Source organism: Calypte anna, chromosome 25, assembly GCF_003957555.1.
Source record: "Calypte anna isolate BGI_N300 chromosome 25, bCalAnn1_v1.p, whole genome shotgun sequence".
Classification (NCBI taxonomy): domain Eukaryota; kingdom Metazoa; phylum Chordata; class Aves; order Apodiformes; family Trochilidae; genus Calypte; species Calypte anna.
Window position 1 is genome coordinate 1946886 of NC_044270.1, and position 60948 is coordinate 2007833.

Consider the following 60948-nt stretch of genomic DNA (forward strand, 5'->3'; position numbering starts at 1 on the left):
GTGCCAACAGCAGCATCCTGAGGGGTTTAACCAAAACCAAGAGAAATTCCCCCAAACCCCCCAAGGGAAGCATCATCTCTGGGGGGGGGCAGAGCATCCCCTGCTTTGGCTACAGGAAAAAAAAAATAAAAATCATTGCTAATAATTCTAAAAAGCATTTTTTGTAATTAAAAAAAATAAATTTAATCATTGAACTTCATTGTTTGGGGGGAATCCAGAGATGGCCCCAGAGGCAGCGATTCCCCCCCTGCAGAATTTCCCCCCCTGAATTAAATTGCTTTTTTTTTGAGGGGAAAAATTGCTCTTTGGCATTTCTCCCACAAGTTGTCCTGAAAACGCCCAAATTTCTGGGATTTTGGTCAAATGGGTAGAATCAGAAGTGGTTTTTGTGAGAATAAAGCTTTAGGTGAGGCTTCAACCTCTTGTCCCTTTTTGCTGGGGTGAGCACAGGAAGGGACTGCAGAGCTGGATGCCCAGAATGAACTAAAACCCACCAAAAATGAATCATAAAATTAATAATAACCATGAGGGAACGTGGTAAAGCTTCAAATCATCAGAATTCCTTTTATTTTTCACGTGGTAAAACCGCCGAACCTTGCTCTGTCACAGGATCAGGGGTGGTTTGGGAGCTGGAGTTACAGAGAAAAAAACAACAAAAAAAAGAAAAACCCTCCCAAAATTTTAAAGTATTTGTGCAAATATTGCAGTGCTAAAGTTAAACCCACCCGGGGGAGGGGAATTAACCCCACCCGGGGGGAATTAAATCAATTTTGGGGGGAAATTAAATCAATTTTGGGGGGAAATTAAACCCCCCCGTGGGAGCTGAACCCACCCAGGGGGAATTAAATCCACTTTGGGGAAAATTAAACCCACCCAAGAGAGGGATTGAAGCAGTTTGAGGGGAAATTAAAGCCACCCAAGGGGGAATTAATTAATTAAACCCAGGGGGGAATTAATTAAACCCACCCAGAGTGGGATTGGGATGGGGAGAAAGGGAAGGTGGTGGTGTCAGTAACAGGTTGGTTGCTTTTTTTTTTTTTTTTTCATTTTACCCTTTCACTCTGAAGCCCTATTATCAAAAATAGTCTTTTTTTTATTTTTTTTTTTTAATTTTTTTAATTTTTAATTAATTTATTTACTATTCCTCAGCCTAAAGGTCAGTTACTGGTGGCTCAGCAAAATGGAGCCGAGTTAATTCAATTCAGCAGAACAGAGGTAGTACGGCAGTAGCTTTGCTCAAGTAGAAAAAAAAAAAAAAACAAACCAAAAAAAACCCAAAAAGAAGTTATTTTGGGGCTTTTGGGGGTGTCCACGGGGTCCTCTCCTTCCCCACACCCATTTATTGCTGGGTGGAGCCTCCAACCTTGGGGCTTCTCTCCACTCCAAGTCGGGGCGAGCGGACGGCGAACCCGGGGGGGGTTTGTTGGTTTGGTTGTGTTGTTTTCTTTTTTTTTTTTTTTTGCACAGGACTGCAGGGAACAAAATGCAAAAAACCTCAAACTCACTCAAGCGCTGTGACAACCCCCCCCAGACCCCCCTTGTGGGAAAAAACCAAAAATGTAAGAATATTTTAAAAAGAAAAGTCGAGCGAGCGCTGAGCCCGCTGCGGGTGCTGGGAAGAGCCCCACGGTGTCAGGCTGGAAGCCACCCTCCAAAAAAATAAAATCTCCTCAATGTTGTCCAATTCCAACGAGGTTTCGCTCAGTACCAGCCAAAAAAAAAATTATATATATATAAAAAATAAAAACAGTGTTAAAAAAGAAAACCAACAGATCATCTCTCCTTTCAGAGGTTTGCGACTGAAATGGCGGCTCCGTCCCGGGCACTTGGAGCCCAGGGAAGGAGCTGGGGAGGTGCTGCTCCCCCTCTGCTTTCTCCCAAAGTTTTGGGTGGTTCTGAAGAACTCTTCCTGCTCCTTTCCACCCTCAGCTCAACCCATCTTCCTCCTCTCTCCACCGAGGGCTCTGGTTTGCTTTGCTTCACCCATGTTTCAGCTCGTCCAGCTGCGCTCCCTCCTCCCACAGATGGGGAGAGAGGGGTTAAAAAACAAAACAAAACAAAACCAAACAAACACCCCAAAATTAATCTATATTATTGCATTCCCCATTTCTCATGGGTCCCAAGAGCAGTGGTGGGGTCAGGTGCTCAGAACCTGTGCACCAGAGCCTCCCGCTCCTTGCGTTTCAGCTCCTCCCTGTAACAGCAGGAGCAAAAATTCCCAGTTTCAGGATGTCCATAAAAACTGCAGTTGGGTTGCTTGCATTTGGTCTGCTGGATGTTATAAAGAACCCGTTGGGTTTTGTTTCTCTCCCCTGTCCCTTTCTGTGAAGCTTCCTGCTCCAGGTACTCCCTGTAACCGTTGCTGGCCGGGGCTGGGGGGAGGAGGAGGCAGCTGGGACCCTCACCATCCGATGGAAAAACAGGATGGACTTCCATGTCCGTGGGAGAAAACCTCCCCGGGGGATGGGGAGGATTGGGCTGGTAGAGATTTGCCCTCCCTTGGGGACAGTGCCGGGGTAAAGTGGCATAAGGAGGGAGGATGGAGCCCCCGGCCACCTGGCGCCGGCCCTCGGGGTAGCAGGGGGGATGTGGCCCTTCCAAGCTGCTCACCAGGGAAGGTCTTGGAAAAGTGAAAACCCCGGAATAACCGGTGGGAAAAGCAGCTATTTTAGCCCCCATGGCCAACTCCGGGGTGTGGATGGTGTAGGTGGGGGGAGGCTGAGGGTAAGGGGGGTTCAGGAGCTCTTCCTCGCTCTTATTCCCTTCCGCCTCGGGTTTCTTGGCGGGGCAGGAACTCCCCAAGGCCTTTTTCTCTGCTTCTTTTTGTTTCTGCTCGGCCAGGAAGCGTTCCTCAGCATCCAGGAGGTACCTCTGGATCATCTCCTCCTGGTACTGGTGCCTGGTGCTGGTTTTCAGGTGGCCAGCAAAGATAAACTTCCTTTCCCCCTGCATGGCCGCTCGCAGGATGCCGAGGCTCAGCCTGACGTCGCTGCTGTATTTGGAGGCATCCGATGGTTTCTCCAGAGCTGGTTTCCCCGGGCAGGTTTTCTCCACAGGAGCTGACAAATCTCCTGGAGAAGCTTCCTCTTTGCTGCCTTTCCTTGCTTTCAAAGATCCTTTTTTCTTCTTCTCCAAGGTGTCTCCCTGCCCGTTGCTCAGCCCTCCTCCCGCTTTCGGAGCTTTGCCGTGCATCAACCCCCCCACGTTCTTTTTGAGTTTGCTGCCCAAAGTCTTCCCGAAACTCCCCAGTTTATTTGCCACCGAGTCTGCTCTTTTTTTTCTCTTTTTCCTTCTCTTTTTCACGCTCTCTTTTTGGCCTCTCTTTCTCCTTGCCAGCCCTGCTGCCCCCATTGCTGGCTGAGCTGCTGCAGACGGATTCTTTGTCCGATTCTCCCGACTCCACCACGGAACGAGCGTCGTCACCCGCCGAGGCTGTTGGAGATTCTGGCTGGGCCAAAGGCGCCTGGAGAAAGGGAAATAAAACCATCAAAACTCCAACAAGTCCCTCAGAGAAAAAGCTTGGAGGCTGGAGGTGAAATGGAGCAGCCACCAGCTTGAAGAACCAACCAACCAACCAACGCTCTCTTGGGTGCCTCCTGCACATCCGTGAAGGTTTCGGCCTCACCGAGTGTTTGGGGGAAAGGCTGGAAGGGGAAGGTTGGGCTGGTGGGGAGGAGGGAGGCAAGAATTCCCTCTCTGGTTTCCTAAAAATGTGGTGGGCATGGCTGGCAGGAGGGTGGGCAGCTCCTTCAGGACCTCAGAGCCAAAATGTCACCACCTGAGCTACAGAAACAACACCTCAAGGGCTGTGGAGAGAGCAAACCAGCTCGTGGGGCAGTTTGGGGAGTTTTCTCCTTAAAAGGAGAGAGGGTAAAAAAAAAAAAAAAAAGAAAAACCTTTCAGCTTGCAGGGTCAAAAAAAAAAACCCAGTAGTTGGGATCCCTGGGGATGAGCTTTGTGTTTGCACCAGGAGGGAAAAACGAAACGTACAGAGAAACCCAAGCGGTTCATCAGCTCAGCCCCAGCTCCTGGTGGCACAAAGAAACCTCCTGCGCCTGCTGGAAGGCAGGAGGGAGGTTTAAATAATTAATAAAGAGTGAAGAAAAATCCCTCTGGGTCTCCTCACCTGCATGTCACAAGGCAACGTGATCCATTTGACATTCATGTAGCTGTGCAGCAAGTGCAGCTTGGCTTCCAGAGACAGCGTCACGCTGCAATGGCAAAACAAGGGGGAGAAAAGTTGCATTTTAATTTGTCTGAAGGTTCCACTTCCTTTTAATCATCGAAATTCTCTCATATTTACACCTGTTTGCCTCTTGGCTTGATATGAAAATTGGGCCCTTTTGAGGCAACAGCACCGAGCTGGTGGTGCTGCAAAAAACCCACGTTTTTCTTGTTGCCTTTTTCGAGCTGGTGGTTAAAACCCAACCTGAATTAAGAAGAAGATTGCTGAGTGTCCAAATCAGGCTTCTCATGAGTTCAAAACTAATCTGGCAAATTCTCTTCCTCGTAGGTCAGGCAAATAGCAACAAAAAAAAAAAAAACAAAACAAAAAAACCCCAAACCCCAAACAGCAGGCAGGGATCAAACCGGTGTGAGTTTCAGAATGATTCTCCTCACCCCAAAAAAAAGCTTCAGAGAAGATGTTTGCTTAGAAAATTTCCACTTGTCAAGAAAAAAACCCCAATTCATCCTTTTTTCTATTGAAAGCAGAGGGCTGGGGGCTTTTCTGGGGACTCCAGGCCTCTCCAGATGAGATGCTGCAGCCTCACTTTATCCTGTAGGAACGAAGCTCCTGCGATGCCACCGCCCAAATGTCCCAAAATCAGAGCTATTAAGAAGAAAAACTCTTCCCCTCCTCACTGGAGGGGTTCCTACCCCAAGTCCAACTTTCATCCAGCCACAAGAGTTGAGATTGGGAACCCTCTCCCCCCTGACAGGGTGCTCAAGCACTGGTGGCACCACCAGCCCTGGAGGGGCTCCCAAACCACGCGGTTTGGTGGGCACGGTGGGGTTGGACTTGATGATCTTGAAGGTCCTTGCCAACATTTAGGATTTTATTCTCCCAATTCCATTCCCGAGCTGTAGGGACAGAGGGATGTGGCCTCTAAATGACCAACCTGGCCAGCTTGATGTTGTCACTGTCATCCTTCCCCCACTGCCATTCCTTCCCGGGGTCCACGGCGAAGTGCACGGGGAGGAGTTTGTGCTCCGAGTCCGTCAGGGGGATCACAGCTGCCAGAGGGACAGAGAAAACACCTTTAGTGTCCCCAAAAGCAGGAGCCTTTCACCATGGTGGCCATGCTGGCAGTGTCCTCCAAGCCCAACAGAAGCTCTGGTGGCATCACAGCAAATCTCAATTGTTTGGGATCATGGAATTGTTTTTTGGGCTGGGAGGGAACCCCCAGAGCCAGCAAGCTCCAGCCATGAGCAGAGCCATCTCCTGGGTGCTCAGAGCCTCATCCAAGCTGACTCTGAGCATCTCCAGGTGTTGTTTGTAACCAAAAAATTGCTAGAAAGAGGGTTTCTCACCTACCTTGCTCTTTTGTGGGTTCTTTCTGCTCCATGGATACCAGGGCAGAAAAATGGGCTTGGTCATAAGCCAAGACCAAGGGAGAACGATGGCATTTGTTGGCTGGGACTTCCAGGGGAAGGTAGATGCCTCCAAAGGGAATGGGAGCAAAGGCTGGAAAGGAAGAGGGAAAATGAGTTCCCATCATCATTTCAAGAGTTAAAAGAGGTTTTGGGATCCAAACTGCTCCAGAATGAGCTTCATTCAAAGCTTCACCTGCAATTATCTGTCAGCTTCAGGGACACTAAGAAAAAACAAAGCAAACCACAACCCAAAATAGATCTGCCTGACACCAGGCTGCAAAAGGAACCTGGGTTTTCTAGAAAAACAACAACAAACCCACCCTTGCTTCACTCCTCCACACCACCTGACTCATGAACTCTGCAAACTGCTCCTCTGAGAGGAAACAAAACTCGTGGAAAACACGATGCGTGGGGAATGGAGTTCCCCATGTGGGGGAGGGCACAAACAGGTTGAAAAAAGCCAAAACCAAACCAAACCAAACCAAACCATCCTGCTCTTACCTTCACCCCCTGAGTCCCTCAGCATTGTGTCTGCCACCACCACGATGGGCCTCTTCAAGACATGGGCAAGGACAAAGACATGGAACTCCTCCAGGCTCTCATACACTGGCTCTTCAGAGCTTTCAACACTTGAAGGAATGAGGAAAAAAAAATAAATCATTGTCACCCCCCGAGGGTTTCACTGAAGGTTTTTAAGAAGAGGACGAGGCCCTGAGAGGCAGAGCTGGAGAGCTGCAGGATGCTACGAGTTTGATCTCAGCTCTGATTTGAGGTTTTCTGATGGAGGTCCCTTAAAAAAATATCCTGGTTTGAAGTATTTTTTGGTTTCCAGGCACTTTGGGGAGATTCTTATCTCAAGAGCCTCTAAAGTGGGGTTTGTGGGGGACAGGAACCTCCAGCTTCTCTTTCCCCCTCTTATTTTGGAGCCATCCACCCCACCAAAAAACCAAACTTCCCATGATGTTTTAAGGACCTTTTGTTGTTCTTTCAGCCTTCCAACCCTCCGTGCTGGATCTGACCCCTCAACCTGCTCACAGGAAGGGTGGAAGATCCTCCAAATGGTTGGGATCTCAACATTTGATTTCTTGCCCTCCCCACTCCGTACCCTCCGCAGCCGTTGGTGCCGTAGTGGATGCGGGGCTCGCTGGAAGCCAGCTTGATCAGCTCGTTCCACTCCTTCTGCCACTCCTCTTCTGTGTAAACGAGGCCAGACTGCAAAAAAAAAAACCCAAAACCCATAAAAAAGCCACAAAACCTCAAAAAAAATCTCCTAAATCATTCTTCCTAAATAATTCTCCCCACCTCGCCGGGGTCGGACGCGCAGCCGCGGCTTTGCTTGACTGATAAGAAAATAATCCCTGGTTCTCAGCAAGTTCTCGAAGCAGACTGGGAGATATCTCCCCAAAATCCCCATTTTTTTTTTTTTTTTTTTTTTTTTTTTTGAGGGTGGAATTCAACATTTCAACCCCTACAATGAGAGGAAACCTTTACTCTCAACACTGCATCCTTCCAGGATTACAGCTGATTCTTGCTCAGTGAGGGAGGGTTGGCTCAGCCCAAAGACACAATTAATCCTCCAAAAATGACCAAACAACCCCCAGCACCCCAAAAACCCCAATTCTGGGGTTGTGTTACTACTTCAGCACAGGCAAACCTGCATTCTCCTCACTTTTCCTTTTTATTATGATGACAAAACCTCCTTTCTGCCACCTCCCCGCCCTTCCTCCAGCTCCAGCACAGGAGCTGACACCCCAACACCCCAACTCCTCCAAGAAAACCTCCAGGCCACACCCAGGAACACCCAAAAATCTGTTGTCAACACAAATGATTTCTTCTTCCCTGAGCTTCAGCAACCCAACACCAGGAGGAGGTTGGGAAATCCCACACAACATCCTCCCCCCGGGCTGTTGCTTTTGGAATTTCCTTGGGAAGGAGGAGCTCGGGATCCACCAGATCCCAACACCCAGAGGGATTCTGAAAGCTTTTTAAGACCTGGCAGTGCCTGCAGCTCTGCTCCCCGCTGCTTCTGGAGGAGGTGGTGTAAATAGATCCATAAAACCAAGCTTTGCCCTTCAAGTTTTTACCACCTGGTCAGCTTGGTTCTTTTTTTTCCCCTTGCCAAAGTCACCTCTTCTCCCAGGGGACACCACAGCAGCTTCTTCAGGTGGCAAATTCCTGAATTTCCTTTTTTTTGGGGAAGGAGTTGGCTCCAGGAGGCTCATCTGAGCACTGCAGAGGTCACCACCAGGCTGGAAAAGCTCAGCACAAGCTCTCATGTCTGAAGGGGACATTTGCCTCCCCCCCAAACTGCAACCCAAGAATAAACTGAACCCATCCTTTAAACTTTGGCCCAGCCAAGCTCAAAACCCCTAAAAAATCCACGTGGGGTTTTTATTTAGGATTTTTTTTTTTTTTTTTTTTAATTCTCCCCCAGCAAGAGGAGAGGTTTTTGGGGCTGGTTCCTACCTCCTTGTTCTGCTGGGTCTGCTGCCAACGCCACCTCCTCTTCAGGGCTTCCCTCTCCACCCCTTTATCCATCAAAGTGTAGAGGGATTTCCGGAGCATGAGATCCCTGTCATGGAAACCCCACATCCCTGCAGGGGAGGAGGGAAGGAGGAGGATTACCAGAGGTTGGCACCCAACCTGCCACAAGCCAAGATAAATCAGAACTGGGTTGGGGTGGTTTTTTTTAAAAAAAAAGTGGAGAAATGCAAAATTTTTCAATTTAAATAATAAAACAAACTGAGTTTTATGTGATTTATTGTCTGGATGTGATTTGTTGATGTGATTTATTGACTGGATGTGATTTGTTGATGTGATTTATTGTCTGGATGTGATTTGTTGATGTGATTTATTGACTGGATGTGATTTGTTGATGTGATTTATTGAACTGAGGTGATTTGTTGATGTGATTTATTGAGTTGAATTTATTCATTCCTGGGAACATCTTTTCCACCTGCAGAAACTTTTCAGGCAGTGGAATTGGTTTTCAATGTCTCTAAAGATTCAGCAAAAAAAGTTTGGCTGCAAAAAAGAGAAGAAAACCACTCAATTTGTTGGCCTAAATGTTTCTTTACCTGATAACCAAGCCTGGGTTAAAGCAGACTGTGCTTTGGCTGGGTCTGAAATGCAAGTGAGGAGGGAAACTTCTGCCCCTGCTGATGGAAACCTCCAAAAAATTTGTTAGGGTGAGGATGATGGAGTCAAAGTTGAAACTTCAAGGTGGCAGAGGAGGGAAGGGATGGCTCTGTGACATCCCTGCAGAAATCCAGGGAAATGTGACAGATGGGGGAGGAGGAGGAAGAGGCATTTGGGAAGCTGGAACCCTCTTTCCTTCAACCTCTCCAGCAGAGCCTGAGGGTCGTGACTTGGGATGAGCATCCCCACCCAACTCTTCTGCCCCCCAAGGTTCTCTCCTCCTCCCCTAAAGAAACAGCCCTGGGCTCTTTTCCTGGAAGGTGGCAAATTCCACAGGGTTGGAAGTAAAAGGGGGTTTTGTGGTTTCTGCTGAGCACTCACCCAAGGAGGCAGCGTGGAGGAGGCAGTTCCCATCTCCAGTGGTGGCCAGTGGGAGCAGGCGTTGGCAACTGGGATCCACGTTAGCCCACCAGTTCAGACGACCTGGGGGAAGAGTGGAGAGAGTGAAAAGGGAGCTTGGGACCTGGGGGGGATGAGCTGACCCCCTCCCAAAAACCTTAACAAGGTTGGAAACTTGCTGAAGTTGCAGTGGGGGCACTGGAAGGGAGGAGCAGCTCCAGGTGATGAAGGTAAGAAGGGGATAAAGTGACCAAAAAGGGGAGATGGGAGCTGCAAAAAACAAGAAAAAAGGGAGAGGGGAGATGGCAAAATTCATGGGGGGCAAAACCTCCTGGTTCAGGCACAAGACTCAGGAGCTCTGCTGATGGCAGCAGCTTTAGTGATGAAAACCCCAACGGCCAGAGCTCCAGGTGAGTTAAAAATAGCAAATTTTGGGTAATATCTAAAGCACTTGGAGGGATTCAAGGCAGGAAGGTCTAAAAATAGAAGGTAGGGAAAAGAAAGAAATGATGTGCAGGCAAGCACAGCAGGAGCTGAGGTTGAACATTCACCAGGAGATGGGCTGAGTCAAAACTTAGAACTCCTAATCCTCAAAACCAGGAGCCACCACTTTTTCCAGTAGCTTTTCCACTATTTCTGGGGAGGGACTGGGAGATGCCCCTCAGGCTTACAAAAACCAAACAAAAAAACCCCCCAAAAAGCAAAACAACTTTGCATTTGAGTTTTAGGAGGAAAACTTTCCCACTTCCCCCACTCCCCTCAGCGTGGTCTCTTCCCAAGGTGCCCAACCAGGGGATTTCTTGAGATTGTTTGTCCAGCCTCAGCAGGAGAGGAGCTCAACTTGGGGTTTAAACACCCAGAAACAGAGACAAAAGATCAAAAAGCAGAGCTCAGGTGGGAGATTTCCCTTCCTAGAGCCAGGGGAAGGAACCTGAAGTGTTTTGTAGGTGGGATGGTGACTCCTGAGCAGTGAAACGGCGTCACCTGGCACCAACCCCCCCTGTGAGTGCCTCCAAGTTGATTTTTGTTGTTGGGTTTTTTTCCACCTATTTCCCATCCCTCCAGGATGGTTTTGCTGCTCTTTTCAGCTCGAGAGGTTGTGCAACCTCCAGGCCAAGCTGGAGGAGGCCACACCTCAAGGAGGAATTTCTCTTTTGGGTGGAGTCAGCGCCACCCAACTCCTCGGTTACGCAAGAGAAGTCACCTCCAAACCATTCCCCAAGTCCTCTTCTCAAATGTTTTGCTGTCATCAAGGCGTTGGAAAGGTCAAGAGGCCTCCCAAAAGTATTCCAATCCACGTGTTTCTCCACAGGAGGTTATTAGGAGGCAGCCCTGAGAGCTCCAAGAGAAGGAGTGGATTCCAGAGCACGAGGAATTTTCTCGCCACCACCTCGAGCACCAAGAGCTCTTCTGAAGACCTTGAAATCCACCAGCACCAAGATGTTCCCTCAACATTTTGACCCTTCCAAGCTCTGGTTTTGCTGCAGAGTATCTTGTTTGTCCCCAGCAGGCAACAAGGTTTGGTAAAATCCCCTCTTTTCCTCTAGGAGGAACCACCTAAAGAGGTCACGGCAGGAGGAAGGAGCAGGATGGTGCCTCTCCCAGCTTGGAGACCAGGACTGACTCCCAGAAGATCCAAATGGTTCCCCTGAGGCCACCAGGGAAGGCAGGGCTGTGATGACAAGGCCACCCTTGCTGTATGACACAGGGGAAGGTTCTGGGGGTGACCTGGCCTCTTGCTCTCCAGGCTGGATCCAACACCCCCCACATGATGGATCCAACACCCCCCACCACCTCGGTGCCTCCTGCTCCTCAGGTTGTTGATGTGGCGGATCCAGCACCCACCATGACCTTGGGGTTGGTTGGAATCAAGACACCTCATGGAGTGGCTGAAAAACCACTCAAACCATTTAGTGGGCTCAAAACATTAAAAGTCTGGGACAAAAAAACCAACCAACGGGGAAGCTGCAGCAAGACACAAACTTTCAGCTCCACCAAGACCTTCTCAAGAAGCTCTCAAAGCTCCCCAGGATGATGTCACCACAATTTAATTTCCTTCTGCCAGGAAGAAGCCCCAGGAATGCAATGGAAAAGCAGAACCACCTGGTTGTGCCCCAACTCTGGAACCCAACACTGGAGCTCAGAGGTTTATTTGCATGGGAAGCGCCGAGGCCGTAAGGAGATCGGGTGGATCAGGTGTTGGTCTCCAAACCAGGAGAATATTTATCACAGGAAAGCTCCTGGGACACCATTTGACTTTAAGAACATCTGTGAGCTCAGCAGGAAGGGTCTTTTAGGCACGTGGAGCTAAGCTAAAGCTCCTGAGATCTTGCTTGGTGTCCTCCTGCCTGTCCACCCCACTCCAAGAAGCTTGGAAGAAGCTTAAACCTCATCCAGGGACATTTCCCACCAGCCCAGGTTGCTCCAAGGTCCATCCAACCTGAGGCCTTCAACACTTGCTGGGATAATCACTTTAAAGATTCCAGAATCATGGAAGTAGGAAAAGAGCTTCCACCTCAAGTCCAACCATCAACCCAACCCCACCACACCAATCAAACCACGTCCCTCAGGTTGGTTCTTTCAACCTTTCCAGGGATGGTGACTCCACCACTGCCCTGGGCAACCTGGTCCAACACTTGACCACTCTTTCAGTGAAGAAATTCTTCCCAGTTTCCAACCTAAACCTCCTCTGGACCAACTTGAGGCCATTTTCTCCTTGTTCCTTGTGAGAAGACACCAAGAACATTCGTTGAGTTCTCCTCAGCTGATGACCACACCCAAAGTGGAGCACAGGGCTCTTCCCCAACACTTTGCCCCACACCACAAGGGATAAAATACTTGGCCTCACCCCAAAAATCCCACCCAAACCCTACTCACCAGCCTGCTCCAGGGCCACCAGCATGGACTGCTCGATGAGGTCTCTCTCGATGAAGCTGCGGAAATCCTCGGTGTAGATGGTGAGGTCTGGGAGCTGGAAGGTGCAGATGGGCATCTCCAGGAGGTGCTCACTGCTGCTCCCATTGCTGGAGACGTGGGAACGGGCCAGGGAGACAATGGTGGAGCTGGCATGGGAGATGCCTCGAGACAGACGTTTCTCTGGGGAGAAAAAGGAGGTGGACAAAGCCCTGAGTGGTGCACAAGCAGAGCCCTTCTGGTTGGATGAGACCTTTAAGGTCATCACCTCCAAGCCCAGAGTTAATCCATGGCCCTCAGCCATGGGAGCCACTTGTGGAAGTGCCACAAGTCTCCTGGCCCAGACTGTCCCATCTTCCCCCAGCTGACTGTGGCATGCCCAAAGCCATGGTGACTTGCCAGAGGAGCTCAAAGCAAGGCACTGACCCGCTTTGTCTGGACCTCAGGGTGCTGTGGGATGGGACTCAAGAGGGACAGATGGGCACAGAAGCCTCCCATCCCTCCCCAGTATTTCAAAGGTGTCTACATTCTGTCTTTCCAGGGCTTCCAAAGCCCTCCAGGGGTGGGAGTTCCACCACCTCCCTGGTGGGCAGCCTGGGCCAGGCTTTAATGACCCGTTGAGCGATGAAGTTCCTCCCCATCTCCAATCTAAACCACTCCTGGTGCAACTTGAGGCTGTTTCTTCTTGTTTCTTGGACAAGAGATCAACCTCAGGGAGCTGCAGAAGCACCAGAAAGAAAAGATGTGGTGGCTCCAGCTCAGTTTTGGGGCACTGACCTTGGACAATCTCATCCTGTCTCTGGAGCGGCGGCCGCCCGGGCCGAGCTGCCTCTTTTTCCAGGGCTTTGTTGCCACGTCCTTCGTTGAAGGAATGGGGGAGGTTTCCAGCATGGACTTGCCTGAGCTGCTCAAAATCACTCAGGGCTGCACTCAGGTCCCAGTTCTTGCCTGGAAGGGGAGGTAGAAATGGTGAGAAAGAAATCCTGGGGGAAAGAAATCCCCCAAATGGGTTCTGAAAACATCCAAGCCGAGAGCTGAAGGTGGAGAAGTTGGGTTTCTCTCCAGGATTTGGATTTCTGGAAGAGGCAGAACCATGAACCTGAGCCTGGAAATGTGGATTCTGCTGCCCCGTGTGTGCAGAGAACCATCCAGACCTCAGAGGGATCCCCAGATACCTGCAAACCCTACACAAGGTCCCAATCAGTCCCCTTTTCATCCACTCACAACATTTCATGGGTGGGAAGGGACCTTACAAGGTCACCAAGTCCAACCTCCTGCCACCAGCAGGGACATCTTCAACTTTGGAGCAACCTGGGCTGGTGGGAGATGTCCCTGCCCACCAAGGGGGTTGGAGCTGGAGGAGCTTTGAGGTTTTTTCCCCAAAAAACCATCCAAGATTTTCTGAACCACAACAGGTTGCTCAGAGCCCCCTCCAGCCTGACTAGGAAAGGTTCTCCAGGCACCTCCCACCTCTCTGGGAAAAGTGTCCCAAGTTCAGCACAAGGAATTCCCTTCTTGGCCACACTCCAAGACAGAATTTTGCCAGGAAATTCATTTTTTTTTTTGGCTGCCAAATGAAGAGGAGCAGGGTCACCACAATAACCAAAGCCAGGAGCCCCCAGGTCCCTCTCCCCCCACCCCATGGGGGGATAACCCCTGAATTTGGGACCTGATCCTTCAGAATTTGGCTTCTTCAACCTCCAGTCAGGGTTTAAGAGGTGGCCACCTGATTCTTTTTTGAGCTGACACCCCAAAAAAAAAAATTAAAAAAAAGAAAGGGGAGCAGTGGTGGCTCCCACAAAGCTCATCATTGGCTTGATTAATTATTCAGCAAATAATTTGGAATTTGGGGGAGCTGAGGAAGCAGTTTCCTCTCCTTTTAGCCCTACCCAGCAAGCTGCAAGGACAAGAACAGAGATCAATGAGCTGAAATCTTCCAAACCTGCAATAAATGGAGAAAAAATTAAACTGGGGGTAAACTCAGATTATTTTCTTTGATAACCACAACAACCACTGCAGGAAGAAAACCAACTTGAAACAGAGGACCCAAAAACCACCAATTGCTTTTATTGCCCATCAGCTGTGGCACAAAGAAGTCATTATGTCTCATTCCCAGAAGGAATCACACTTGGGAAGGAGCCCAAGTCCTTCAGACTCCTTGGAGAGCTGTAATTGGCAGCATTTAATGACCAGCTCCCAGTGGGAACTGATTTGAAGCTTTACCTTCCCAGCTGGCTGCTTTTTGGGAAGGGCTTTGTTTGGGGTTTTTTTTGCAATCAGTCTGGAGGAGTGACCCCCAAAAAATGTCATTTGTCCCAAGAAATCAACCAGAGAGCCCTGGAGTTTGGAGGAATCTCTGCTTGAATCTCCTCCAGATTTCCTCTCAGAGTTTCAGAGCAGAAATCCAGCAGCCACCCAGCCCTGAGCCTCCCCAGCACCAGGGGAGGTCGAGGCACCTGCAAACCTGGTGAGTTCTGGTGCTGGGATTCAACCCCTTTCCCAGAGCAGAATGAGAAGGACCAGGAAGGGGATGGTTTTCCCTGGATAATTCCCCCTCTGGTGCTGCCAGCCTTCACCTAGAGCTGTTCCTTCAAGCATTCTGGAAAGCAGCATTGCTCTAAAAGCCACCCAAAAAAAAACACCCCAACCCAAACCATTCCTGGAGTTCTGCTGTGAGGCTGAAGGAAAAAGGGTGGTGAGGAACCACTTGGTGCCTTCTCCTTCCCAGCACTGGGAATTCCATCCCCCAACCCAAGCACAAGAAGAAACCAAGGCAGAAATTCCCCAACCACCAACCCTGGGAACTCAGCCAGCACCTCCCCAACCCCCCCCCTCTTCTTCTAACTCTGGGTTTTGTTGTTTTTTTCCCATTTTTCTCCCTAATTTGGATTTACCTTCCAGCAGGTCCCTGGCCAGCCCTGGCTCTGCCCCCGTTGAGCGAACAAAGTCGGAGAGGACGATGTCCATGCCGAGGTCCTGGGCTCATGGATCCCTCCTGGAAGTTCTGGATGGGGGGTTCAGAACTTCCCCATCAAGCTGGGAACAAGAGGACGGGCTCAGCACAGCTCAGAAACTCTAAAACCATTAATTCAGCCAATTAATTAGGAGCAGGCAAAAGATCTGCTGGCAGACGTTAAAAAAAAACCATAAAAAGGGGGAAAGAAACCTCTTCACCCCAAAATTAAGTTTGTTTTGGGGCTGGGTGAGGAATTAATTGGGAAATCACCCATTTTGCCATTTTCTCAACGTGTTGGGATGGCCAAAGGTTGGGAAAATGAGGGGGGAAAAGCAAATTAAATTCTAAATGTGGAGGTGGTGGAGCTGGGGTCTGGCAGCCCCAAGGAAAGGTAAAAAAACCCCAAAACCAAACCAAACCCACCAAAAAGCAACAATAAAACCACCCAGAAAAACACCCACAACAAAATAGCCCCAAATTCCACTTTTCTGCAGAATAAAGAAATGCCCCAGCACTGGAGTTCCTTCCCTGAAGGGAGCAAAAAAGAAAAACCCTGGAAGGTTTGTTTGGGTTTGTTTATTTAAGAAAAATGTGATGTTTTAGGAGGATTTTGGGGTCAGGAAGGGGTGTGCTCCCCAAACCCTGAATTTCTGCATTCCAGAGAGCAGCACCTAAAAACCTTCAACAGCTTTGAATTTATTTATTTTTATTTTCACACAATTATCATGAAAAATTCAAGAGGAGAAATGCCCAAGAAAAAAAGGTTTCACCTGAGAATTTGGGATGTGAAGAAATAAAAAAAAAGGGGGGGAAAAACTCAGGCAGGAAAAGAGAAAATTCCAGGAATTGGAAAAGGAACAAAACTGGTGAAAAATTGTTTCTTTTTGGGGCAAAATCCTCCTGGTAGCCTGGATTTATTTTTAAAGATGGGGAAGAACTCTCTGAGAGCACCCAACTTGCAAAGAGCTGAAGATTCCTGCTTTTAATCTGGAATTTCCTGGGTTTGGTGGGTAAATCCCACTCTTCTTCCCATCCACAGCACTCAGGACTCTGGGCAGGCAGGAAAAAAAATTAAAAAAAAAAAAAAGAGAGAAAAATAAAAACTGAGGGAATTTCTTTCTGGTGGGTTTGGTATGCAGGGAAAAAAATAAAAAAAAAGAGATTATTTTGTGTATGTGGGGAGTTTTAGGGAGAAAGAGCAGCAGCTCAGCCCACCCCCACTGCCTGCTGGGGTTTGCAAACTCCTGAGTGGTGAAAAATGTCAAAAAAAACCCAAAAAGCTGAAAAATTCAAGTGCTGAAGGCACAGGGGGAGGTTTGAGTGCTGGGTTGTGCCCCTCTCCCTCTCTTTGGGGTTATTTCTCCTCATTTTTCCACCTTTTTCTTGCTTGCAGGGAGGGAGCTTGGAATTTGCTGAAAATCAGGTATTTAGGAGTATAAAAAAACCCCAAACCAGCAATTTCCATGTTCTGATGATTTGCAGGTGAAGGAAATCAAATGGGGAAAGAAACCAAGACAGCAAAACCAAACCTGATTTCCTGCTCCCTCCTCACCACCCCAAACTTGGCAGTGACCAAAACTGCAGGAATGTCCCCCAAAAATCAACCCCCTGGAGGTACCAATTTTCCTCCCACCTTCCCAAGCTGATCCTCTCAGCAGGCAGAGCAGCCAGATCCCCAATGCATGGAAAAAACTGGATTTAAAGGAAAAAAAAACCCAAATTTTTGGCAACCTCTTGTGATAAGGTTCCATCACCTCCTTCCCATGATTTTTTGGGGCAAGAATGAGGCTTTTTTGGCTGCTTTTTGGCACTCAGAGCACCCTGCAGCCCAAATTACACCCTGAGTAAACCCTTTGTAAAGTTGTTTTGTTTTTTTTGGGGCAACCCTGAAGGCAACAAACCCCCAAAAATTGATTTAAATCCTTCCTGGGAGGAGCTGTCACCCTGCTGAGGCTTCAAAATATCAAGGAAAAAGCAGAATTGTTCCCCAAAAATGATCCAAACCAACCAAAAAACCCCCAAAATCCCCTTTATTTACAAACTGCCCCCAGAGCTGCTTTGGATTCTAGAGGGTTTCCCTCCTTGTTTGAATTTAGGGGGTTTTTTTCCCCAAAAAATGTGCATAAAGGACCCAAGATAAAAGCTGGGGGCAGACGAGTGCTTTCTGCACAAGGAGAAATAAATAAAAATAAAGCAGGGTTTCTGTTTGATAGCAGGGAGTGAGACAATCACCCACTGTGCTCTGCAGAGATGTTTGTGGGACAGCAGCAGCCTTGGGGGGGGGAAGGGGGGTGGTGTTTTCCCCAGCAGATTTTGGGGGAAAATACTGGAAAAAATAGAATCTGGCCAGAAAAAAATAAAATAAAAAAAAAAGGAGAAGACTCCAATGGAATGAACAAAAACCTCCTCAGGCCCAGAGCTGGGGTTTCCAAGCTGGAAAAGCTTTGACTGGGTTGGGTTTCCCCAGGATGGGCTCAAAAGAGAGTTGAAAAGTTGATTAATCAAATTAACTCTCCACCTGGAGCTGGAAAAGCCAAAAGGATTCAAAACCCAACAGGTCAAAGCAAGAGGAGCCCCATTTCCCTCTGCCACCACCTCCCAGGGCAGCTCTTCCCCTCCTGAAACCTTTCCAAGCTTTGATTTTCCTTCCCAGTTGATTTTCCACCCCACAAAGAGCCCCAAAACTCAACCCTTGCCCCCAGAGAAGCTTCAGGGAGCAACTCCAAGCTGCCAACAGCCCCACTTGGAGCCCTGCTCCTTACTACAGGGGAAAAAAAAATTATTAAAAAAAAAAGAAATATTCAGGAATTTACACAGCTCAGCTCCAAAAAAAAAAGGGAAATTTTCTTGGCTTTCTCCTTCCCAGTTCCCAGCCCTGACCTGATACTGGTTACCTAAACACAGCCCTGGGATTAGCAACCTGCCCTAATACCTCCTGGCTCCAAAACTCCAACCCAGCAGCTGGGAAAAAAAAAAAACTCCAAGGTCTCCAAGTCCTTCAGGCTCCAGGAAGGGTGGGAAAAGTGGGATATTAGTAAAGAAAAGCTGGAGGGGAACAGATTGGGTGGGAAGGGACCTGTGAAGGCCAAAGCCCTCCCCAAAAATCAGCTCCAAGGGTGCAGGAGGGGAGGGGAAGTTCCTGAAGCTGAGGATTTCCCCCTCTCAGCTGCTCTGAAACACAGATTTTCCACCTGCTTCCCCCAAAGGTTGGGGTGGAGATCACAGCAGCAGAGGATGGAACCTCCAAGATGGTGAAAACCCAAAAAATAAATAAAAATAAATCCCCAGCACCAGGGCCTGGGCTCCATCCAGGCTCTCCCCACCCTTTCCCATTGGTGATTCCTCAATTCCCCTTTTTTGGAGGGGGAACAAAGCCCAAACCTCAACTTTCTGGTTCAAAAAAACCAAACCAAAATATTCTGAAGGCAAAAAGACCCCAAAACCAACCCAGAAAGGGGCAGGGATGAGGTGAGGAACCATCACTGCCTCTTGCCCTGGTTTAGCCAATGCTAAAAATAAATTCCCTTTTTTTTTTTAATTTTTTTTTTGCCAGGAAGTGCAGTTTGAGACAATTTCACCTGCTCCAACCAGGTTGTTGCTATTTCCAGCACAACTCGAGAGCTCAGCACCCACTGCCCTCCCAAGGGGGGAGCAGGGACTCACCAGAAAGGGGGCAGAAAACCAAGAGCAATCCCAGCACTCGGAAGCTCTGGGAGGCTCCAATCTTCCTCCTCCCCCCTCAGCAGGCTTTGCACACTCCCAACTCTTCACCCCTCAAACCCAAGGAGTTCAAAGCCCCATTTTCCCCACCAAACCCCCCCAGCCCCTCTCTGCCTGCACATTCTCCCCGAAGCTCACAGCCAACCCTTCATTTTCCTTCAACACCTTCTCCTTTTTCTCCTCTTCCTTTCCCACCTCCTCCAACAGCACTTTCTGACCCCCTGAAACTCCTGATCAGACCCACGAGCCTTTTTTTTTTTTTTTAAACTAAAACCCTCTGAAAAAAAAGAAAACCGGGTTTCAATTCCAGCCTCCCATCCCCTTCTCCTCCCACCCCACACTTTCCAGAGGCAGCAGGAGGCTTCCAGGGGCAGGGGGGCTCCACCTGAAGGGACCCAAACTGGAGATTCCACCGAGGGGTTGGGTCAGGAAGATGAAATCTGAGCCGGGAGGTGGAGATTCCAGCTGCTCAGCTTGGGGGATTTCTGCTCCTCATCCCCTCCCCAGGAAGCAGGGGAACCAAACAACCCCACGGGGAGAGCAGCGAGGCAGCCAGCTGGATCCCAGCACCTCCTGGATCCCCACAACCTCCTGTGGATCCCATCTCCCCCTGGATCTCACAACCTCCTGGATCCCCATAACCTCCTGGATCTTCATAGCCTCCTGATCCCATCATCTCATGGATCCCAGCACCCTCTGGATCCCATCACCTGGATCCTCACCACCTCCTGGATCCCATCTCACCCTGGATCTCACAACCCCCTGGATCCTTACAACCTCCTGGATCCCAGCACCTGGATCTTCATAACCTCCTGATCCCATCATCTCCTGGATCTCATAACCTCGCAGATCCCAGTACCCTCTGGATCCTTACAACCTCCTGGATCCTCACAACCTTCTGGATCCCAGCAACCTCTGGATCCCATCTCCCCATGGATCCTCAGAACCTCCAGGATCTCTCCAGCCCACGGATCCTCCCCACCCCTCTCTCCATTCCCTCCTTTGCCCCAGCGCCTCCCTCGCTGCCCGAGCTCTTTCCCCCCCTTCAGGGAGGGATCCTCGGAGCAGTCGGAGCCCGTGAGTCACCGCCGGGCTCCCCACCCACGACCAGCTCACACGGAGCCCCACGGCCAGCGCGGCAAAGCTGTCACGAGCCGCCTGACAAACTCCCTTTTTTCTCCCCAAATTCCACTCCCGGGACACGGGGGGGGATGGGGTAAAACTCGGGCTCACCCGCCCCCCCCCACACCGCCTCCCAGGGCCTGAGGCGGCTGCGAGGCACCGGGAACCCAGGAGGGACCCGAGCGGAGCCCGCGGCCGCCCCCTCAGGCAGCGCCCGTGACCCCCGCGGCCGCCGCCGCCTCCGCCTCAGGCCCGGCCCCACGGAAAACTTTTCTGAGGTAAATCCCGAGCGCTCCCCGGGAGGACCGAGCGGCCGTTACCTGCGCGGGGCTCCATGGTGCTCCGGAGCGGAGCGGACACGGCCGGGGCCGCGCTCCCGGCGGGGCGGGGGTTGGGATGGGCCCGATCCGTCCGGAACGCCCCGCACCCCGCACCGCCCCGTTCCCGCCCGGAACGCTTTGGAGGGCGCACGCGGCCTCACGACCCCTCCCCCACCACCGCCCCCAGGTTAGAAACAGCCAATGGCAGAGAGGAGAAGGAATAATCCCCGCCCCCTCGGGGTGGAGCCGACCAATGGCAGAGCGGAGGCGGATAAGCCACGCCCACTCCCCGACGGCGGCTGCGCGCGGTCAGGGCGGGAACAGCGCCACCTAGCGGCGGGACGGGGCCTGAACCCCCAGAGTGGGGACTGAGCCCCTCCCAGGGGGCCCGAACCCCCACAATGGGGGCTGGACCCCCCAGTATGGGGTCTGTGGGGGTCTGGACCCCGACAATGGGGGCTGGACCCCCCAGTATGGGGTCTGTGGGGGGATGGACCCCCAAATATGGGGCCTGAACCCCGACAATGGGGGCTGGACCCCCCAGTATGGGGTCTGTGGGGGGCTGGACCCCAAATGTGGGGCCTGAACCCCTCAACCTGGGTTCTGTGTGGGGTTAGACCCCCAAATATGGGGCCTGAACCCCCAGGGTGGGGGCTGAGCCCCTCCCAGGGGGCCTGAACCCCGAAAATGGGGTCTGTGTGGGGTGGGACCCCTCGGTATGGGGTCTGTGTGGGTCTGGACCCCCAGATATGTGGTCTGAACCCCCAGAGTGGGGCCTGAACCCCTAATAGGGGGTCTGTGTGGGGCGAGACCCCCAAATGTGGTCCTGAACCCCCCAGTCTGGGGTCTGTGTGGGGTTAGACCCCCCAGACGTGGGCCTGAACCCCCCAATGTGGGGTCTGCGTGGGGTCAGGACCCCCCGTGTGGGGTCTGTGTGGGCTGGACCCCAAATATGGGGCCTGGGAGGCCCAAAGCTCTCAGGGGGGAGGTTTGGGGGCAGTGGGGGGGTTTGGGGGCAATGGTGGCGGTTTTGGGGCTGTTTGGGGGCAGTGGGGGGGGTTTTGGGGCTGTCTGGGGGGGTTGGGGGCGGTTTTGGGGCTGTTTGGGGGGGTTTGGGGTGGTTTGGGGCGGGCTCGGGGCCGCAGCTGACTCCTCCACCTCTCAATCGCCGCTTTTGTTTCCCGGCCCCGTGTTTATCCCGGGAACAAAAGGAGCGTTTGTGGGGCCAGAAAAAGCCCCAAAAAGCAGGAACGTTCCGTGCCGGGGGTGTTTGGGGTTTTCATTATTATTATTATTTCCCTTTATTTATTATTATTATTATTTCCCTCTTTTTCCTCACTGCCTCAGAAACCAAAACGTTGCCACCCCCTCTCCCAGCTCCGGATTTGAGAGGGATTTTTTTCCTCCTCCTCCTCCCTCAGAGGATTTGATTTCCCTCAAATCTTCCCTCTTTCAGTGGTTTTTAGTTTTTAACCATTTTTGCAGCTCTTTTGCTCAATCCAGCCCTCGCTGAGGGGATTCAGGAGGCCTCTGCACCTCTCAAAAATGGGAAATAAAATAAATAAGTTTTCTTCCCCCCCAAAAAAAGAAATAAAAATAAAGAGCATCAGCTCCAGGAGGGAAATCCAGGAAAAAAAGGAAATTTTTGTTTTTAAAGTCCTGTTTTCACTCACATTTAGCTGTGCAGCTGGGTTGTGGTCAGGAATGGAGGGGGAGCTTCCAAACCTGAGTCCCTCTTCTTTGCTAAAAAGAGAGAATTTAGGAAATAGAAGCCCAGCCCCAGCTCTCCTCACCCCAATCCAAGAGGAAAACAACCCAAATTCTTTTTTGGTTTTTTGGCTTCACAAGGAGACCCTTTAAGGATGGAAGTTCATCCACCCAGGAAGCACATTTCTAGTTAGTTATTTATTTATGTGCCCCTTTCCCTTTCCTTTCCTTTCCTTTCCTTTCCTTTCCTTTCCTTTCCTTTCCTTTCCTTTCCTTTCCTTTCCTTTCCTTTCCTTTCCTTTCCTTTCCTTTCCTTTCCTTTCCTTTCCTTTCCTTTCCTTTCCTTTCCTTTCCTTTCCTTTCCTTTCCTTTCCTTTCCTTTCCTTTCCTTTCCTTTCCTTTCCCTTCCCTTCCCTTTCCCTCCCTTTCTTTTACCTTCCCTTCCCTTCCCTTCCCTTCCCTTCCCTTCCCTTCCCTTCCCTTCCCTTCCCTTCCCTTCCCTTTTCATTCCTTTTCCTTCCCTTTTCCCTCCATTTTCCTTTCCTTTTTCTTTTCCCTTTTTCTTTCCCTTTTTCTTTCCTTATTTCCTTTCCTTTTTTCTTTCCCTTTTTTCCTTTCCTCCTTTCCTTTTTCCTTTCCTTTTCCTCTCCTCTCCTCTCCTCTCCTCTCCTCTCCTTTTTCCTTCCTTTTTTCCTTTTCCCTTCCCTTTTCCATTCCTTCCATTTTCATTCCTTTTCCTTCCCTTTTCCTTCCTTTTTCCTTCCTTTTTCCTTCCTTTTTTCCTTTTCCCTTTCCTTCCCCCCCCTCCTTGAACCCAAAAGCCTCAGACAGGGAAATAACACTGCAGATACCATCCAGGCAGAGCTTAAGCTGCCAGGAAAAGGGGAGCTGGATAATTGGAAGTGAAAGGTGGGATTTAGCCACTTATCCAGCCCCTATAAATAGCCCTCAGGCTGTTCCCTGCAGCCCCTTTTAGCTCCAGCCCTCTCAGAACAGGAGATAATCCCCAGCAACCAGATCCCCCTGATCCCAGATTATTATTATTATTATTATCATTATTATTATTATTATTATTATTATTATCATTATTTTGGGCTCCAGATTTTTCCCCCACATTTTATTTTTTTTAATGTGTGTCCCAGAATCTTTTATTTTTTTTTCTCCTGAATCCCACGGATTCTTCGTGGCACACGAGGGGGGGGGAGGGGGACACACCTCAGCCCACGTCCCTCCAAAAAATCTCTGGAATTGGTGATTTCCAAACCTCGGTGCCCTGGAGGAGGAGAATTCCCTCTCCGGAGGCGCCCTCTGCCTGAGCGCTGCTGGAAATTCATCCCAATTTAGATCACTTTTAAAAAAAAAACTCCACTGAGCTTTTATTCGTGGTTTTAGCCCCACAGCTTGGAGTTATTTAAGTTGATTTCCTTGGATTTGGGGGCTTTTAACGAAAACTCTCAACGCTTTGCAGAGTTGGTTTGGTTTTGCTGTGGGTTTGGTGGTTTTTTTGGTGTTTTTTTTCCCCTAAAAGGGAACAAATGAAAACGTTTTACAACACAAAAGAGGCTCTGGCAAAGCAAAGTTTCCCATTTCTCACCTCGGATGTTTGGGTTGTTCCTGGTTAAAAATAGAAACACAATCATGGCCAGAAAAAAACCTGCAAAAACAAAATCGTGTTTACAATTCATGTCTCCAGGGCTTCCTTCCCTTTCCTATCCATTTTTTTCCCCCATTTTGACCCCACCTCACTTGTTTTATTAGCAGTCAGCTTTATGAGGATGTATCATTATTTTTTTCCACCTTTTTGTATTAAAAAGTTTTGGGTTTTTTGTTAATTTTTTTAAGATAACATCAGTTTGCTCTTCAGCTTCTGATTTTTTTTTTTTTTTATTTTTTGCAATGCTAAAGAATTTCCTGCTGCAGAGGTGGCTGGGTAGATAAAACACCTTTTGTTTTACACTGCAGTTCTGAGGAAGGCAAAACAGAACTAAAAAAAAAACACGATAGCAACAAGGCCAAATACAGAAACACCACCAAAATCTCTGTGTTCAGCTGAGGTGCAGGATTACTGAGCAACTGCAGGAAGATCTCACCCAACAAACTGCCCATGTCATTAAATAAATTTTTTTAGGAATATTCTTACTGCCAAGGTTCACACAGAGCTTTTCATTTTGCAGCATCACCTCCTCACCGCTTTCTGACACCCCCAAAGCCTTCCAGCTGCTGTGGGGCTTTTGGAAGGTGTTATTACCATTTTTTCTGTTTGATTTTGGAAGCCAAGCTTGCACGGAGCTTCCTCCAAACCCTCCCCAGGTGAATAAACATACAGGGTTTTGGGTTTTTTGTGTGTTTTCTGTCCACACCTAAACATTGTCCTCTCTTTCACCTCACCCAGCCTTAAGCCTCCCAGAACTGGGTTCCAGCTTCCTTACATCAGTGAGGGATTCCTGGTGAGACAGAACTGCCCTGGTTAACTCATTATGCACGGCCCTGAAACGGTATTTTAATCCGTTTTGCGTTTACCTTCTGTTTGCTGGAAAAAAAAGATAAAGACAGGGAGGGTGCTGGGCAGAGGGATCAGAGGGGAGTGACAGTGGGGAGAGGCAGTGAGGGCAGAGAACCCCCCTGATCCCCTCAGACCCCCCCATAACCCCTCAGCCCCCCCATAACCCCTCAGCCCCCCTCAGAGCCCCCCATATCCCCTCAGACCCCCCCTATCCCTTCAGACCCCCTCTGATCACCTCAATATCCCCCCTCTGATCCCCTCAAACCCCCTTCATTCCCCCCTCCAACTCCAACAAACCCCCAACTCAAAACACCCCAAAGGGCTTGGGAATCGCGGGGGAACGGGGGCCGGGACCTGGTACCGAGAGGGACGAGAGGACGAGGGGCGGAGAGGCTCAGGAGATGAGGGGCGGAGAGGCTGAGGGGATGGGATGAGGGGATGGGATGAGGGGATGAGGGGACGGGGGGCGGAGAGCGGGAAGGGGGAGCGGGGACCGGCAGTGCCGCGGGGCATGCTGGGAGTTGTAGTCCACCAGGCGCAGGACGGAGCGGGCAGGATCAGGCGTTGGACTACAACTCCCAGGAGAGCCGCGGGGGGAAGGAGGCGAAGGGAGCCGAACGCAGCGGGGCCGAGCGGAGCCGAAGCGATCGCAGCCAAGATGAACGCGGTGCTGGCTGTCAAACAATACGTGTCCAAAATGATCGAGGACAGCGGGCCGGGCATGAAGGTGCTGCTGATGGACCGGGAGACGGTGAGCGATGGGGCCGGGACGGTCTTGAGGGAACGCTGCAGAGGTTGGGAGGCCCCGAGACGGTGCCCGAGGCCGCGGGGTGGTGATGGGCGCTGCTGCCTCCCGCCCGCAGACCGGGATCGTCAGCATGGTGTACACGCAGTCCGAGATCCTGCAGAAGGAGGTGTACCTCTTCGAGCGCCTCGACTCTCCCAACAGGGAGGCCATGAAGCACCTGAAGGCCATTTGCTTCCTGAGACCCACCAAGGTAGAGCAATCCCCCCCCAGCTCCCCTCCCTCAAACTCCTCAGATCTCCTCTGACCCCCTCGGAGTCCTTCAGGCACCCTCAGACCCCTTCTGATCCCCTCAGACCCCTTCTGATCCCCTCAGACCCCCGCAGGCCCACTCAGATTCCATCAGATCCCCTCAACCCCCCTCAGACCCCCTCAGCCCCCCTCAAACCCCCTCAGATCCCCTCAAACTCCATCCACTGCATGCTCTGTAGGTCAGGACAAAGGATGAGCAGGGGGCACAAGTCACTCCAGTCCCTTTCTCTTCAACATTTGGTTCCAACTTCCTCTCCCTGGTGCTGTTTTCATCCAGGAGAACGTGGAGTTCCTGATCCAGGAGCTGCGGAGGCCCAAGTACAGCATCTATTTCATTTGTAAGTATTTTTCCCTAAGTCAGAAAACGCAGATAGGAGATGCTGTGACTGCTCCCACTGAGAGGATTTTACTGCAGTCCTGAGGATCTGTGACTTCGGAGCTTTTCTGCTCTTTAGGTCACCAAATTATTTTGGGAAAGGGTGCATAGGTACCAGAGAAAATAACAATTAAACCAAAGGAACTCCTGAGAGGGCATTCCAAAGCAGCACCACTTATGGTTATGGCTCATCTCTGGAAATCTGGGGGGATTTTTAAAGCTTTATAAACATAAAAGAAATATCATGCTGGTGGTGAAGTGCCAAGGAAGGAAAGCTGAGTGGCACAGGATGAGAGACTGGTCCAGATAGTGAATAATTTAAAGCCCAGGCTAAGATTAGATTTTATATCCCAGTGTGTGAACCTGCTGCATGGCATCTCCTCACACCTGGCATGGGGGTTTTTTGTTTTCTTTTTTTTACCACAGAATATTCATCAGAAATGGAGGTGTTTTGGTGTTTGAAGTCCTGGCTGGGGGAGGTTGTGGGAAGTGTCTGGATGTCATGGTCTGGAAGTGACTCTAGGTGTCATTGCTGCTCTCTGGGGATGTCACAGATCTGGGAAACACCGAGGGGGCTGTCAGGCTGCTCAGCCTTTTCCTATTCCTTGTTTTTTTTTGGAAATCCACAGCCTGGATGTTGCTGGGACAGCCAGGGCTGCTCCCACAGGCAGCACACCCATCCTTGGCCCTCCCTGTGCTGGAGGAGGCAGAAAGTTGGGCAGGGGATGAGCTCAGAGTTGTTCTTGTGAGGTGATTCCTCGATGATGGTGTCTGCAGGGGTTTTTTTTTTCCCCTTTCCTTTTTCTTTTCCCTTTTCCTTTCCTTTTTTCTTTTCCTTTTTCCTTTCCTCCTTTGCTTTTTTTCTTTCCTCTTTCCTGACCCAAAATGGGCTCTGAGGAAATTCCCTGGTTGTGCTGCTGCCTCGCTGTGTCTCTCACAGAGCCCAGCTCTTCCTTGGCTGTTTTTTTCCTTGTAGATTTCAGTAACGTGATCAGTAAGAGTGATGTCAAGGCGCTGGCTGAGGCTGATGAGCAGGAAGTTGTGGCTGAAGTTCAGGTGAATTTTGTGTCTTTTCTGTGGTTTTCTCCACATGTTTTTCTCCTCATCCAAAAAGCACCAGCGGAGTCAACGTGTGAGTCAGGCTCAGGTGGGGCAGTGGGAGGACCTGGGAGAATCTGGGATGGAGGAAAAGATGACTGTAAAAGGGGGATTAAAAAAGGCAAAGGAGGAAAAGCTCCTGGGTCCCCTTTTTCCCTGCCCCTCAGTGTCAGAACCGTGGCTGGGTCCATGTTTTGGGTCACTCCGGGTGGCTGTGGTGGGGACAGGGATTGGCAGGGGGGTTCTGCCAAGGAGAGGTTGATCCTGGAGGAAGGAGAAAGCATCAGGGAATCTGTTAGGATCTTGGTGGCTGCTGCTTGGGTTGGGAAGAGCCTGAGCTGTGGTTGCTTTCCCTCCCTGGCAGGAGTTCTACGGCGATTACATCGCGGTGAACCCACACGTGTTTTCACTCAACCTCTTGGGCTGCTGCCAGGTATGAAAAGAATAAGAATAAAATAAATTAATAATTAAAAAAAAAAGGCTCTCCAAGGCCTCGTTTCGTGGGGAAAAGGGGGGAAAACCAGGAGCTGCAACGAGCTGGGTGTGTGAGGGGGAAGCTGATCTGGGGGCTCTGTGTGCCTGCTCCTCCAGCCAAGCTCTCCCTTCACCCAAGACTGTGAAGACCTAGAAATAAGATTTTCTTTGAGCAGTTTGGGGATGGATGCAGCTTTTCCTTCCAGGGTCGTAGCTGGGATCCAGCTCAGCTCTCCAGGACAACTCAGGGCTTGACTGCTTTGCTTTTGTCCCTGAAGAAATGTCCCATGATTCGCTACCAGCTCTCCTCAGAACCAGCCAAGAGGCTTGCTGAGTGTGTGAAGGTACAACCAGAACCTCCAACCATCAGATGAGCTCTTCAGCTCACCTGTATCTAAACAAAGAGGTAAATAAAAAGAGCAAAATGGTCTTTTTTTTGGGTTTTTTTCTCAACAGCAAGTCATCACCAAGGAGTACGAGCTCTTCGACTTCAGGCGCACTGAGGTTCCCCCTTTGCTTCTCATCCTGGACAGATCTGATGATGCCATCACCCCACTCCTCAACCAGGTGACTCTGCCTGTGACTCCTCTGGGGTTTGTGCCAAGGGCTGAGGGGGAAATTGGTTTCCTGGAATTCCACTTCCACCCGGGGCAGCCTGAGCCCAGCAGAGCTGCAGCTGAGCTACCTCAGGGTCCAGGAGCTCGTGGGGGTCTTGGACTCAGCAGAGCCCAACACCCAGCTCACCCTTGGGGTGTGGGGTGAAGCATTGCTGGGAGCCCAGATCTGCTCAGTGGAGCTTTTTGGGAGAACTTCTTCCTATTTTGGCTCAAACCCAGTCAACTTTTTTAACCAGGTTTTGGTAAAAATGCAAACTTTGAACTTTGAGGAACACAGATGGGTTTTGTTGGAGTTTAGCCTCAAACCCACTCATTTTGGGGGGTTTTTTCTTGCTTTTTTTTCCTTGCTTTCCTCTCTCCTCACCCCTCTCAGTGGACGTACCAGGCCATGGTTCATGAACTTCTGGGGATCAACAACAACCGCATCGACCTCTCCCGGGTCCCAGGGATCAGCAAGGACCTGAGGGAGGTTGTGCTCTCTGCTGAGAATGATGAGTTTTATGCCAACGTAGGTACCTCAGAGAGGATTTCTTCTTTTTTGGGGGGTCATTTTCTGCTTTTGGTTTTGCCAGGTGAATTTTTGCCACGATTTGGAGCAGTGGGGTGGTGGTGATGGTTCTGGAAACTGAAATAAAGTTGAGAGCTTTGAATAAAACTGAGCTTTCAGTAAAGCAGAGCTGCTTGTTGGGAGGTTGGGGCTCGGGGTGATGATGCTGGGCACAGGGGGCTCCCTCCTCCTAGCAGCACCAGAAGGAATTCAGAGGAATTTTCAGCAGAGAAATCCTTCTCTCAGCTGTCTTTGTCCTGTGCAGAACATGTACCTCAACTTTGCTGAGATTGGCAGTAACATCAAGAACCTGATGGAAGATTTCCAGAGGAGGAAACCCAAGGAGCAGCAGAAACTGGAATCCATTGCAGATATGAAGGTACAGAAAGCTCACAGCTCCCTGTTTGCTGCTTTTTTCTTGGAGCAGGAACCTCCATTCTGCTCCGTGCCTCTTGGTTCTGATGGTTCTCTGCAGTGAGTTCTGCCAGCTGCTGCTCCTGCTTGGAGTTTGTTGGGATCTGGGATCCTCAGGATTCTGGGTGAAGCTCTGGGCTCACCCTGAGCTGCTGACTCACTCACTCGCTCCTCCAGTTTTTGAAGCATCCCATGAGGCTTCCAGAGAAATCTTCTCCATCCTTTTGCTGCTGAGAAGAAACCAGAAGTCCCTCCCTTCCCTAAAAATCCCCCTGGTTTCCCTCTTGCAGGCTTTTGTGGAGAATTACCCCCAGTTCAAGAAGATGTCAGGGACAGTGGCCAAGCACGTGACGGTGGTGGGCGAGCTCTCCCGCCTGGTTGGCGAGAGGAACCTCCTGGAGGTGTCTGAGGTGGAGCAGGAGCTGGCCTGCCAGAACGACCATTCCAGTGCTCTCCAGGTACCTCCAGACCCCCTCTGATTCCCCACAAACCCTCTCAGGCACCCTGAGATACCCCCAAGACCCCTTCAGACCCCTCCAACTCCACCAAACCAGGCCTGGGAAGCGGGGATGCTCTCCAGGTACCTCCAGGGCTCCAACCCTGACCTTGAGCCTTTGGAATCTGGGTGTTGTTTGATCCCCTCCTTCCCTTCCTTTGATGGTGGGGATCCTGGCTGCAGATTTCTCACAGGGTTGAGCTGCTGGGGGGGTTCATCAGTTCTGAGCCTCTTCTCCCTTGCCTCCTCTCTCCCTCTGGCTGCAGAACGTGCGTCGCCTGCTGCAGAACCCCAAGGTGACAGAGCTGGATGCTGCCAGGCTGGTGATGCTCTATGCCCTCCACTATGAGAGGCACAGCAGCAACAGCCTCCCGGGGCTGCTGGCAGAGCTGAGGACCAGGGGAGTGGCAGAGAAGTACAGAAAGGTAACAGCAGGCTCTGCCCTCAGCTGCATCCGAGGGGGAAAAATCAGTGGGAGTGGGGGGAAAGCCTGAGGGGTTTTTTGTAGAACCCTCAGGAAAGGTTGGGTTGGGTTGGGTTGGGTTGGGTTGGGTGGGGTTGGGTTGGGTGGGGTGGGGTGGGGTTGGGAGGAGGTGGCAGTGCTTGGGAAGAGGAGGGAGAGAGGGGAGAGGGAAGGGAGAGGGAAAGGAGAGAGAAGGGAGAGGGAAGGGAGAGGGAAGCTGCTCCAGGAGGAGCTGGGGAGGAGCAGGATGGGGTCACCTCGTGTGAAACTCCTCCTGCAGGCACCACCAGCTCTGCTGCGGGGGTCTGGGGAAGCCTTTTCCTCTTCTCCTTTTAGCTCTGCTGAAGATCCAGCTCTTTTGATCCCTTGGACAACATTCCAGGAGTTCTGCTGAGAGAAAATCCTGGACTCCCAGCCTGACAGGGCTCTGCTTTTGCCTCTCCCTGCTCAGCTCGTGGCGGCCGTGGTGGAGTACGGAGGGAAACGGGTGCGGGGCAGCGAGCTCTTCAGCCCCAAGGATGCTGTGGCCATCACTAAGCAGTTCCTCAAAGGCCTGAAGGTGGGAACCTGCCTTGTCCTGGGGGTTTTTCTCAACATTCCTGGCTTTATTCCTGACTGGAGTTTCTCTCCCACCACAGGGTGTTGAGAATGTCTACACCCAGCACCAGCCTCTCCTGCAGGAGACACTCGATCAGCTCATCAAAGGCAAACTCAAGGACAATCACTTCCCCTACCTGGGGCCTAACACTCTCCGGGACAGGTACCTGGGGGTTTTTTTTGGGACAGAACTTGGAATTGAAATCCATCTGCTCCTCCCAGTTGTGTTGTTTAAGGAAAGAAACCTCAGCAGAGAAACCTCTCCACAGTTTTCCCTCTGGAAGGTGCCCCGGGGAGGCTTCAGAGGGGGCAGACACCAAACCTCTTGCCTCAGCACCCCTGAGGGAGGTGCAGGATTTCTCCTCTGGGTTTTGTCTTCATGTTTTGTCTTTTTTTTTTTGTCTTTTTTGATTTTTTGGCAGGCCCCAAGATATTATTGTGTTCATCATTGGGGGGGCAACCTATGAGGAGGCACTGACTGTCTACAACCTGAACCGCACCAACCCGGGGGTCCGGGTGGTCCTGGGTGGGACCACGATCCACAACACCAAAAGGTAAAGAACTAGAGGGGGTTTTCTGGGGTTTTATTTAATATATTTTTCTTTCTTCCCTGTGGATGAAATCAAAACCACTGAGGTGAGGAAGAACCAAACCATTCCTGAGGGATCATTCAATGGGTGGAAAGGGTCCCAGCTCAGCTCAGCCCGACCGAGCTGAAGGTTTTGTGTGCTTTGGGTTTGTTTTTTTTAATTTTCCTGACTTTAAGGGCAGGGAAGCAAATGTTGGGTTTTTTTTTTCCTGCTTAGAATTCACCCACACATCCAAACCTGGGGGCTTGGTGCTACTGGGAGTGCTGGAGGACCCGTGGTGATGATCAGAGCAGAGCTTTGTGACCCCAGAGCCCTGCAGGGTGTTGGCTCTGTCCCTTTTCCATTCTCCCTGGAGGGCAGAGCTTTCCTTGCTGATTTTTCTTCCCTGGGAGGCCACCAAGGGCTTAATCCCCATGGAGGGAGCCAGGGAGCACTGACCCTGTGGAGCTTGGAGCTGGAATGACTTGGGATGGTGACCCAAACCCACCCCACCAGCTCCCCCACAGCCCTCAGCAAAACCTCTTTGAACCCCCCCAGGGATGGGGACTCCCCCACTGCTCTGGGGAGCCCCTTACCAACTCCTTGACCACTGTCAGTGAAGAAGTTGTTCCTCATCTCCACTCTAAACCTCTTCCTGGTGCAACTTTAGGATATTTTGTCCTATTCCTGGTATTTCCAGCAGCTTCTCCAGGGTGGAAGAAGAGTGTTAGGAGGCAGAGGTGCCAGAGAAATGGCAGGAACAGGAGGGGAAAGGTGCACTGCTCAGTGTTCAGGTGACACTTTTCAGAGCTGACAGCTGGGGGGGGCTTCAGGAGTTGAGGAAACTCAAGGTAGGAACCCCCCAAAGTGTTGTGGGTCAGGAATCATCTGCCCAAACACCTCCCTGAGCTCTGCTTCTCAAGGAGTCCAGAGCAGGATAAAAAATTGGATTCATTTTCAAGCCAGGAAGGGGCTGCCTTGCAATCCAGGGTGTGATTTTTCAAGTCCCTCCTTTCTCCTCTCCCTTTTCCTGCCTCCAGGATCCAAAGCACAGAAGCAGGAACAAATCCCCTGCTCCTCTCATCAGGAAAACTGCCCAAAGCCTTTTGAATTCCCACCTGGAAGTTTCCTGTCAGATAAATGAGTGGAAAGCCCCTGAGCTGATGGGAGCCCAGCTGGAAATTGCTTTTTTTCTGAACTGGGTTAGGGAGGCAAGTCTGTATTAGCCCAGATATCCCCCAGTTCCTGCCCAAATTACCCAGCTTCCCCAACCTTCTGCTTCCCAAAATAGCCCTTGAACTAAATCTTGTTGTAGCCAGGCCTGGAAAAAAGGAAAAAAAAAAGCCCAGCAGATTGGTGAGCTGCTCTTTGACTGCTGAAGAGAAGGAAGTGAAGCAAATTGTCATCTTGTGAGGACAAGCACAAACAAACCTCAAGCCCCTGGCTGAGAATCAGCACCCACTGCACCTCTGGGTGCTTTTTGGAGTGGGTTTTGAGCATTGTTGGGTTCCACTTGTGCTGTCAGGGCTGTGATGAGGGACAGCAGCTTGTGGGGGCTTCCAGGACCACAATTATTGACAGAAAAATTGGGTTATCAGAACTGACAGATCAAAGAATGAAGTGGGGAAGAAAAAAGGAACAAAAAAGGAAAGGACTTGTTGCTTTTTTTAAGGGCTGACTGTTCCTACAACCAGCCCTGTCCCAGAGGATTTGCTTTTCCCTCATGATGAGAGGTGAGATCCCTAGGAAGTGCTCACTGAAATGGGAAGCTGTGGAGTCAGTCACCTTTCCAAGGAAAGCTTCTGCACCCCCCCAAAAACCTCCCTCAAGACCTTCCCAAAAAACCTCCTGGGACCAGCAGCAGGAGTTGGGAATTGTCCCATCCCCTGAGTTCCAGGGATGTTCCAGGTGTCAGGATCACAGCATTCCAGTAAATACAACTGGAAAAAAAAAAAGGGATTTGTTTGTCTCCTCACTCCTGCAGTAATCCCCTGGCTTTCCCTCCAGGAACTCTTATTTCTGCTGGATTAAATCATAACAAGGAGATTTGGATATTAATGCCCTGAGCAGCCCCTGTAAGCCCCATAATCCCTTTGCTTTCATTGTCCTGAGTGCCCCAACTGAAATTGGCACCAGCAGCTGCTGGGGGGGATCCATTTTCCAGGAGAAAAAGAAACTTTTAGAGCTGGATCTGATGGGAGAGCTGGGAGTTTACAGGCAGCTGAGCTGGTTCAGGGATCATCTGTGGGGAGCAGGGAATGTTGTACCCCAAGGAAGGGGGGGAAATCCTGGTCTGAAAGCTGTGGAGATGGAATGGTTTGGGATGTGGGCTTGGGAGAGGTGAGCTGGAGTTGGGAGGGTTGGGATAAGAGTTGGTAGAGTTGGGTTGTGGTTGGTAGGGTTGGGTTAAGGGTTGGTAGAGTTGGGTTAAGGGTTGGTAGAGTTGGGTTATGGTTGGTAGAGTTGAGTTGGAGTTGGTAGAGTTGGGTTAAGGGTTGGTAGAGTTGGGTTAAGGGTTGGTAGAGTTGAGTTGTGGTTGGTAGAGTTAGAGTTAAGAGTGGGGTTTGGTTGGTAGGGTTGGGTTTGGTTGGTAGGGTTGGGTTTGGGTTGGAGTTGGTGACCTTCAAGGTCTTTTCCAAGCAGAACAGTTGTGTGCAGGCTGGAGATGGCTGCTCACAGGTTCTGTATAAACCAGAAATATTTAAGTGATGTTTCTGGTAACACTGAAAGCTCTGACTTGGCCTGGTGCCATTCCTTAACACTGACCATAGCAACCTCTGGAATTACCTGCAGGAATCAGAGGAAACTCTGGATTTCCAAGAGAAATCTCTCGGGTTTGAGGGAGAAAGGGTTAAAAAAAAAATAAAAAAAAATCAATAACTGCCTGAAAACAGAAAGCCAGGAGCAGGAGGAACATCTGGTGCCTGGGGCTGACTCACCCCCAGCTTAAGCACAACCCTGCTGGGTCTAATCCCAGGAGATCTCCAGCCTGACCCACTTACCCAGTTCCAGTCCCAGTCCCAGTCTGGTTCTGCACTGGTGGAACTGGTCAGCAGGTACCAGCACCTCTGGGAGGAAGCTTTGGACCAGCCTGGGTTCCTCCAGGGCTGAGTTCTGGTTCTCCTCAGGGCTTCCCACGTGGCTCTGCTCCTCCTCTCCCTTGCAGCTTCCTTCCTTTTCCTGGAGGTCCCCCCGTGGGTGTCCCTTCTCCCCACTGGTGTCCCTCCCACAGGGAGTGGTTGGATCCTGGGCAGGCTCCTTGGTTCTTTTGTCCCCTCTTGGTGCCACCAAAAGGTCCCTTAGCTCTGGAGCACTCCTTGGGCCAAGCCACGTTGGTTCCTTTCTGCCTGCTGACTTCTGGCTCTGCTGACTTTGATTTTTATTTTATTTTATATTTTTTTGTGTCCTTTGGCAGCTTCCTGGAGGAGGTGACAGCTTCAGGGTTCCGTGGCAGAGGCACTGAGAGCTCCCAGGTCACCCCACGGACAAGCAGCAGAAGATGAATCTTGGGGCAATCATCATCTCACCCATCCAACCCCCTCTCCAGAGGAGAATTCCAACATTCCCAACAACCTCCAGAAGGAGCTGCTGAACCAGGAACTGCACCAAACTCCAGTGCCCAGCCCCAGAAGTGGCTCCCTGAGGTGCTGGAGCTGGAAACTCCAGGAAAAGCTGGGAAAAAAGTCACCCCCAGGTCTCAGGAGCTCTGAGGACACAGGATCTGGGTCCCCTCCTGGGCCACCAGGAGCTCTCTGTGCCCTCAGCTGTGGATTTTGAGTCCTATTAAAAGAAGTTTTGACTGATTTGGGCTGAAAAATGATTCCAGATAATCCCTGGGGGATCCCACTGAGGCCCTAACAACTTTCTTCACCTCCTCAACTTTTTTTTGTTCTTTTTTCCATCCCCAGAAACAAACTGACAACTCCTTGCCCCTGGTTCTGTGCTCCTGAGGCTGGAAAAGCTTTGGGGTTTCTTATTTTTAAAGAAATCAATTAAAATCTTTTTTTTTTTTTTTGGCAGCAATAAAACACCTCAGATTTGAAGAGGAACAGAAGCTTTCTTGCTTAGGGTTTAGGGTTTAGGGTTTAGGGTTTAGGGTTAGGGGTTTCTTGCACCCTCCAAATTAATTTTTGTATCCAGTTTCCTTTTATTTTAGGCATGGGAAGTGTGAAAAGCAGCCCAGGGTGAGCCAAACCAGCCCAGATTGAGTTAAATCAGCCCAGATTGAGTTAAATCAGCCCAGATTGAGTTAAATCAGCCCAGATTGAGCCAAACCAGTCCAAACTGGAGCTTTGCCCCAAGCCCATGAAGCTCCAAGCTCTCCTCCTGCAGGCCCAGGCTCCAGCACCTCTTCCTGGGGCAGGATTTCAGGAGACCTGCTCAGAATTCCATCCCTACTCAGAGGAGCTTTTCCCTCTCTCCTCTCTCTCCCACCCCAAAGTTCTCCCCCCATCCCCAGTGCTGGAATTCTCTTCAGAGCCAAAAAAACCCAAAAAAAACCCCCCCAAAAAGTCCATGTCCTGATTAAACTCAGCAGCACTCTCACATTTGACATCCAGAGGCAGAATGATGGAGGGGGGGTGGATGTCTCAAGACATAAATAAACTGAGAAGGTTTTGTTGTTCTTCTGCTTTTTTTTTCTCTTTTTTTTTTGTTTCTTTGCAGCCAGGAGATATTTTGGTGACTGTTGCTTAGGGATCCACACATCAGAGGGGAACAAAAACTGCAACCTCAGGGCTGCCTGGAGCAAGGAGGATGCTTTGAGGACACCAGAACTTGAGCACGAGGTTCTCTTTTCATTTTTGCTCCCATTTCAAGGCCTTTCCCTCCCTTTTTGTCCCTTGGAAAAGGGAAAAAACATTAAAATAAAATGGAAACCCCCAATTTGTTTTTGTGCTCCCTGTAAGAAAGATTGAAAGCAGTGCCCTGCAGGTCCGTGGTTCCCTGCTCCCTCGGGGAAAAGGCAGAGGGAAAGGTGGTTGGGAGGTTGGGAATTCACCTTCCAAAGCAAAAAGTGGAGATTTGGGGTCGGTTTGGAGTGAAGTTGCTGGGTGATGTTCACAGCAGGGCCCATTTCCCCCTGACACAAACTTCAGGGGTTTGCTGGAGTGATAATTTCTGCTCCTTTTTTCCTGTTCTTTTTTCCAGCTGTGAGCCAGGAGCTGCTTTTATCCTTTTGCTGCATCCTGCCAGAAAAAAAGAAAAAAAAATTAACATCAGGCCCCCAAAAATCCAAAGTGGGCAAATAAATAACTTGAGAAGGGAGCCTACACAAGGGTTGTTCTAACTCTGGGCTGAATTAATGAATTAACAGCTCATAAAAAGCTGAATTCTTCCAGAATTTCACATTTCATTTGTGTCCAGGGGCACTGGGCCACTTTTCCCAGTCCCAGGGATGGTCCCAGGTGGGACAAGGATCCAGCTGGGGACTTCCAAGTCCCCAGATCCTCCACAACCCCCTCCCAGCCCAGGAAACTCCTTGTGAGATTCCTGCTGGGAATGGGATTGTCCAGTTTGGAGGAGGAAGCAGGACTTGGGCTCCCTCCTATCTCCCTTCCTTCCCCTCTGGATTGTTGATGTTTCCAGAGCTGAGAAACTCCTCACATCCTTTACTGAGTCACTCTTCAGCCAGCTACACCCCTTCTCTTCTCCAGAAACTCTGAGGATTTCCACTGGAGCAAAAATTCCTCCTCCTTGGGACAGAGCTGCAGGGGTCTGGCTGCCAAGTGACCTCCCTGGCACCTCACAAATACTTTTAATTTTAATTTTTTTCCCCCCCCACTGCCTGGATGAACCCATTACCTGCTGCTGGGGGCAGAGGAGCAAATGTTCACCTGGGACTGGAAAAGAAGTTTTTCCATCCTCAGCCCCCACTCTGCTCACCTCGAGGGGGTGTTTTGGTCTCCAAATCCCTTGGTAAAATCCCTGAGACCAAACCAGGAGCAGAGGCCTGAGCTGAAGTGGTTGCAAAAATAAAAATAAAAAAACCAGCCCACAATTATTTCTGTGGTATAAAAAGGGGAAACTGAGGCATGAAGAGGGCAACTCCCAGCTCTGAGCCCCCTGGAGCTGCACAGGGAGAAAAGGAAGAGGAGAGGAACAAGAAGAGCTTTTCCTTTCTCTGTTTTCCCCTCTTTTTCATGCAAAAACACCCAGGTGATGACCTCAGTCCCACCTGCTCCCTCCAGACACCTCTGGACTTGCAGGAGCAGAGACCAAACCAACCCAAAAAAAGGGGACTTTTTATAGAATCTCTCCCCAGCTTTGGGAAGCTGTGCTCTGAACTGTTTTGTATCCAGTGGGGGATTGATCCCTTTCCTTTGGGTGATTTTCTTCCTCCTTCTAAAGACTCAGGAGCAGAAAACCCACCTGGGACTTTTCCATCTCCCAGGAAGTTGAGGGTTTTGGGGTTTTTATGGGGTTTTTTTGCTGTTTGCAGTGACAGAGCCAAGGAAGGTGTCTGGGGAGTTGGGGACACAGGTGTGACAACAATCTTGGCCTCCCATCCAGCATCCTGGGAATATCGGTGGGGAAACAAAGAAGGAAAAAAAAAAAAAAAAAAAAAAAAAGAAAAGAAAAAGGAAAGGGAAAAAAAAAAAAAGGAAAGGGAAAAAAACCTGGTGGGCTGCGATTCGCCCTTTCTTGTGAACCCAGGACGTCACAGGGTGCACAGGGCTATAGATGGAGCTCGGGAGCCCCGTCCATCCCAGTACAAACCCACCCCGGCTCCGTGATGGTGGCGGTGGCGGAGGAAGGGGGGGGATGCTGGGTCTGGGGGGTGGGGGAGGATGGATTTGTTCCAGGGGCGGGTTGGTCTTCATGTAACTAGAGAGCTGCTCTGAGCTGCAAAGGGAAAAAAAAAAAAAAGAGAGAGACAGAAAAGGAATTAAGAGGAGGGAGCTTGTGGATTCCCCCAGCCGAGCTCACCCCCCCCTCCGCTATTCCCCCCCCTTTCCCTTCCCCTCCAATCTCCCTCCAGCCCCGCGCACCAAGGAACGATGAAAAAAAATAATCCTGCAAAAAGGGTGAGTGGAATCTCTTCTTCTCTAAGGCACGGGGAGGGGGATGCTGTGGGGAAGGGGGGGTCGGTCCTTGCTTGCCACTCGCTCACTTTACCCCTGCTGCCCCCCAGACCCCCCCCCAAAAAAAAACCAACCCAAAACCCAAACAAACCAAGCCCAAAGCCCAAGGAGCTGAAAGCAAAACCAACCCCAGCACCCGTCTCGCCTTCCTCTCGAATTCGCCAGCGGCTCCGATTCGCAGGGAGGGATGGAGGCAGGCGGGCTGCAGATTTTTTTTTTTTTCTTTTTTTTTTCTTTTTTTTGCTCAGAAGGAAACGATTCGAGGCAGTTGGCACCATCCCCCTGCGAGCCTGGGAAGAAACCTGGAATAGAAATCCACGGCTGGGTTTCACCTCTTGAGGTTTAATTGTTCAGAAAGGCTTCTTTCCCCCTCACCTACAAAAAAAAAAAATTAAAAATATTAAAAATATTTTTAAAAAAGGATTTTCAGCAGTTCCGAAAAGCACCAGGGCCTCCCTTATATAATGCACAGCCCCTGCCTGCAATTTTGGCCTCGTCCCCTCGGTGGTTTTTTTGTTGTTGCTTCGTTTCTGCAGCAGAAACCAAAACCGGAGTGGAGGGAGCGGAGCGAGAGAGGGAGAGGAGGAAAAGGGGGAGGCGAAAGTTGGGAAAAGAGGGAGGAAAAGGAGAAGGGGGGGTGGGGAGGAGAAGAGTGGAAAACGCAGAAGAATAATTCCGGTTTTTTTCCCCCCTCCCCCCGTTTTCTTCCTTTTTTTTCTCTTTGTGCCAGGGGCAGCAGGATGGGAACCAGCAACCTCTGCAGCCGGAGAAGGTGGGCTGGGTGCGGAAATTCTGCGGGAAAGGCATTTTTCGGGAAATCTGGAAAAACCGTTACGTGGTTCTGAAGGGAGATCAGCTTTACATCTCGGAGAAGGAGGTAGGGATCGCTTTCACCCCATCCCCCTCCTCCCCTTTTCCCTCCTCTGTGCATATGAAAAGCCCAGAGCCAGCAGCCCCGAGGGTTCCCGGGGGGTTTCTCTGTGCCCCCCACCCCGAATAAACCTGGGATGGGCCGGGGGGGGCTCAGCTTGGCCACATGGGAAGGGTTCAGTGTGAAGGAGTTCAGCCCCCTCTGTCCCCTTGTCCAGAAGTCCCAGGGGGGTCTCCCAGTTGGAACTGAGCCCTTTGGAGGATCCTTATCCCTGGGCTTTTTGGGTTTGGTTTTTTGGTTTTTTTTTGTTTGGTTTTTGTTTGTGGTTTTTTTGGTGGTTTGTTTTTTTGGTTTTTTTTTCCTTCCCTGAACCACTTTACAAGAGGAAATTTCACCACGGATTCAACATTTCCCCCCCACCCCACAACCTCTTTCTCCTCCCCCTTTGTTTCTGCTCAGTTTGGGGTTTGGGGGATTTTAACATCGGGGTTGGGTTCCACAAAGGGGCTGCACAAAGGGATGTGTGCAGGAACTCTGGGAGAGAAACCTTGGGGAAAAAAAAGGGGAAAAGGGAGCTGGAGGGATTATGCAAGGCCTTGGATGTGGCTCTTGGTGGAGCCTGGGATCTGGGCAGAGTTATTTTTTTTCTCTTGATAAATTCATCAGGAAGAAATCCCCAGGAAATTGCAGTGCTCCTCCCCCCCTTCCCATTCCCCTTATAAATTCCTTGGGGTCAGGAGGGTCTCAGGACAGAGCACTGGGGTGGTTGGGAGAGTTGGGTCAAGGGTTGGACCTTAAAGGTCATTCCCAAGCAGAATGTGAAGTCTGGAGACTGCAGAGGAGGGTGAACATTTGGGTTTGGGTCTTGGTGGGTTTCCTTGGAAGTTATTTTCTTGGAGGTTGCTCCCCGTGGGGATGCCCCTGGCCCAGCTTGATCAGGTGAGGAGCTGGAGAGGCTGCAGAGGGCCAAGAATTATTTGATTTTGAGGTTAATTGAATCCTGGGCTATGGCTCAGGGGTTATGAGCACCCAGGAACAGCCTAAGAGCAGCCTGGAAGCTCCCCCGTTGGCATTCCACAGCTCCCATCCATCCCTTGGGTGCTCCAGAACTGGAAAGAGAGACCCAGGGCTGGGGAAGAAATGCTGGCTGGGAGCTGGGGGGTTTGGCAAAGGGGAGGAATGCAAATATCTGGTGCTTTTTCTGGCTGGGAAGGGGCTGGCAGGAGGTCTGCACACACAGAGGGCACCTTGGTGAAGGGAGGGTTTTATTTGGGGTGCCAGGGGTACAGGGAGGGAGGTGTCAGAGCCTTGGAACTTCCAAGACTTCTCTGAGGCCCCAACTAAACCTGGAAAGTGTTGCTCTCCACCCTGACCTCCCCATAAACCTCCCAGGAGCAGGATATTTGGGTGCTGGCTCTGAGGAAGGAGGAGGGGAAGTCCCAGTGACCTACATGAGGGAATATCTGGAGCTGGGGAGGCTCCGAGGGGATCAGCTCCTTCCCTGCTGCCCCTGGAAAAGGGGCTGAAGGCAGGCAAAAAAAATTCCTGGAAAGAGGTTGGATTGGAGGATGGGACTGGGAGGAGATAAAAGCTGCTCAGAGATCCCCAGGGAGGCTGGTGAGATAATCTCAGGGATGTTTCCATCCCAGCTGGTGACAGCCCAGGAGACAGGAGGCTGCAGGAAGGGATGTGTGCAGGAATTCTGGGGGAGAAACCTTGGGGAAAAAAAAAAGGGGCAGAGGGGAGCTGGAGGGATTATGCAAGGCCAGATGGTCAGTTTATCCTTGTCTCTGCCCAGGGCAGCTTTAAGGTGCAGGCTGAGTGTTGTCACCTTTGCTCCAGGTGTCCCCTGAGTGACAGCACCTCCAGGTCAGGGCTGAGCCCTGGGCTCCTCCTCAGCTCAGCCTCTGCAGATCCCATTTCTGCTGCTTCCCAGGATCTGTCCTGCCTCTCACACCATGGACAGACCTGGGGAAAGGGACAAAAGCTGCTGAGCTCTCTCTTCCTTCTTTATTTCAAGAGGGTGAAGGTCTTGGGGAGGGGGGAGCAGCCAATTTCAACCCCCCCTGGTCTGGGCTTGCTTCCTCCACCCCCAGCTCAGCTGTCAGAGCAGGCTCTGGTAATTCCAGTCCTAAAAATAGGAAGTGCTGAGCTTTAGCCCTCAAATTTTTTGGTTCTGCTGTCTCCAGAAAAGCAAGGAGGGCCTAATATGATTTGTCCCTTTTTAATCAGCAGATGAAAATCCTCCACCTCTCCTGCCTCTCCTTGACCCTCCTCAGGGTCATCTCCTGCCTGCTGGAGTAAATCCTGTTTATTTTGAGGCTCTGGAAGAATAAACTCTGCCTTTCCCCCCTCCCCCTCCTCCTTGTGCCATCTGCAAGGCTGTATTTGATTTTTATTTGTTTGTTTGGTTTGTTTTGCAGGTAAAAGATGAAAAAAACATCCAGGAAATGTTTGACCTGAGTGACTACGAGAAATGTGAAGAGCTCAGGAAGTCCAAAAGCAGAAGCAAAAAGAACCACAGCAAATTCACCCTGGCCCACTCCAGGCAGCCTGGAATCACTGTAGGTTTTGTGTGCTGACATCCCAAGGAATTTCTGCTCAGTTCCCTGTCCCAAGGCAGGAATTTTGGGGTGAAACCAGCCAGTTGTGGTCACTCACAGGGGGGAGGCAAGGGATGAAAGAGGTGCTGCTGGCCCTTGGGTTTGCTGCCCAACGTTTGGTCACCATCCAGAGAGCTGCAATGGGGATTTTTCCCAGGAATATTTTCTGCCCCAAGAAGGAAGCTAAAAAATGCCAGGATGGGGGCACTGCTACCTCAGAGTGCCACAAAAAGAGAGGCAGCTTCTGCCCAAGCTGTCTGCAGCACAGATGCAGCCACCCACAGCCACACACAGGAGCTGGATTGCCACCAGTTTCAACCCAAAAAGCTCCACTCAGGGTTGTGTAACAGCCTGAAATGGCAAAAAGGGGAGAGGAAAGTGGAAAGTGGAGAGTGGGGAAGTGGAAAGCAGCTGCACTGTCCCCAAACTCCTGGAGAAAAGCTCATTTCTACTGAGTTGGACTTAAAAAACAAAACAAACCACCAAAAAAAAAAGGTTTTGGATCCCCTGCTCACATCAGATTTTCTGTCCCCAGTAATCTGTCTCTTCCTGGGGTTTTCTGCTGTACCTGGGGGTAGCTCCTTGTCTGCCAGGCTCCCTGGAGAAATGCCTTGTGAGAAGCAGCTGCAGGGAGAGGCTGCAGGAGGGCAAAACCTGATGTGTGGGAAGGCAAAGAGGGGGGAGAAGGATCTGCAGCCACCAGGGAGACCAAGGTGCTACACAGCTTTTGGGTTGGGGAAAACAAAATAATTAAAAAAAAAAACAGGATTCTTGGGCTGTTTTCCAAAGGGCTGTGAAGGAGCCTGGTGCTGGTTTGCAGGATCAGGTCTGCTTTGTGTTTCCCCACCCAGGGGGAAAAGGCCACGGAGCTTGCTGCTTTTTGCTTTTTTCTTTTTTTTTTTTTTTATTTTGTGGGCAGGGAGAGTGTGAAAGCATCTCTGTCTGAGCTTAGTCACTGGCACTGACCTGAATTCCCTCTTTTGTAGGCACCAAATCTCATCTTCCTGGCTGTGAGTCCAGAAGAGAAAGAATCCTGGATTAATGCCCTCAACTCTGCAATCACCAGGGCTAAAAACCGAATCCTAGATGAGGTGAGAAGGACCCTGAGTGCTCAGCTTTAGCTTGGGTGAAGTTTTTTAGGCTGCTGGAGGCTCCTCCTTCCCTCCCCATTTCCTTTTTCAAAGGATTGCAGAGCCCCTGGGGTCGATGCAGCCCCCAGATGGGTTCTGCTGAAGGTTTGGGGTTAATCTGAGCCCCCCAGCCTGGGGAGAAATATTGCAGCAGAGGTTGCAAAGCTCCCCCTGCACCTGGGGAGCCCAGCCCTGCCTGGCTCAGGGATGTTTGGAATGGGTTGGAGGGTCTTTCCTCCCATCTGCTGCTCCTGGGGGAAGCAGGCAGTGTGCTGCTGCTGGCAAAGGAGCTTTAAGGAGTGGAACTGAATTAAGGAATTAACTGAAAACCAAGATGAGTCTTGTGCTGTCCCCAGAGCACCCCTGACAACCATCTGTCCATCCCTCCATCCATCCATCCATCCATCCATCCATCCATCCATCCATCCATCCCTCCATCCCTCCATCCCTCCACCTCAGCTCCCTCCCCTCTCAATCCCCACCTCCAAGAGTTGGGTTCCTGTTCTGGTGGAAGGGATTGGGACTTGAAACAGAAAAAAAAAGAACCAAGCCACATTGGTTCAGGCTCCTCCTGGTGACAAAGTGTCAGCTGCCAGCCCCAGCCAAGCTGAGATCAGACCCCAGGACACCACTGGCCCCCTTGGCCACATTGCTGACCCCTGGAGAACTGGCTGTCCCCCAGGATTCCGAGGGCTTTCTCCATGGAGCAGGACATCCCCTCACCTGTCCTGGGGGTTGGGGTTTTTCCTCCCAGGTGCTCTGAAGGAACATCACACCACTGTCTCCCACTCGTGCTTCCTGACAAACTCTTTGGTTTAGATCTTTCTCAGCTCCATCTCATCCACTTCCAGCTCAGCAGGAGGGGGGGCAGCCACCCCACTGCCCTCCTGCCCTTTGTCCTCTTGGGTGGCAACACAAAACCCTGTAGGGAAGCAAAAGAAAGGTCAAGGCCATGGGGATAGCTGTGGAGCAGCAAGCAGTGTAGCAGATACTGCTCTCCAGGAGCTGAAATCTGCACAAACAGACTCCAGAGGTGATTGTCTGACTTGGGGAGAGCTGAGCCCAGTGAGGCACAGGGAGCAGAGAGGAAGGAACCACTCTAAGACTCTTCTAGGGCTGGATTCCCCCACCCCATTCCCTGCAAACCTCCTCCCAGGACTCACCCTGAGTCCCACCTACACCTCTTGGAGCAGCCAGAGTTGTCAGCATTGTGCAGGTGGGGAAAAAATAAAAAAAAAATCTGTTTTTTGAGTTCTGAGAATCCCCAGATCCTGCCTGAGAGGCTTTAAGTGAAGGATTCAGCCTGGAGGGCTGTGGGGGGGGAGCTTCCCCCTCAACATATGGTTGGGTTAGCAGAGAAAGGGAATCCTGGAGGTATAATCAATGACCCAGCACAGAGCATCTGGTGGAAAGGAAGAATGGCTCCTATTTCCTCTGCTCCCAGAGCTTCACTGCCCTCTGTCCCCTCTTCAGGTCACTGTGGAAGAGGACAGCTACCTGGCCCACCCAACCCGTGACAGAGCCAAAATTCAGCACTCCCGACGCCCTCCCACGCGGGGACACCTGATGGCTGTGGTGGGTACCACCAACTCCAGACAAAAATCCTTTTTTTTTTCCTCCCTAAATGCCAGAAGATCTGGTGTCTTGGTGCTCAGATATTCCCTGGACTAGAAAACGGGTCTTTTGGTTGGTTGGTTGGTTGGTTGGTTGGGTTTTTTTGAGGGTTTTTTTGGGGGGTTCCATCCCTTTTTGCCGTGGCTGCTCCCGGTGACCCCGTGGCTCTTCCCTGTTTCTGTAGGCATCTACCTCAACGTCTGATGGCATGCTGACACTCGACCTGATCCAGGAGGAAGAGGCCTCTCCAGAGGATCCCAGCAGCTGTGAAGGGAGTTTTCGGGTGGATCTGGACAAGTCAGTGGCTCAGCTCACTGCCGGGAGGCGCCGCTCCGATTCGGAGAACCTCAAGCCCTTGGAAAAAGGTTGGAGTGGCAGCCTGCCCAGCCAGGAGGTGAGCTCCTGGGAGAGGGCTGGCCAGCAGAAGGACTCCTTTGACAAAGGGGCTGTGTACACCCCGCAGGTCCCCAAAAAGCTCTCCCACTCAGAAAAGAACAAATGTGCCTCCATGGAGGAAATCCTCTCCCGGCGGAACTCTTCCGCCCACCGGGCGGTTCTGAGGAGGGGGCTGGAGGCCCAGTTTGCCTCAGCAGAACCAGAGCAGCTCTCCCGGATCCAAGAATTGGTTGCACTGAAACTGGAAAAAACTCAGGAACTGCTGACAGAAGTGAAGGGCTATGGGGAAGGCAAAAGAAAGACCATGGATTCCACCACCACCAGCACCACCACCAGCACCACAACCACTCCCCCTTCTCCCTCGTCATCTTCCAAGTCGGACTCGGAAAGGATCCTGCAGGAATCAGAGAGGTTGCTGGGGGAGGCTTCCTCTACCTGGAGCCAAGCTAAGAGGGTGCTGCAGGAGATCAAGGAGTTGAGGGACCTGTACAAACAGTTTGACCTGCAACAGTCGGACTCGAAACCCAAACAGAGCTCACAGTCTCAGTACAGGAAGAGCATGATGTGAAGGCAAGGCTGGGGATGGGGAAGGGAGGACCAGGGGAGGGCAGCTGCTTGGTCTTTTTGTTTGTTTGTTTGTTTTTTAATTATTATTATTATTATTTACAGTGTTCAAAAGAGTGAAAAGGCCCCTGCTCTCACCCAAATTTGCTTCTCAAAGCTTGAACCCTCCCTCCCCTCCTTCGCACCCTCCCTGGTGTCCCAATAAATTCAGTTTACACCTCCTTTTTTTAAAGAGCACCCTTTGCACCCAAGGCCTCCCCAGCCTCTGCTGTGCTTGGAGGAGGGAAGCAAGCTCCCAGTTCCTAGGAAATGCCCTTGCATGGCTGGAGCAGCACAACAACGGGGACAGATGCTCTTGTGTGCTGTGGCTTTGCTGCTCTATAACGTCCGAGCTGTGTCCTGCATTGCAGCTCCTTGAGCAAGAGTCTCGTCTGGTTCCCTCACTGTCCTCTTGGAAATAAATGACAAAAAAAAAAAAAAAAAGGTGTCCGTGCCAGCTTGGAAGTCCCCATGACCCAGGAATTGTCTTGAAGATGTTTGGAAGTTCAGGCTGACCCTGAGTGGGAGAAGAGAGGGTGAGAGGAACTCGTTGGACTGCGGCGAGCGAGGTCACGGGTCCCTTCTGGGGACTTCCCTTGTGGGGACTCCTGGGGTTGGTGGCTCTAATTCCTGTGGGACACAAAGAGCCCTTGGAAAGAGGGCAGCAGGGATGGAATCTGTGTCCAAAGCCTCAGTGCTTTACAGAACCCCCTCAGTGGGAGTTAGCAGCTCTACGTCTTCCTTTCTGTGCAAGCAGAGGATCAAAGCCTTGAATCTACACACGGGTTGGTGGCTGGGGATGGGGGGGGGGTTCTGGTTTTTGCATTTTCATTTCCTGGTCTGTTTTTTTTCCTTTTCTTGGAGCTGAGGGGAAATGGCAAAGCCCAGGGGTTGGAAAACCCCAGAAACCAAGAGGCAAAAGTAGTTTTTGGTGGGTTTGATGCTCTTCTCTCCCACAGGCAGGGGCTGGGTCGCTGCCAGTCCTGACTGTGGTCGTGGTTGCTCCCCTGGGATGAGATTCAGCCCTCCTGGGATGAAAGCTGAGCCTCTAGGAGAGCTCAAATACCCTCCTCGTGGGGAGGCCAAGCACTTTGCTAAATAGCTGGCTCAGTTTTCACTCCTTTAAGCAGAAAAGACAAGAAAGGAGGATGTTAAGATGCCTCCCGGGGCTGAACACCGATGCACAGAGATCTGTTACTTTTTTTTTTGAAAAAAACAACCCAAAAAAACCCAACCCAAGAAACCCAATTCCTTCACCTGCGTTGCAAACCATCCATGAAAATATTAAAAAGCAGCAGAGTTATCTCCTGGTTGCACTTGGTGTTGTCTGTTTGCTGTTAATGGTTGACCTCCCAAGGAGAGATCACTGGTCACTCACCTCTGTCATGCTGCTGATGCAAAGCAAGAATTCCTGGTTTGTTTTTTTTTTAATTAATCCTTCTCCCACCTTCCCATTTGAATTGTTACTCTTGGCACTCAGTTCCTGGAGCTCTTACAAACTTCAGCTGCAAAAACTCCTTGGCCTGGCCCTGCCTCCTCAAGGACACGTTTGGAAAAGGTGTCACTCCTGCACTGAAGCTCCTGACGTGCTCCAGTGGCACCTGCTCAGCATTATTTGTTCTCTTCAGTGTTTTGGTTTGGGTTTTTTTCTTACCTTTTCCATCACTTGAAGATCTGTTTGGATGCATCAGAAGGAAACTCATCCCTACAAGAGATTAAAAAGCAAGAAGCACGTGAGCCACTCTGATAAACCCTTTCCCCTACAGTTCTTTTGGTTGAGAGAAGAAGAAAAAATATGCAAATCTTTTCCAGCTGGGACATTCAGTGTTTGGAATTTGCCTTGTTTCCAAAATCCTGGAAGCTCAAAAGCTGGAGGTTTGAAGTGCACTGGATTGGGATGACTGTCTTGGGACTGGACTGGTGTCAAAATGAAAAATACCCCTGAGCCTGACACCCAGGGGTTGTTAAATGCCCTCAGATCTTTTTTTAAGCAATGAAATGATATAAAAATCATCTGATCAACAAAAAATCCCAGCCCTCTGGGGGTGTAACCAGAAGGAGACGTGGAGGAAACGATGGAGCTGAGTTGGGAAGTGACAATTGTTCCAGCTGTGCATCCCAGATCCCAGCCAGGCATTGCTTCCTCCCTCCCCTCCACCACAGCTGAGCAGCTCACCAAGATTTCCTCTTCCCAGAACTGATGGGAATCTTTTCTTCCAGAGGATGGAAAGGCCCTGGGAAAGGGAGTGACTTAGGAAGAAAAACCCAGGAGTTTTTCAGAGTAGAAAATGTCTATTTTTCTATTTTTGGGAATATTTTTGTATTATACAAAGTGTGATTTTTTTTTTCTCCTCAAAAAAAAAAAAAAAAAAAAAAAAAAAAAAAGAAATCAAAAGACATCATTTTGGGGATGATAATCAAGCTGTGAAAACTTCCACCCCCAGGGCTCAGCCTCTGTGCTGCTCAGGACTGAGGTCCTGGCTCTGAGAGCCCCCAGGCAGAGCAGAGGTTTCTGTGTGATGAAATGAAAAAAAACCACTAAACTATCTCCCAGCTCACTCCTACATTAGGAGCCTCCTGATGTTTCACAGATTTTAAGGAGCAAAAGATCCATTTCTCCCTCGCTGAGCTTTAATTCTGCCTAGAAGGGGGGGGACATGAAGAGGGAACCTCCTCCAGCTCAGCTCCTTCCTCCTCCGAGGGGTCCAGGGGATGGGAGAGAATTTTGCATTAAAAAAAAAATAAATAAAAACAGATGGATTTTGAATGGATTTATGGATTTGCAGTCGCTGTGCTCTGACACCCCCCCAAGTCATGGGAGGAAGGGAATTGTCCTTGGATTGCCACTGGAAGCTCTGGAAAAGTGCCTGCCTCTTCCTCAACACCACAGAGAACTCCGAGAGCCCCAGGGCACCAAAATTTCCCCTGGGCCAGAAAATTGAGCATTGAAAATGTCCAAATTCAGCCCAGGCAGCCTGTGGGAAGACTGCAACCTGACAGTTACCTCCAAGAGATTCAACCCGAGAGCTGCAGCAGCAAATCTCAACTTCTGAACAATGTGGGAGTCTTGGTGGTCTTGTCAAAAAGCCCCTCAGAGGTGCCTGGGGGGCTGGGCAGTGATTTTTTTCAGGCAGATTGGGTTTTAATGTGAATAAAACCAAGTTGAAAATGAGGTTTCTCCATACCTGGTCTCCCCACAAGAGGACAAAGGGCAGAGCCTTCCTGCTTTTGTGTTGTGCTGTTTGCTGCCCAAACCTTCCCCTCCTGACTCCTTCCTCCCCTCTGTATTTGGTTTGACTGCAAAGCTTTTTCCTTCCTTGGGTGTTGAAGGAGCTGAGCCAGAAATCAAGAGTGAGCTGAATGCCTCAAGTCTTGGGTGCCAGAACAGCTGGAAAAAAAAAGAAAAAAAGAGGAATGGGGATCAGAGAAGTGGTGATTGGGGTTTGATTCCTCAGGGGGGGCAGGGGCTGTGCTGGTGGCAGTCAGGGATGAAGGAGAACCCAAACCTCCCTTCTGCAGACTTCCAAGAAAATGGTTTTTATTCCCCAGTTTCTCCTTCAGGGTTCATTCTTCCCTCAAACACCCTGTCCAGACCCTACACATCACCACAGCCTTGCCCTGAGCTCATCTCTGGGGCAGAACCTGGGCTATCAATCCTTTTCCTCTTGTTTGTGTTTCATGTTCTCCTTTCCTCTGCTCAGAAAAAGGGGATTTGGGAATCAGGGGAGTGGAATGGGTTGTTGCTTTTGGAAAAATTCTGATTTTTCTGTAAATTAAACCTGGGACATGGTTCTAGGCTGCAGCAGCTCTGTTGATTTGGATTTGGCTGGGATGGAAAGAATTTAATTAAAGGAAAATTAAAAAAAAACAAAACCAATAAAAAGTCATCTTAATGGGTTTTGCTTAACTTGAATCAAGTGATGTTTCCAGGGTGAATCTCAAGCACTTTTTCATGCCCAGGACCTGGATTGTTCCCCCCCCAAAATGAGCTGTTTCTTGGTTGATATTTCAACAACTTCACCTCCCGGTGCCAGCTCTTGCAGAAAGGTTTCAAAATAAACAAACAAAAGGGAAATCCCTACCTGAAAAAATCAGATGGAGGATAAAAAGAGGCACCAGCCCGTAGGATTTCCACCCCCACTGGTGGATTTTACAAACCCTCCAAGACTGAGCAGAGAACAAGTGTGTTCAGCACCAAAAAGCAGCCTGGTGCTTTCTGAGAGGAAAACCTGAAAAAATGTCTTCAGTTGTTTGGGAAAACCCTCTGAAATTCCAACCTTGTTCCAAGATATTTCAGAAACCTAAAATAAAAACCAAGCTGGACAGATTTCCCTGTGTTTCCTTGCCTGGAGATAATCTGAAAAGACCTGAAGAAACAGCTTTTTTTACATTTTTTTTTCTTTTTTCCCCCAAAGCTCTGTGCTGAGTCTCGTGCTCTAAAAAAGCAGAAGCAACCTGAAAAATAACTGGCAGCTGACTCTGCTGGGCTGGTGGAGCAGGAGGAATTACAGAAAGGAAAGCTTTAAGGAGGCAACATGGACATTTTTTAGCATGCTGCTGCCTCTGGCTTTTCAGGCATCCCACCTCCTGTTCCCCAAGGCTCTGTCCGTGGCCATCTTTTTGAATCCCAAGGTAATTTCACCATCCCAGCAGGAGCCTCAGCTCCCTGCTCTCTCCTTCTCCTCTCTACTCTTGGCCACCTCTGGTTCTCTCCTCCCTCCCTGCCACCCCTTCAGGAGTCCCCAGCTTTCAGCCCAAAGCCAAACCAACCCAAAGGGAGATCCAGAGCCCAAGAGAGCACAGAGGTGGCTTTGTTGTGTGCTGAGGCACAAAGAGGGAGAAGCACCAACCCTGGCATGGCCAGAAAGGGTTTGGCTGCTCTGTCCAGTGTGTCAATTATGTCAGCTCTGGGGAGGGAGGGAAAATGGGATCATTAGGAGAAGAAAGAGCAGCCTGGGGAGAGGGGAAAAGAACAAATCTGAAGTCCTGGGAATCATAGAATCACAGGATGGGCTGGGTTGGAAGGGACCTCAGAGATCATCAGCTCCAACCCTTGATCCACTCCCCCCGTGGTTCCCAGCCCATGGCACTCAGTGCCACATCCAGGCTCTTTGGAAAGATCTCCAGACACGGAGAATCCACTACTTCCCTGGGCAGCCCATTCCAATGCCTGATCACCCTCTCCAGAAAGAAATTCTTTCTCATCTCCAACCTAAACCTCCCCTGGCACAACTTGAGACCCTTTGTGCCCTCTTGTCTTGCTGAGAGTTGCCTGGGAAAAGAGCCCAACCCCCCCTGGCTCCAACCTCCTTTCAGGGAGTTCAGCCCAACTCTCCAACCTCTCCAGGTCCCTCTGCAGAGCCCTCCTGCCTTCCAGCTGATCCACACTTCCCCCCAGCTTGGTGTCATCTGTGAATTTGCTGGAATGGCTCCTTTGGGCTCCTTTGCACAAAACAACTGTGCCTGGAAAACAAGTGTGAGGTGGGGGGAAGGAGCAGGGGGGTGAGGAGAGGGATTTCTCCCCCAGGAAAGGAGAAGGGAGCCCTGGGTTCTTGGTTCAGATGCAGGCAAAGTGTCTCCAGCCAAAATAGCTGCGACTTGCTTGACAACTGCTGAGGAAGCTGGGGGTGTTGTTTTGCTCTGCTGTCAGCTGCCACCCAGCAGGCAGCAATTCCCCCTTCCCTTCACCCTCCTCTCCTCCTGCTTCTTCTCCTGCTCCAGCTCCCACCCAAATAAGGAGAAGAAATGAAGGGGAGACATCTGGGATGTCCCACCAGTCCCCCCACTCCTCTCCCAGCCTGACCAAAATCCACAGGGATTTCAAGCTGCAAAGCACAGCACCCATCCACTCAGCCTGGAGCACTGTGGGTGCTGGAGCACTGTGCCTCTCTCATTTCTGAAAAAAAAAGGAATTCCAAAAAAAAAAACAAAGAGAGCCTGGCAGAGCAGAGTTGGGTTTGTGGCCTCCCAGTGCATGGAAACAAAGTTTTACTTCAAGTCCTCCTGGTTTGCTAGGGAGAGTTGGCTCTTCCCACTGGAGAGCATGGGGCTTCAGTCCTTGGAGCACCAGAATTCTCTTCCACATCCAGAGAGGGAGAGGAAAAAATAGAAAATAGTTTGACCTACATTCATCAGAATAATTATTGACTTGACACGTTCCAGCCAGTTTGTTGGGGTTTGTTTTTTTTTTTTTTCAAATTAAAGCTCAGCAAGAACAAACCCACTTCCCAACAAAAAAAAAAAAAAAAAAAAAGGCACAAAAACATTAAAAAATGGGGAAAAACCTAAAAACCCTCAGTCTTTTTCTGTCAGACATACAGTGATCATGTGGAAATGCACCCCTGGAATATCTGTCTGTGAATAATTGTGTGTGTTGATGTCTCTTTAGGAGAGACATGCCCCCAAATCATCCTTGACTCATTCCAAACTCCACTGAGAAATACTTATTAGGAATTTCTCCCTAATTATGAACAGCATCAGGCTCTCTACCTAATAAAAAATCCTGGACCGTTAGGAGAATTTCTTTCCTCTCAGCTCAATTTTAAATACCCCTTCTGTCTGAAAACCAGGAATTTCTGCCTGAAATTGCCTTTTTTATCTTCTGTATTCCATGTGCTTCACTGCTCTCAGGCCCTCCACCTCCTCACTTCTCTTTGTTCCACATTGCTTTTGTGTGCTAATTGCTGTCTTTGCACTCAGGCTGAGCCAGATGGACTCTCTTGAAGGAGGAATTATGGCTCTTTAGCAACTTAAGGCTGTCTTTTTCCAGGCTCACCCCCAGCAAGCACGGAATTCCAGTGTCTGTCCCCATCCTTGTCCCCATCCCTGGCTGCCTGAGGGTTTGTTGGGCTTGAATCCCTCTCCTGTGGTGCTGGGCGGGTGGGCAGGTGGAGGGGAAGATGATATTAAAGAAAGGAAACTGATGAAAAAGTCTCTTCCACTCACAGATGCACACATCTGGTTTACATGCATTGCTTTTCTGTGTATATCTGCATAGAAATCCTATTTTTTACAGCTATCCCCAAGTGATTTAGGGGAGCAGACACTCAAGGAGCTGGTGGAGAGGGGATGAAGAGGTTTCTTGCCTAGCTCCTGCCATCAGGTGTTTGTTTGCAGGAACTGGAAGGTGTTTGCTGGCAGGGTGGGAATCCTGTGCTCAGCATTTCAGAAATGCTTCTGGGCTGCTGGGGTGAAACCCAAGCCCAGTTCTTAATTCCTTGGCAACTTGACCCAAGAAATTGGATCTCCACGCCCCAGTTTTCCTCTCTGTATGAAGATAATAAACCCTCCTCCCCCTCCAAAAGGATGGGGTGGGACTGGGTGAGAAGCAGGTTGATCCCAATAAGCAGGAGCTGGCAGCAGTAGTGACCAATCAATCTTAAGAGAATTTGCAGGTGATGCCTGAGATGGTTTAGGATTATTTTTTTTTTTTTTTGACACTTTTGCTGTTGGCCATGATATCTGGGAGAGAAAAAAGTGGCTGAATTTTCAGATATTTGTTTGACTTTCTAAAATGTCCCTGAGCAGCAAGCTCTCTGCTGCATTAAGGTTTCAAGTTTTGAAGCAACTCTTCCCTGCTCAGAGGTTACACCACGGGTAGGGTTTGTTGGGGGTTTTTTTTGTGCTGTTTTGGTTTGGGTTTGGTTTTTTTTTCAATCTTTATAACTTTTCTGTTGGGTCAGAGCAGCTTGAGTCCAAACTGCAGCAGATCAGCCTCTGATCAGACAAATGGTTTGGGAATTCTGCCCTTCTCTGCCTGGGAAAAGCCTTTTCCTCACTGTGTACCCAGAACAAAGAGTTCAGAGATTTATGGACAGACAGACAGAGGGTACCATTCAGAGCTGGAAGAATTTGGGGCTCCCAGTTTGATATTAAGCAGGGATGCAAAGGACTGGCATGAACTGGAACTACCCAGCAGAGCTGGGGACAGAATTCTTTAAAGGACAAACTGGTGACAGATGGGCTGAGTCATGGCAAACAGAACAGAATTCTCCAAAGAGGGGGAAAAAATGCAAATATCCTAAAAGGGAATTAATTCTTCTGAAGGACACGGGCAGCCTTTGGCTATCAGGTGGCAGGATGATGCTTTCCACCCCTGGAGAGCCCTAAAGGATTTTTGTGTGAGTAGGGAAGGAGAGTAGAGAGCAAGGAATCAACCAGAGACCACCAAACCCAGGCTGCTGGAACACCAAAGAAATCCCAAGAGGGAGGAAAATGCTGAGGGTGCTGAGTGCCTGGCTGCAGGAGGTGGGGAAGTGACATTCCCTGAAGGTTGGAGCCTGGCAGAGCTGGTCCCATGACTGGTTATGCTGTAAGGAGTCACTTGATAGCTGCAGAACAACCCCCCCTCTCCTCCTGCCAGCCAAGTCTTCTTCCCTCCAACCCACTTGCTGCTATATATAGAATTTCATATAGAATTTCTCTGTCTACCTTTTTTTTTTTTTTTTTTTTCCCTCCTTGCAGTCTGTTCTGCTTCCCAGAAAGCAGGAATGGGAACGTGCTATAGACAAGGAGTTCATAAAAAGAATGTTTTGTCCTCTGGATGTCAAGGATGCCATTAGGAAAATCAGTTTATCTGTCTCCTTGGACAAGTCAGTCAAAGAAATTTGCCTCCTGCCATCTGCCCCTTCCTTATTTTTCAGGGAAGAACCAACCCACCAAGGAGTCAAGAAGAGGGAAGAACAGAGATGGGGGGCTACCAGGAAAAGGTTTGCAGCAGCAGCAGCAGCAGCCTCCTCATCAATTATGTAAGAGTGAAGTTAATTTCTTGTTGAGTCTCAGAGATGTGTCATCAGGTAGCAGCTCAGCTTCTCCAGCACTTGCAGGGATTGCAGCAGCTTCTGGGGTGGAGGCAGGCAGCTTTTCACCAGCAAAGGAAAAAAAAAATAAATTAAATTTGCATTTTTAAAATTTTGCTCCTCAGCAGAGCTAAGGCAGAAAGAGCACCATGGATGTTTGCTGATAAATGTGGCTGCAAGCTCCTGAGGAGAGGGGTAAGAGCTGAACTCATTAAAAGAACCAAACTCCAGCAGCAGAACCAGGCAGCCTGGAGACCACTGACCAGAACCTCCCATCCCTCAGCAACCTGGAACACAGAGCAGAGCTGGGAATGCCTCATTCCTGGAGATGGGGCTGAAAGCTCAAGTGGATGCATTTAAAAATCTAGAAAAAAAACAAACAAGCCTATCATCTCTCAATGGTTTTCCTCTGGCAGTCCAGTTGCCCTTCTAGTGGCCCACAGCTTCTTCTTGCTGGAGCTCTCCTCAGCTTGTGGCCTTGTTTGTTCTTCAGCTTTAGAAAAGTCTCTGTGCTTTAAAACCAATTTCCCCTTTCACAGGGCCCTCTGCCCACTTTTCCATCCTTTTCTCCCTGCTTAGCAGTTTTGAAACGTTTCCATAAGGAGAAAGGTTCCATTGCAGAGAGTCAGGAATTCCAAAAAAAAAAAACAAAACAAAGAAGAGAGGTGGGCACATGAAACTCATCAAACAGACATTCTTGTCAGAACCACAGAATCACAGAACAGGGCAACCTGTTCCAGTGTCTCACCACCCTCAAATTAAAGAATTTCTTCCCAATGCCCAGCCACAGTCCCAGTTTGGAACCAGTTCAGCTGAACCTTAAGAAAGAGAGAAGAAATAACACAGAAAAGATAAAATAAAGATGGGCAGGGTGAGGTGTGAGGCAGCAGGCTGATGAATTTTGCTCCCTTGGTAGCCCACCCTGGTTTCCAGGGACAAGCCTGACTCCCAGTCACCTTCCAACACCATTTGGTGACCAGGAGGAGCAGAGGGAACCAGTGCTCAACCACTGACCCTGCCAGCTCCTCCCTGCATGACAGGGGATGAATCACCCAGAGGGCAGGAGGTCTCTGTTCCCAAAAATAGGAAGAAGCTGCTGCACCCCTTTGATTCACCATCCGTGTCTTCATCTGCTCAGGGACTCCAATTCCCATCCCCACCCCATAAGAAGTTGGTATTTCCATACACACAGGAGGTAAAAGGAGCTGTGAGGAAGCACTCCCAGCCCCAAAGATCTCCCTGTCTCCTTTGAGAGGAATTTTGAGGTAAAAGGAGCTGTGAGGAAGCACTCCCAGCCCCAAAGATCTCCCACTTTCCTTTGAAAGGAAAATAACAAACTAGAGGTGCCCACTGTGACCAAAAAAGAAGGCAAAGGAAGACTCTTTAAATTGGAACAGACCAGGTGCTTGCTACTGGGTAGAGCAAGGAGGGTGCCAGCTCCAAGGGAACTGGATAAGAAGGATTGTGAACATATTTCCAGCCATCTGGCAGCCTCTAATTATCCAAGTGATGAGGCTGCCTGAGCACTCACCAAACTGTGGAGAGGGAGGGAAGGAAGGAGTTTGTTTGGGCAGAGGAGCCTGAGTGCTTCATGCTTTCAACGTATGTTTTTTTGGAAATGTTTTATATCACTTACAAGATTATTTATATTGCTGGGAAATGAGGAGCAGAAGCAAATGGAAGGGCTACTCCTCCTGCTGGAGTTTTCCCTCCAGGTTTTTAAAAATCACGTTGGAGGGGAGAAAAGAATTTCTTGAGAGGGAACAGGGATGATCAGGAGTCCTTCTCACCTGCACCACTGGTACTGGCTGAGGGCTTGCAAATATTTAGTGGGAAATCTGCAGCAGGTGGAGTCACGTTACAGAGGGAGAAAATCCCAGGTTCTGGAGGTAGAGCAGAAGGTTTGGAACCACAGTCCTGCTGTTTACTCAGAATCCAAGAGGGGAAGTTAAAAGTTTATGTTTTAAAGCAGCTGTATTATGCTTTTATTTGCCTTAGTTGTGGTCTTTTTATGTCTGAATTCACCAACAGCACAGTTGTGTTACCTTGAAATTATTTTGTTGTGCTTTCTTTCCCAATCAGTTTTGATTTATTTTCTTGGCTTTTTCACCTTTCAACTCAACCTTCTCTTCTTTAGACTGACACTAACCTTTCTTTCCTCCTTTCCTGCAGGATTTCTCATTTCCAAAGACATTTGCAGAGGTTGAGGAAGTTCTTGGGTGTTGCAATGGAGGTGCCTTCCAAGTTCCTTTCTTGCCTTCTGGCAAGTTTGTCTTCTTTTTTTTTCTTTTTTTTTTTTTTTAATCATTTGTGGGGTGCTGCCAGAAATGCTGAGCCAAAACATTTCAATTTCCTCATTTTTGGCTTGCCCATTTTCACTCCTATTAAAAAAAAATAATAAAATTCTTAATTTGCTTGAGCAAATTCCTCCTAAAGTCAATCTCTGCATCCAGATCAGGAGGTTTTGGCATCAACTTTCAAACAAAACAAAAAAACCTGTTCTAATTAGGTTGTATTCCTCTGTGATGCCTTCGAAGAAATCACTTATCCTGCCCAGAGGATTTGCTTTGCAGCCACTCTGCAGCCTGCAGGCCACCAAGAAGCTTCCTTCTGAGTTAAATACAAAGCAATACAATAACTACAGGATTCTGAAGTTGTTGGGGGTTTTTAAACTCTTTTGCTACGAAGTACAGAGCTTAAATAATATATATGATCACCTAAAATGTTTCCTGAGAGAACAGAAGGAGCAATGCTGCTTACAGTAGCTTTCTTTCTGTCCTGCAGGTAGGCTGAATTTTCATCACCTAGGAGCAAACATTAATCATGTTTTCCACTCAGCTTTCAGGACTAAACTCCCCAAAACCTTGTGCCAGTGGTGCCCATGTCCTCAGCACCACAGAGCAGCAGTGACTGACTTTTGGGGGATGAAAAGGCAAACTCCTCCTTTCCCAAACTCCTCATTTCCCAAAGCTAACACATCCCAGACAACCTTGTACAAGCTTCTGGATGAATCAAGCCTTTCAGCCAGCACACACTGCCCTGCTTGTTCCATCAAGTGCTGCCTGCTGGTAGCTAACCTCTCAGCACCAAGTGCCATTTGTCTGCCAGCTCCCCAGCAGCAGAACCACCCCCACAGCTGCCCCATCCCACGCTTCCTATCCTCCCCTTTTATTCCTGGGACACTACAGATGAAGGCACAAAACATTCCTGCCGATTTCTCCTCCCCACAGCTGTCAGAACCCCACTGGAAGTCAACTGAGAATCCAACTTGCACACTGGGGAAAAAAAAAATCACCCCACGGGACAAGGAAACCAGCCTGGAATTTCTGGTGCCAGCCAAGTGCTCCTGAAACAGGAAGGCAGAAGGGTTTGAGAAGGCTGCCTTTCTGTCATCGCTCCCTGACGGAGGGGGAAATGATTACCTGGTGGTTACTTCTCACTCTTCTGACAACTAAAGAACAGCTGAAGAGATTTCCCTGCCCAGCACCAGCTCGGTACGGGTCGGGCTGTCGTGTAGACGGTGCCCTCTAGTGCTCATCCTGACCAAACCAAGGGCCAGGGCTGCTCTGGAGCATCCGCAGTTTCCAAGCAGGTAGTGGGGTGGTTATAGAACGACTCTCAGGACGTTTTTTAAGGAATTGCAGAAAGTTTTGAACATTTTTTTTTCCCCGTCCTCTTTCTTCCCCGAGTGGCAAAGGAGAAAATAACAGCGGTGGCACCTGGGGACCTCTGCTGTCACCTCCACCCTGTCTGGGACAGGGAGGAGCAGAAAAAACAGCTACAAAAAAAGAGCAGGAAAAGCACAATCGTCTCAGGTTGTTGGGGAAAGAAAGCAAAGGGGCTGCACCTCGTGTCTGCATTTTTTTTTTAAACTACACCGTGTTGGAAACTTTTGAGAGGCAGCAGGTTTTGTGTCCAGCTCCAAACTCCCTCCTAACGAAGAAAAGGCTTGAAAAGCAAACTCCTTCTTAATAAATTTGGCTTTTATGTGCCCTCACTTTCTTAATCACGTCACTTGTCTCTCCCACCTTCTCCCTCGTGGAGGGCACAGAGAATTTCTTTTGCTCTCCCCTCTTTCTGCACTTTTCCCTTCTCCAGAGCTGCTCTCTGCAGCCTGTTCTCTACACCACCAGAAATGCTGCTGTTTAGAGAAAAAAAAAATTATTTGGAGAAGCTGGAAGGAAAAGACTTAAAAAGATTTGCAGTAAAAGGGTTTTTTTGGTTTGTTTTTTTTTTTGCTTTTCAATAGTATGATGATTCCGGAACCTTCTTTGTAGTGAGAATGCTTAACCTTCATGGAGAAATTATGCAAAAACGTCAGCCTACAGCTATTCAGAAACTCAGAGATCCATTCATGTTCTTCCTCCTCGCTCTTACAGAGGTGCAAGGAGTCTGCTCAGAGCTGGGATTTGCATGAGGAGTAACTGTGTCAAAACCCAAACCAAAACAAACCAGGAGGCTCTCTCAGGAAAAGCCTCCCTTGTTAATTGGTGTCAAAATGTTACTGGAAGACATTTCCCTACCAACCAACCTTCCTACATCGACAGAGCTGGAAATACCCCTCATTATCTCAGCAGATAAAACATTTTCACCTCCAGAAGCCTGGGCTTGAAAGCCCCAAACAGTTCTCTTTTAACACCAAAAGCTTGAAGAATTCAATGAAGTTCTAGGAGTTCAGAGCTCTGTTCACCTCAGCAGGAGTATGGGGTAGAGGTGTTGATTTACACTCAATATTTAGCATTAAAAAACTCGTGGCTTGATTAATTACACGTGGAAAAGGATTAACAACATGGAACAGCCTGGGTGAGCCAACCCAAACCAGCCCCCTTCATCCAAGTGCTCACGAAAATCTTTCCTTTTCAACACATATTTTAAATATATGTTATACTGCCTCGTGTGTATAATGCAGATATTTTAAAGGAATTGTGCTTACTGCCAAGAATTAACCAGGACTTTCTCCTAAGCCACTTCTGCCTTTTAAATGGAAGGAGAAGGGCAGTAAGCATCATGCAAAATGCTTTCTTGTAACTGGAGAACTGCAATTAAAACTAATTAAAAGTACTAAACTGTAAATCACTACCTTGAAACAAGAACCCAGGTCGATTTTGTCTGATTTGAGCTCTGAGGGACACAGAGAGCATCCCACCAACTTCTTTATGGTGCTGGAGGTGATGCCAAAAATCTGCTGCCAAAGTTACTGTGAGGATGCTGTTGTAAGGCTATGCTTAAAAAAAAACACCTAGAAAACATGAAACAAGCCCCCAGATCCTCTTTGTTCCATCGTTGTTCTTAGAACAGAACCCCTGCCCTCAGTGCTATGAGTTCTCAACCTTTATTTAAGCTGTGGTTTTCTTTTGGTTTCTTGCCACGGCCCTACATTTATTTTGGGGTTTTCCCTCATTTTTGGCTGTTAAATGAGAAGCATGAGGAAAGGGTTCCCTCGATTCCATCAGAGTGGTGCCCAGAAGAGAAAAGCTGTAACTCAAGTGAAAAATCTCCCAACAGGAGCAGCACCAGAACTTTCAGAATATGATAAAAAAATTGGAGGGAGGAGGGGGGGAAATATCTGCTGCCTGAAAACTTCCTTTTAAAAAAGAGCTCTCTATCCAGTAGGTTTTACCCAGGGAAGAATTTTGTCTTGACGCTGAGAATGAGTACCCAAGCCCAGCTAAACTTCCATCTATTTCTCACAGACGACAGTGAAAAGAAAAAACTCAACCCAAACCAAAAACTTGGGGATTATCCTTAGTACTTTTTCCCCCACACAACCCTGAAAAAAATCAAAACAGCCAAAAAACTTCGGGATTATGCTTTGGACTTTCCCCCCCCCCCCCTCATAATCCTCTGGACTCGGAACCACCTCCAGGTGATCCCTACCCACCACAGGCGCACAAGCTGACACCAACCTGACAGAAAAAGCCTCCCTTGCGGCGCAGGGGGGACGCAGAGGAGTAAGTAGGGGTTGTTTTGGGGTGGAACGAGGCACTACACGGGGTGTGGGGGGAACTTTCCACACCTCCATCCCCGCCATCACGCCCCGGGGAGCAGCGAGCGGCGGCTGAGGGGAGAGGAGAGGAGGGGAGAGGAGGGGAGAGGAGGGGAGAGGAGGGGAGAGGAGGGGAGAGGAGGGGAGCGGGAAGGCGGGAAGAGGGGGGAGGGGGCGGAACTGCGGCAAATCCCAGCCAATCAGCAGCGCGATCGCGGCTCGGCCCCTGCTGGCTGGGGTGGACGAACCCGTGGGTTAACGATTTCCCGCTCTCGCCCCCTCAGGCGGCGGTGGAGGGAATGGGGGGGGGGGGGAAACGGCCCCGTTCCCCTCATGAGGCGTCTGCGAGCCCTGAGAAAGGGAAAGGCAGCACAAGTGGGAGATAAAGAGCCGGGAAGAGAGGAAAGATGGGGCAATAAAGCAAACAGAAAGCTCCGTGAGGAGGAGGAAGGCTCAGGGCCACCCCACCAACAGGGCTTCCCCTCCCTCCTGCGACAAAATGGAGGATGGCAGAGGCTCCGCAGACAGCAGGCAGGGCCGGGTTTAGCCTCTGGAGAGTGGCTGCTTTCCCTCTGTCCCTGCCTTCCCACCGAGCATCCCTGCCTCAGGAGGGACAGGGGGGTTGTGCAGCAGCAGAGGTGCGATGGAAGCAGAGTGAGAAAGGTGGTTTGGGGACAGGTCACGACAAGCTGCTCGCCTCACAACATCGCCAGGAGTCAGCCCACGCCTCGAGTTTTTCCCGATTCTCAAGACGTGCCTGGGTTTGCAGTCCTCACCTTGCTAA

At 49.9% G+C, this 60948-nt stretch overlaps 3 protein-coding genes and 1 long non-coding RNA gene across 7 annotated transcripts; 2 read left to right on the forward strand and 2 right to left on the reverse strand.

Moving 5' to 3' along the window:
• Window positions 1–538: 538 nt before the first annotated feature.
• On the reverse strand, window positions 539–20275 carry OTUD7B (OTU deubiquitinase 7B). The gene is given in 13 exon segments (XM_008504588.2): window positions 539–3279; window positions 3281–3463; window positions 4127–4211; window positions 5121–5235; window positions 5537–5686; window positions 6097–6224; window positions 6701–6807; window positions 8062–8189; window positions 9115–9216; window positions 12010–12228; window positions 12823–12993; window positions 14940–15081; window positions 20164–20275. Coding segments are annotated over 12 exon segments (2595 nt in total). The 5' UTR covers window positions 15013–15081; window positions 20164–20275; the 3' UTR covers window positions 539–2145.
• A 4686-nt stretch (window positions 20276–24961) lies between these two features.
• On the forward strand, window positions 24962–34884 carry VPS45 (vacuolar protein sorting 45 homolog). Of its 2 annotated transcripts, none has more exons than XM_030464976.1 (15): window positions 24962–25124; window positions 25237–25371; window positions 25708–25768; window positions 26783–26862; window positions 27269–27337; window positions 27585–27722; window positions 27835–27945; window positions 28369–28503; window positions 28808–28921; window positions 29247–29414; window positions 29719–29877; window positions 30367–30474; window positions 30554–30675; window positions 30935–31066; window positions 34497–34884. In XM_030464976.1, the coding sequence occupies exons 1-15, from the start codon at window positions 25032–25034 to the stop codon at window positions 34582–34584; spliced, it is 1713 nt and encodes a 570-aa protein (XP_030320836.1). In that variant the 5' UTR covers window positions 24962–25031; the 3' UTR covers window positions 34585–34884. The 2 variants fall into 2 exon arrangements, with proteins under 2 accessions (XP_030320836.1, XP_030320837.1); XM_030464977.1 differs by having other exon boundaries at window positions 24969–25124; window positions 27657–27722.
• A 2917-nt stretch (window positions 34885–37801) lies between these two features.
• PLEKHO1 (pleckstrin homology domain containing O1) lies at window positions 37802–45815 on the forward strand. 3 transcript variants are annotated; one of them, XM_030464979.1, is made up of 7 exons: window positions 37872–38106; window positions 38894–39040; window positions 41458–41598; window positions 42624–42728; window positions 44241–44342; window positions 44566–45347; window positions 45447–45815. In XM_030464979.1, the coding sequence occupies exons 1-6, from the start codon at window positions 38080–38082 to the stop codon at window positions 45343–45345; spliced, it is 1302 nt and encodes a 433-aa protein (XP_030320839.1). In that variant the 5' UTR covers window positions 37872–38079; the 3' UTR covers window positions 45346–45347; window positions 45447–45815. The 3 variants fall into 3 exon arrangements, with proteins under 3 accessions (XP_030320838.1, XP_030320839.1, XP_030320840.1); XM_030464980.1 differs by lacking the exon at window positions 45447–45815 and having other exon boundaries at window positions 37875–38106; window positions 44566–44746; window positions 44845–45323; XM_030464978.1 differs by having other exon boundaries at window positions 37802–38106; window positions 44566–45815.
• Window positions 45816–56467: 10652 nt separating this feature from the next.
• LOC115599643 lies at window positions 56468–60240 on the reverse strand. Its single transcript, XR_003988556.1, has 2 exons — window positions 60085–60240; window positions 56468–56559 (listed from the first exon to the last, which is right to left on the reverse strand). It is a non-coding gene; the product is annotated as an uncharacterized LOC115599643 (long non-coding RNA).
• Window positions 60241–60948: the final 708 nt, after the last annotated feature.

What these genes read in the sequence shown, in the direction of transcription:
- VPS45 (XM_030464976.1), top strand. Translation starts at nt 25,032, where the DNA reads ATGAACGCGGTGCTGGCTGTCAAACAATACGTGTCCAAAATGATCGAG. An exon ending in ACCTCTTGGGCTGCTGCCAG is followed by an intron (nt 27,338 to 27,584) that starts GTATGAAAAGAA and finishes TTTTCCTTCCAG; the next exon opens with GGTCGTAGCTGGGATCCAGC. An exon ending in TCACCCCACTCCTCAACCAG is followed by an intron (nt 27,946 to 28,368) that starts GTGACTCTGCCT and finishes CACCCCTCTCAG; the next exon opens with TGGACGTACCAGGCCATGGT.
- PLEKHO1 (XM_030464978.1), top strand. Translation starts at nt 38,080, where the DNA reads ATGAAAAAAAATAATCCTGCAAAAAGG. An exon ending in AAAATAATCCTGCAAAAAGG is followed by an intron (nt 38,107 to 38,893) that starts GTGAGTGGAATC and finishes TCTTTGTGCCAG; the next exon opens with GGGCAGCAGGATGGGAACCA. An exon ending in AAAACCGAATCCTAGATGAG is followed by an intron (nt 42,729 to 44,240) that starts GTGAGAAGGACC and finishes TCCCCTCTTCAG; the next exon opens with GTCACTGTGGAAGAGGACAG.